The sequence below is a fragment of the Conger conger genome, chromosome 6, assembly GCF_963514075.1.
Source record: "Conger conger chromosome 6, fConCon1.1, whole genome shotgun sequence".
Classification (NCBI taxonomy): domain Eukaryota; kingdom Metazoa; phylum Chordata; class Actinopteri; order Anguilliformes; family Congridae; genus Conger; species Conger conger.
This window is the reverse complement of record NC_083765.1, coordinates 34,139,077-34,211,165: the sequence shown is the minus strand read 5'-3', so window position 1 is coordinate 34,211,165 and position 72,089 is coordinate 34,139,077. Positions and strand designations below refer to the sequence as shown.

The window sequence follows — 72,089 nt, the reverse complement described above, 5'->3', positions numbered from 1 at the left end:
CACTGACAGGATTCCTAAAGACGGAGGACAGTCAGCGGAGAGGCAGGGAAGGGATGTGTTTGGGAAAGCAAATGACAAGCAACTCAGCGAGTTGTCATGTAAAAACCTGCTTTCTTAAATCAAGCCTGGATGCCACACGAGCTCACGAGCTCACGCACACAGACACGTGCATGGACACAGACACGCACACAGACACACACACGGACACAGACACACGCACAAACACACCCGGACACAGACACGCACACAAACACACGCACGCGCACCGACACACACACAAACGCACGCCCGGACACAGATGCGCGCACGTGACCCCACAGAAACACCACCAAAGGCGCAGGATGGGGAGGATGAAACTGACCTGAGATGAACCCAGTCACTCAGATGTGATGCGTGACTCCAGTGGGAAGCGGGCGGGGCTCGGGGGCGGGTGGGCGACGCGACCAACAAAGCGGGGCAATGGGGAGGGGGAGAGCGGGGGCAGTGGAATGAGAATGGGCGGTCGCCTCGGGAGGGAGCTGTGGCAGGTCGACCGTGGCGGTTGAGGTTGAGGTCGCGGTTGCGGTCTGGGCCGACGGCGCGCCTCCCCTCGGCCTCCCGCGTGGGAGCGTACCCAGGGGGACTCGAGCCGCGCTGGCGTCTGGGTTGATCCAGAAGGACAGCCATGACAGCACCACCAGCAGGAGGGTGGGGGCGTAGACGCCCATCAAGTAGAACCCCACCAGCCTCCGCAGCGTGAAGATCACCTCCACGCAGGTGTAATAGCCTGGGAAGATAAAGACATACGTGTGTTTGACCCGTCCTGGTTACTGAGGAGCAGTGTGCAGCCAGCGTGTGGTGCATGGGGAGCAATGTGGGGGTTAAGGGCCTTGCTCAAGGGCCCAACAGCTGTGCAGATCACCCGGTGTAAGCCACCAGCCTGCCAGGTCCCAGTCATATACCTTAGCCACTACACTGCAGGCTGCTGCTAAACACGGAACAAGAGGTTGTGTGGGTCACAAAAACAACAGCATCACAATCTCTGCAAGAATGCAAGGGAACCATGTACAACATTTTCTGAAAATATCCTTCTCTACATAAGTCTGCAACCCTGAACCTGGAGAACGTTTTGGGGGGTATTAAATGGTGGTATCAAGATAAATATAAAAATTACCATAGCCCTGTGGCTCTCCAGAGTAAGGGTTGCAAGCCTCTCCTTCAATGCACCAACTGTGGCACATTAACATTATTTAATATGTAATGAAATGAGATGAAAATCTCACGGCTAAAGGCCAGCTGACAGTGTAGGTTATTGCCACTGTGCACCCAAATTGTTTCAGTAACTATCCAGCTGAATACATGAATGATGAGTGAATGGTAAGCTGAACAGTGTGATAAGCACAGCCGGAGAAGAAATTAATCATGTCAACGGTGCTCATCTTCAGAAGAATTAGCAGTTGCTATGTGAGGAATTGATAAATGGAGTAGAGACTTTTTATCATGTCTAATATGTGTGGATCTTATTAAAGCGTGCTTAAGTCTCAGGCCTCTATCAATCTGTAACCAACTGACAGGTAGAAGACAAGCCAGAGTAGACATGCAATGCAGGACAAACCTGTACACTATTCTGGTGGGTGAGCATGCTGCATAAGTAAGCATATTATTATATAAACCCTGCTATATAGTATACTGAAATATATTGTAAAAAATGTGCAAAGTACTTTTTTTTATTGTGAGATAGACTCATCTCTATTATTATTCATATATTTATTTTGTCACTTTCCCACATTTTTACCAATTAACCAAGAGTCTTGCTTCAGTATTTGAACTCATTTTTACACGGGAAAAGTTTTTCATATGCTGAATTTTTATGCTGAAATGAGTCTTACAATGGCATCAACATCTCATTACATTTCTACCAGCTATGCCATAAATTGTAATATTTACAATTTACGCTGTAAAAATAAATTTGATCGATCAATAGCAACAGTAACTGTTCTTTTTCCCCGTTCTGCCACCTGCCTGTATTTACTTTTCACCTGGCCTGTAAATGACTTGTTTTCCTACAGATTAAAAACATAGAAGGATGATGTAATTCTTGTCAGCACCAGTGTCTTCTGGGTATTTTCTTTGGGTGCCAACTCAGCTGAGGACTCTGTCCTGGATGAATTAAGATAATCACTGCGCTTCTCTAATGTCCATTCTACAGTATGCCAGCGAGCGGTGTGACGCATCTGCATCAAATCATCGAAAAACTGTAAGTGAATACAACCTCAAACCTGCATTTTCTCTTTTCTGGCAAAACCTTACTTTGCAGTTCTTTTAAAAATCACATTTATATAGAGTATAATTTGATTTTCCAGCAACAAATAAAACGCTGTAGCACAATGAAATGTAATGCAACACACTGAGTTCAGGCCAGGAGACAGCATTCATATTACAGCTAAATCTCTGTTTTTGTTTTGGATTTGTGGAGTAGGCAATGTAGAAAGGAATTCTATGACAATTGTTTTCCTATTGAGAAAGAAACAAGAGAAACCAATTTTCTTTGAAGCCAAATTCTGTTGAACAGATATAAGCTCATGCATCTTCACTTTAGAACATTCAGATCTGTTCAATTTACTTTGAATAAGCAGGAATTAAAACATTAACAAGTATCTTAAAATAATAAACTTTTCAAATATTTTGCATATCAGCACACCAGACTATGAAAATTAATGAAGCTTGTCTTTTAGTCTTAACACAAATGCAATGCAATTTAATTCTTACCATTAATTGTATTAACATGGAAGAATTTTTCACAAATGACAACTAAAAACCCAAAAGATACATATACAATAGAAAAATGCAAGCAAGTAATTCAGCTACTCAGAACCTTTTTTCGTCCAGAGAGCTAGAAGAATACTGTTTGTAACACAGGCACTGTTCTCCATGTTAACTATTTTGGGCTGTGAGAGGTGGGAGGGGGTTCTAATTTTATAATGCACTTAATTGCAGTGCATGAATCTACTGAATATAAGTAGAGAGATAAATGAGGAGCAATCAAGTGTTCTCTGCCCATCAGAATACAAAATAGGATGGCATAATAACAACAAGATGAACTATGATTGCTCGAAGGCATCAATTATGTGACAGGTGGAGGAAAAAATGTTCCTTTCAAAGACTGCAGTTGGAAAGGACTTCATGTGTTTAGTGTATTGAAGACGGCTGATAGTAGCAGAAAAAGGGATTGATGGAAATGATGACGATAGTGGTGCTGATTATGAGTTGTTGTGGTGATAGTGGTGGTATAGGACCGTGAAGGTTAATAGATAAACGATAAAAGATAAACAGCATACCAGTCCCTTTGTAAAACTTGGTGCAGTTTCCATATTCGATGTCCTCTTGCTTGATGTCAAACTGAGGCAGAGCAATCTCGTCCATCTGCACAGGGTCACTGGACTGCCACATGAACCGCAGGTCGTCCGTTGTGAAGCCGACTAAAAGCACAGAGGGAGAGGATACAGCGTGAGGCCTCTTCAACACTACGTCATTAGGGCCATATATGACGTTTACCTTACAGTCATAATTTAACATGAGCATTCATTGAAACAGATTTGATTAATCAATTCGAAAGAGTACTCCTAAAAAGGAGCTATGTTGGACCTGCTTGAGTCAACTTTACAAGGCTCGTTAACACGTGCTTGGCACAGTAGTGCACATCTAAGAGGTGCTAGCACAAAGGTTGTATTCACAGGGTGATATTCACGCACAGCTCTCCAGTTGCATGTGGCACTTCTGTGTATCCATGGGAAACAAGGTCAGGTCCAGTGGGCAGGATAGGGTGATAGACAACCTGAAAAAGAATAAAGAATAATAGACTAGTAAGCAATTTCACAGAGAGCATTACTTCAATGTACAAATCACACATATTCATAATTATTGCCACATAATTTCTGAAAACCATAGGTGCAAACCCAAGGATATCAATGATTCTGAAAAGTTCTGCATGGAAGAATCATCAAAAATCCATCCAAATGTGTTACCTAACCTTATCACAAATTATGGGAAAAGACTTGTGGCTAATCCTGAAACTTGTTTTTCGAGGTAATCATTTTTTTCATTTAAAAAAATCTAAGATTTATTCCATTGAATCATTCAAAAAACACATACTTTTCACATGTTGGAAAATGCTGCATTTTAGTTTACGGTATTGTTGGCGCATATTTATCAAGGGTGCCAATAATTCTGGAGTCCACTGTATGGAACCCATTGATGCTGTACTTGTACTTTTATACAGTGGTCAGGTCTGTCAGAGAATGCAGAGGTAATGGATAGAGAATGCAGAGGTAATGGATAGAGAATGTAATGGATAGAGAATGCAGAGGTAATGGACAGAGAATGTAATGGATAGAGAATGCAGAGGTAATGGACAGAGAATGCAGAGGTAATGGATAGAGAATGCAGAAGTAATGGATAGAGAATGCAGAGGTAATGGATAGAGAATGCAGAGGTAATGGACAGAGAATGCAGAGGTAATGGATAGAGAATGCAGAGGTAATGGATAGAGAATGCAGAGGTAATGGACAGAGAATGCAGAGGTAATGGATAGAGAATGCAGAGGTAATGGATAGAGAATGCAGAGGTAATGGACAGAGAATGCAGAGGTACTGGATAGAGAATGCAGAGGTAATGGATAGAGAATGTAATGGATAGAGAATGCAGAGGTAATGGACAGAGAATGTAATGGATAGAGAATGCAGAGGTAATGGACAGAGAATGCAGAGGTAATGGATAGAGAATGCAGAAGTAATGGATAGAGAATGCAGAGGTAATGGACAGAGAATGCAGAGGTAATGGATAGAGAATGCAGAGGTAATGGACAGAGAATGCAGAGGTACTGGATAGAGAATGCAGAGGTACTGGATAGAGAATGCAGAGGTAATGGATAGAGAAGGGCTGAGAGCTCAGAAGGTGCCAGAGCAGGGTATCTGAGTGCGGAGTCAGCCACCCTACAGTACTCCATACATCTCGCCTTAAATTCATTTTTTAAATTATCATCTGATTACAGTTGCAGATCCGGGTGCTCAAGGGTGCTTGATTTTGGTTTGGTTTTCATTTTTTCTAACTACATATTATGCACACAAGCCATAATGACAATCCAAAATGTTTTGATGCGGATGCCAGTGTTTTCCAAAGCCAAAACCATGAATATTTATGCATTAAAGCAAATGAAAGCAAATTTGAATAAGAAAGTCTGCAGTTTCCCACTCCGTAGTTGCAAATTATAGCCTGCATTACACAGTAACTTCATGATCACCCATCATAGTTACTTTATCAAAATAGAGCGCAACATCTTCATAGCATGTAGGATGTCTGTACAAATCCACACCCCCATAAAAATGGACAGACCCCTTTCCATCGACTCATTGCGAGAATAAGAATACCAACCTCAATCAAACTCAATGGAAAATCTACTCTTCTATTGGGAATCCTACCTCATGCTAATAAGCACATCGCCATTGCGAAAGATGAAAAGCAGGATGTTCTCCTGGGTGACATCATGGAAGTTGGCGTTTTTCTCGTTGGCGAAGAAGAGGTCAGGCTTCCACAGGCAGTTGAACATCTTGGGGTCTACAGTGAGGGAGTCAGACTTGAAGTCTGTGGGCAGCCTCAGCCTGGGGTCGTTCCACCTCTGCCTCAGGAAAATGTTAATTCTGTAATCCTGGACAGAGGGGAAGGCAAGAGGAGGCCATGTTTGCATTCAGAAACAACACATATTAAGCCCTTACTTTAATGGAATATAACGCAATATACTGTAAATGTACACATTTAGAAAACTTTACTTCACAGCATATTATACAGTATATTGAAATATATTAAAGTGGCAAAATATGCCATATACAAAATTGTCCATATATTCCCTTTAATATATTTTCAAATATATTGCATTTCTATAAGGGCAATACACAGCATGTGTACAGCACTGCAAAGTGATACCATTTTACATTGCTCATGTACAGCCTCCCAGCCACTCATCTTCAACTACCTTTTTAATGTTTACACATTGTAGCTGCATATTTACTGGAACAATTCAGAATAAAACAGAAAACCCTTCACTCCATGAATCTGGCACCCAGGAAGATGCAGATGGAAGTTGTTGGAAATTATGTTTTACACCCAAGTTCTCTCCTATTAGGCGAACTGACAGTGAAAAATGAAGGTGATTCCATTCCAGTACAAACTGAACCAGCAGGTGAAAACTGGCTTATTTACAAGCATGAATCTTACCAAGGTCTCAAAAAAGAAAAAGGCAAAAACAACAGGTATGGTGGAAAATGTGTGGGCCTTGAAGACCAGACTGTGAGACAAAAAGCCCTTGCAGGATGCAGGCTTCAGACACACAGCTGGTGTTTATCAGCCCCCTTGTGTTTGCCACTCTATTACTAACACCTTCCTGTGCCCGCACTTCTGCCAGGAATATAAATGACCGTGTGTCTGCAGGGTTCAAAGTTTACATACACACGACGACACGGCGCAAAAAAACTAAAAACAAGCCTTCATTAGCACTAATTGGGCTGAGCAGTTTTCAACTTTCAATCTATCAGGCTGCACTCATTAGCACTTTTATTCTGGTTTTCAGTTACATGTGGAGGCAAATTCTGCACGGGACAGAAACGACTGACTTTATGTGTTTGGGAAAAAAATGTCAAACAACCCACATTCAGTCCTGCAGCTGCCTATTATGTTGCTGCTATTCAACCACCATCACCTCGACTCTGGTGAAATAACTGTCACTGAGACCATCTCAGTGGTGAGACCACGCTTTACTCTGATGTGTTCTGCTCACAAATTCAAAAATGAGAAGCTTATTATTTTACCTGTAATATCTGCACATTTCAGCCAGCCTTATTCCTGAATGAATACAATGAGTCATTTTACATGTAGATAACAAAAAAGGCAGATAACATTCTCTGGCTATAATAGTTATGGAAGCTACAGCCACCTATCAAGATTTCTCCACCCATTACTAGATGTGTATGCTTACACCAGCAGCATAGATTCAGTGTTATCATGGAGAATGCTAATCACCCATGTCTTTAGGCCCACACGATTAAATACTGAGTCACAGAATTTAATTACAGAGGGAGTATTTAAAGAATCAGTGACATGGTAGGGACGAAAAGCACAGTGTGTTCTGTTTCCCCATTTTTAGTTTGCTCAAATAAAATGTTATTAAATTTAGCTGTGCAAGAGACACAGTTCATCTTCCATCTTAGTTTCCATCTTCAGCTAGCACCTCAAAACCTTGACTACACAAATTGTGAATAGCTGATTTATTTCTGAACACAGCTGGTGACATTAATTTAAGATGTTAAGGAATGGCCAGGAAACAAACAAAATAAACAAATAAAATCCATCTGTCCCTGTGGTAATGCATAGAAAAATTTACTTCTGAGTAGTTATAATAATATTAAATGTAAAAAAAGACAACAAAAAAAGTTTTATACTGCCTACTGTACTGTATTCCAAAACTACAATATTTAAAATATAAATAATTTTACACAATGATAAGAAACATGATATTTCAAGTACATTAATTAAATATTATTATTATAATGATTACTGTCAACATTGCTATCAACTGCCTGTATTAATAATGCACATATTTCCAGCATATTGCAGTACATTATTTTTACTTAACATCTGGTTGTATTTGGAGGATGTGGGGAACTGAAACTTTAATGTTGGGTCCCCATTTATGTGACACATCACTGCCCCAAAAAGAATCATGTTTTTACTGTAGATGATTATCCTGGGGGCCTCCATTGTTAGAACTTTTAAATGACCACATGGTATGCCATAGTATGGCAGTGCGCAGATTCCAAAGCATGTACCAGTCCTCAAAGTAAAACATATTATTGGCATATTACAGCTATTTCAAATTACGGCCACAAACTTTAGAATATATCATTTACATGATGTTAGCCAATCCATAAGTGAAATAGAGACTGCACATTTTTATTTGTGGGAAACCTCTCTTACCATGGTGGTTTCCTGGATGGAGCCAAAGCTGTTTATGAAGATGTTCACTTTGGCTTCCACTGGGATACCTGCAAATTTCAAATTGAAACATTTATTCCCAGATTAACAGAAAAACAGCATAATGGTCAAAACCATGCAGGTTTCCCATTTTATTTTTTGAGAGAATGGATTTCAAGTGGTTATACATGATATACTAAAACATTACTGACATTAATAATACAATAGTAAACACATAACCTATAATATAAAGAGTATAATGATATATAAGGAATGACAGACGAAACCGTCTGGTTATACGCCACATAAATACTGCATGGCCCTCCCATAAGTCCACCAAAATATTCTCCAAACATACACTCAAAATCAACTGCTGGATTTACTTCATAAAATTATTAAAAGTGCTTGTATGCAATATTATTAAGTATATGTGACTTCACCTGATTAAGTACTTTATTATTTATTCTTTGAGTGTATGGTCCACACATTTATTTTTCTATACCGGTTTCAGTGATTATGAGCCATTACCAGGACTATTAAGGCATTGCCTTTTGATCACTGTGATAATATGCTTTGTAATGTATTTTTTAAAATATTTACAGTGGCTTTCCCTTCACTTTTTGCACACATTATATTGTGTTGTAGATTTCATTTTTAAACAAATTGCCCATTTTTGCCCATCAAACCTTCCCTGAACCAGCGTCTCGCGTGCAGCACTGGGAAGGCCGCAAGACCGAGCAACGTACGCTCGCACAGGCCTATCCCAGCACCCCGCCACAGAGCACTACCGGTCCGGAGCATACACGATTGCCGGTGTTCCAAGGAGTCTGAGAAGAGCCACGCACCCAGCCGACAGCCTGAAGAGCAACCCATGTAAGTCCCAGGAGGCAAGCGACTTGCGATAAGGACAACGCTGCGTGTTTTGGAACTGGAACATGGGCGAGCGCTTTCCCCGTTTTCATACGACAACTCCTCTGGATTTCACCCTGGAAACCAGAACGTATCCGACGAGGAAATCCAAGAGAAGGACTCAACTAAGGTTTTAACTCTGGGCATGTACTATAGCTGGCTTAAACTAAACCAGAGCTCCTGTAATTGAATGCATATAACTGTTTTAATGCTCAATGTATTGTATGTTTACCGCAGGGCTGCGATAGATTTAATATACATCATGCATAGGATCTTGCATGTGGTCTATTTTAATTATTAACCGGTCATAGCACAGCATTACTGATCTCGACACACAGTGGTAACCGTAAGATTCCTCGATCTTTTTGGCAACTTCGTGCACCATAGTTTCATCACTAGCTCCAGCTAATTTCAAACCTCCCTCCATCTTAGTTTCTTTGTTCTCCCTGAAACACGTGTGCACATTCCGGAAAACATACGACCTCCCCACACGGCCGCACAGTTTGTTGTGCACTGTAGTGAATTGTGCTTTGCCCTGTTCGGTACTTGTGTTTAATAAACTGTTATATCCTCCAAGGTTGTTCATATTAATATTACTCCTGTGTTGAATTAAGTCAGCCTCTGCTAATTTAACCACCCTACTAACTCCAAAATGCCTTCACCTTCTTAGCTGAATCATTTATATTAGTTTGGTATCAACTGAATGTAGTATTTGATTTAGTTAAGATGAACTATAAATGCATAATTTAATTATTAATTCAATGAATTGAAACGGGCAATTTATAGTTATTATGAAATATCTTTTATGAGACTAATATTTTAAATAACGCTACTATTTGTAGAAGGATGGTATAACCATTTATCTCACCTAATTGTCGCTATACGTGAGCATTATTAAGACGGAAACATCTTAATTGATGATCTTAATCAATCCTGGCAACTCTACACATACCCTCTAGGAGCATATCCGCCACACAAGTGGCGCCCCGGCTTCGTAGAGAGTAAAAACCCTTCCCTTTGCACACCTGGATTTGGCCAGTTTATCCCATTCTTCCTGGCAGATCCTCTCAAACTCTGTCAGATTGAATGGGAAGCTTCTGTGAACTGCCATCTTCAGGTCTCTCCACAGATGTTCTATGGGTTTAGGTCTGGGCTTTGGCTGGGCCACTCAAGGACAGTCAGACCTGTCCCAAAGCTACTCCAGCTTTGTCTTGGCTGAATGCTTCAGGCTATTCTCATGCTGAAAGGTGAACCCTCACCCAGTGTAGGGTTGCATGCACTCCGGAGCAAGTTTTCTTCAAGAACCTCTCTGTATTTAGCTGTATTCATCCTTCCCTCAATTCTGACCAGTCTCCCTGTCCCTGCCAATGAGAAGCACCCCCATAGTATGATGCTACCACCACCATGTTTCACTGTAGGGATGGTATTAGCTAGGTGATAAGCAGTGCCTGGTGTTTGAAAAATGGGTTGGGGTTCTCCCCCAAGAGTTCAATTTTTGTCTCATTAAAGCACATAATCTTTTTCCTCATGCTCTCAAAGCCCTTTAAATGCCATTTGGCAAACTGCAAGGGGGCTGTCGTCCTTTTACTCAAGACTGGCTTCTGTGTAGCCACTCTATCATAAAGGCCTGATTCATGGAGTGCTGCTGAGGTGGTCGTCCTTCCAGCAGGTTCTCCCATCTCTGCAGAGGACTTTCAAAGCTATGTTCGAGTGACGGTTGGATTCTTGGTCTCCTTCTTGACCAAGGCCCTTATTACCTGGATACTCTGTTTAGCCAGACGGCCAACTCTAGGAAGTGCCCTGGTGGTTCCAAACTTCTTTCATTTCACAATTATGAAAGAAGGCACTGTGAGGCCACTGTGCTCTTGGGAACACTCAAAGCTCAAGAAGTGTTTTTATCGCTGAGGTTTACAGTGTTCCTTGGCTTGGTTTTTGTCCTTGCATGCATTGTGAATTGTGGGACCTTATATACACAGGTCTGCCCCTTTCTAAACTATGTCCAATCAATTCAGTTTGCCACAGGTGGACTCCAGTCAAGTTCTCAACACATCTCAAGGATAATTAAAGCAAGCAGGATGCCCCTGACCACAATTTGAAGTGCCACAGCAAAGGACCTGAATACATATGTGGTATGTATGTACTTATTTCAGTCTTTTATTTTCAATACATTAAATTAAATACAATACAACACAATAAAGTGTGCAAATAGTGAAGGGGTCTGAATACTTTGAAGCCACTAGAGATATTAAAGAATGGCAGTTTATTTCTATTTTTTTGATGAAAACAAGAGAAAGGCAATGCTTAAAATACATACAGAAAATGAAGATCACAGGCTAAAATGCACAATATTAGATGGATATTTTACAAGTAAAATTGCAAACAATAACTTGCCTTTAAAATTTGGTCGAATTCTGGGATCATAAGTGACCAGTAGCCTGTTCAGGATGTTACTTGTTGAATTTGCTGGGACTCGTGCCAGATCCTCAGCTGATAACTGTCTGTTGTGGTTCAGCAGACAAACACAATGTCAACTTTTACTGCCCTGAAGGTTAATAACAAATCAAAATCAAATAGGGTGGCTATGAATAGCAGCAGAAAAGATGAAAAGATGCCAACAGAAAATCTACCTCAGCTTTAGCATGAATAAACAACTCATGGAGGACATTAATTGTCTTTGTTTTACCTTCAGGTTCAGGTACATAGAAAAAAATCCTGTCTCAACTGTAACAGGGTAAAAACAATCATACGAGTCATAAGAGTTGATTTTGCACAGAATATTTTGTTGTGTACAGGTTTATACTTACATTTTACTTGTGTAGACGTGTATAAGAAATGCTTTTGTTATATACCTTCAGATTTATGTTCTGTAAATATTGCCTTTGAATGTAGAGTTTTGTCCTATACCCATTGGTGGGCTAATGAAAAGGTAACATTAACCTAATGAAGTCCAGTCAATTCTGCCCTTGGCAAAAGGACAGTGAATAAATGCAAGCCATATGGGTGGCACCTTCCAAAGTGTCATTCCAAGGTCGAACAGCAAGGTGGAACAGCACTCCCTTCAAGCTTTGCCAAAGAATTTCATAAAACAATATTTTGTATACAATTACATACTGTCTATCTGATTAAACCTGGCAAGATGAGTAGGGTACTCAAGTCATGTGAAAACAAAATGCTGTTCCCATGATCAAAGCACTGTCATTGCATTTTACAAAGGGTTTACCCCCGCCAATAAACTTCATTTGAACAGCCTGACAAGCCAAGACCTAAAACTGGACTGGAATCAACTTTTTCTTCAATGTACTGATGTTATGTGCAGAAAGAAAACTGTTACAGTGAGCTATAAAAAATTGCTATCATGTAGGCCTACCAATTCAAAACTTTCCACATGACCTGGTTTCCAGGTTAAAAAGCCCTGCCCCATTACTGAAAAATCTAATTATGTGAAATACAGTATGGATATGACCTAACAGGTAATCTGTAAATAACTTCACATTACAGCCGTTCAAAGTAAAAACATAAGCAATGAAAATGAATGTAATAAATGAATAAATGAAAATAATACTGTGCTTAATGAGGTTGGAGGCAGTAATCACTTTTCAATTGAATCCAGGGTCTGAAATAACCAAAGGGGGATAAATCCTTGACTTACATTGGAAACTAAAGATAGGATTTTAGAAACAAAGGATTATCCCAGAGTCACCAGATTACAGATTACAGGATAATTGGAGACAAAATAACAACTTGTTTTCATTTTGTTGGATTATGCCTACATGAGCTGTTACAAATGGGACACTAAAATCACCTTTGATATTATTTTATCCAGCATCAGAAAAATGATGTTTACTCTGAGACATTTTTCTGCTGAGCAGCGAGCTAGAATATGTTTCTTATGATGAACATTGACTTTAAAAAGATAAAAATGCATTGCATATTTTCCTATACTGTATATTGTGAAGTGTTGCAATATCCTTTCTGATCTTAGCAATATATTTTATGTCAACATGTTGCAGTATACTGTATTCAATTTCCATACAGGTATGATCATCATGCATTAGGATCACATAAACAGGACATTCCACAGACAACAAAATCCATCAATTAACATAAGCAATACAGTACTACTGGTCCCAAGTTATTTGCTTCAAACAGAATGGCCATTGCACTTACGAAGGGCAGATGACCTTCTTCCCTTTCTTGGATGATTTTACTTTGGCAGATGCCTCCATCACAGACAAGACAAGGGCCAGGCCAAGGATGAGGGCCCTCATATTTCAAAGTGTAATCTGCATAGAAATTAAAAACAAATATACCAGATTTGGTGGATTCAACACATTTCATAGATAACTCTTACGTTTAATGTTCATTATTAAGATGGGCACTTAAAATGGTGTTTTCAGTGCAGTTGTTGCCTGACCAGCAACACTTTGTCAACATTGCCTACATTAAAATGAACATAGAGACATTTATTGCTATCATTACACTGTAGCTAGCGACAGGTGACAAGTACTGATGTAGCCTAATGATTCAAATAAAATCAGTAAATGAAGGGTCACAGAAAGGCATATCATAGCAGGCAACATTTCCGTGTGGTGTCCATTTGCCCTGTGAAACATGATTACACACCAGAGCTATATTCCACACTCTCCAGTTGTACAGGTAGCATGGTTGCCCAACTAGTGTGCCCAGATCTAAAGATCAACAACGTCATTCTATGTCCCATGTGTACAAACACCTGCCCCTGCCCCTCCCCCTAATAACTATCCTCATCAGTTCATCTACTTTCCCAGGCATATCTAATTTAGTTTAGCTTTAAGTTGACAGAACATTCACCAGGGACTCTTTTTGTTTTTAATTCCAAATCACGCAATTAAAGCACACACAATTTTCCAGTAAACATAAAAACTAGCGTACTAAGGGTCCTAGAAACGTTCATCGGGCACTTGCCAAAATCAAAGAAACACTACAAAACCAGTTTTTATCACGTGTACAGGTGACCTAAGCAATAACATTGTTAATAAATATCAGCACTATACTTTACTACGTCGTGTTCCTTGTCACCGAAGGTATTCAAAGTTATCTTGGATGACGAAACCAGTATGTCAAACTTCCATGCATGGACGACTTACCTACGTGTCCATATTCCGCAATAAAAGTGTCAGTATTTACGATTTATAATAAGAACGTGACGTGTATGTTAATTCCGCACTCTAAGAGTCATTATTATTAGTCTGATGGTAGTACATGTCTAGAATGTAAGATGACAATCCCAATCGTTCGCATGTCACCAATACAACGATCCGCGTCATATTATTATCCTTAGCATGCCTAGCACAACATGAGCTACGTAGTATGCAAACGCACATATTCGGTATCACTTTAGTGACATCCTCGCGTCTGGCTCAGATCTGCAAACCAACAAAGGCATGTGTGCACGCATCGTATCTAACGGTGTTACATTAACAAAATTATCCACCGCTTTTGCAGACTGACTAGGAGGATGCGGACCTACAGTAAGCAAAGCCTAAAACGTAATTTCGCACTATGGTGCTGCAGAAAGCGCATTTCACACAGTTAAAAATATTGCAAGGTTACTTAGTACAGAGTACTTACCACTTAACCTAGGGAAACATTAGCTATATGCTGTACTTGCATGTGTCCCAGTGGGTAATGTTATATGTAACTCCCACTGCACTGCTCTACTAAAGGATGCAAAAGATGGAGTCTGTGCTTGCCATGTACCTGTCCTGCCACATGCGCAGTAGCTTCAAAGCTGTGGAAAATCACTGACTCGGTCTCGCGCACAAACACTTTAACTGTCCAGCTATCCAGGGATAAAAGCGTGACCGTTATGCAGGGTCAGCTGCCTGTGCATTCATCTGAGCTGTTAGATGATAGAATTTTAATTATTTAAACCGTGATAAAATGTCTTCGAGATTGGGAATTGTTGAGGTCAATTACTGAAGGAATGTATAAGCGACATGTAGATGTCATGTCATTTAGACTAAACCCTGAACTTTCAAATAGGTAAATTAATCTCAACTTTCAATCATTTGCAGTGGTTCTCATCCAAAGGAATGAAGCCTGCATTAAATCAAAAGTCTAGATTTAAATTAAATTATGATTTCCCATCATAGTTTCGCAGGTTGACCAATAATTAAGTTTATTCTTCTTCATCTTGATGTCTTTATGATATGCAGTTACAAGTTCACAGTGTACAATTGAGTCTTCATTATTATTATTATTATTATTATTATTATTATTATTATTATTTTAAAAAACCATTGTAAACCATTCGTTGTAAAACTTTTTTTTGAAGTGCACAGTAAGTAAAAACCAGGGTAAATTTACCATTCAAAATAAAATAATCTATAAATCCTTCATTTAAATTCACCTTCAAATTCAAATGTATTTATTATTTTTTTATTCACTTAATCAGTAACACACACGTCACAAACTGTAGTTTGTTCAATAGTCAAACATACTGTATTGTATTTGAACCGTTACCAGAGAGAGGAGAAATTCCTTCAATGTGGCTATGAACCAAATATCCTTTAAGCACCCTCATCCCTAACATTATGGATTTCACTGATGTGCTGTAATCCAGAAATGTACTTTTCATGATTACGTAATAAACCGCCTTATTTTATTCCCCTTTTTCTATCCATGTCAATCCATGATTCATGATAATAAACCTTTTTTTCATGTATTATTATGTTTTTGCTATTTTCACCTCCTCTCCGGCATATGATTCTAAAAACAAACACACAGGAAGAACCCGGAGGAATGGAACAACATGGATGCCACCAAAGCATAATGCGCCCTTGCCAAATAAATGCTGAGCTTGGAGGACCGCCAGCTCTCCCTGTAGTGTGGTGACCCAGCACTGCAGATCTGTTGCTCTTATAGCTGTCGATGCCTTTGAGGAAATTAGGATTAAGTGCTGTCTGTCTGTTATAAGGAGGCACACACACACACACACACACACACTCATAAGCAAACGGACACAGAAGACACATCCCCACCCCAAACACGTAGGAAAATGTTTAATGTTGAATCAACACTGGTACATTTTACTCTGGTAGACTACATTTTATCCCTCATGGACTCATATAAACAGTGTTAAATGGAGGCTGAGCAGCTTACTGTGTCTATCTGAATGATCATACCGTATAACCAAAAGGGGGTCTGATCTAATGTCTGCAGCCCTAATCAGATCAGGATTTGGCCGTTTCTATTTCTTTGAGCAATTTACTTTCATGAATTCATGGGTTCTGTGACATGTCCGCTTTCATGCTGGTATTTCCCTTCATACAAAACGACCTGCTACTCTACCTAAGAACCACTGGTACGTTGTTATTGGAGCACAAGTCCATTTTTGGGTCATTATATGTGCAGGCATTGGGCGGAAGTGAATAGAATTAATGCAGTCATGCATTCACCCAGGCCTCCACCGTGCAAAGATAACTATCGGTTCAAAGGCTTGACTGATGAGAGAGAGCACAATGGCGCACAATCATTCGGTTAAGTCAAATTATTTTCTTGAACTAATGATTTCAGATTGGGTTTTTCTCAGGCTGTTGCAGACCTACACAATATACTATACCGCATATATTTCTACTGTATACGAAAAGCTACAGTAAGATGGGTTGACATGCATTCTGAAAAAAAGAAGATTGGGAGGTGAAATGGTATGTATTCACATATTAGACACATATAATACATGTTTATGGCATTACAATACAGCACTAAAGATATTTAATAAATAATATAAATAAATTATTTACTATATTCTCAGGGAATATTACATACCTTCTGTTCCCACACCATCATTGTTGTGCATTGATAACACAGCATCATTAATGTATTCTAAGCGTTTTGTTTGCCTAGAATACATTTTGCATATCAGGGCAGGACATTTTTAGTAGTAGCACTCTCATGGAAATAATGATTAGTCATACCCTCAGTGTAAAACCACAGAGGTGTTCCCTGTACACACACACATGCACACACACACAAGTCGCTTGTGAGTGTACATTGGGGTTTGTGTCAATTTTGAGCATCATATCTTTATCTTATGTACAACAAATGGAGCTGTTACTGCTATGTCTTGGCAAGTTCTCATCATTTCAAAGAGAAAACATACTTTGATGGCTTCCTACATCAGCACCACTTGGTGCATAATATCCAGACTTGAAATACTAGTAAATATCCTTATTAGAACAGATACAAACAAAATAAGTCAAATAAATAATTTATTTAAAAATAATGAACAATGCCAAAGTTAGGTCTGGCCAGAAAATGAACAAAAGGTGTTAGATGCTCAACAATGTAGATTAGAAAGTTTCCTATCAATATGAAACTTTATATTCTTCAAAAAGTATAACAGGCTTACATATGTACAATACATTGAGGGCACGGTGTCTATATGCAGTACAAAGCTATCAAAGGCAATGTCTTTACCAGTTAAACTTCACAAGCAAAGCACAAGAGGGATTTGTTATAGCAAAGGTTGTGAGGAACTCGAGCCAAATTATTGGGAAAGACTCAGTTGCCCAAAAAGTATAAGCCTTGGCTTCAATAAGCTTTTGGAATTTGACTCCAATCCATCCAAAGGAGATTATAGCCAGCCCTGTGTGAGGGTCCTTGGGTTTGAACTTGTGGTACATATCCTGTTATATGGAACAGAATTCCCTGACCTACTACTTCAGTTTCCAAAATCAAATACATTAATTTGGCTGGCACATTACAAGGCTGTCCAATTGGCTGCCTCACTATTTACATCACCATTAGTTACCATGGAATGTACTGAGCCACACCCTGGTACTGCTGAAGGCAGCATGAGTGTGCTGATGAAGGCACTCCTGCGGCCTCTTTTGATGTAATAGATGGGAAGGTTCAACAAATCAGGAAGCACACAAAACCACTGATCAGCAAGATTCCTTGTGATCCAGATAATGCTAGTTCCAGTGGTTCACAATGTGCACACAATGTATTCTAGAAGTGTATTTAACACTGAACATTATGCAGTGAAGGCTTTAGCATTTGAGGGGGCGGCCTGTAGTGTAGTGGTTAAGGTACATGACTGGGACCCATAAGGTCGCTGGTTCGATCCCTGGTATAGCCACAATAAGATCCGCTCAGCTATTGGGCCCTTGAACCAGAGCAAGGCCCTTAACCCTGCATTGCTCCAGGGGAGGATTGTCTCCTGCTTAGTCTAATCAACTGTATGTCGCTCTGGATAAGAGTGTCTGCCAAAATGCCATTAATGTACACAAATGCTGTCATCTCACCAAGTTGAGATAAGGGTATATACTGTACTAGCCTAGTGCTACTGTGCTGATAGGAGTCAATATACATAAGTAATGGGAACTAAGCCTATGAACGTACAAGCAGTGAGAGTAGGGGGCCATACTCACCGTAATAAGCAATCTGCTGAATTGCAGAATCTGCTTTGAGAAGATCACACTTTTTGATTGGCTATGAGCTTATCCCAACATGACTACCTACATACATACAGAAAATGAGGACCTTACAGCTGGCTATATAGAAGGCTAGCAAAAGTAAATCACTGAGTTTGAGAATATGTATGAATTGTATATTCATTTAAAGCTAGGAACACATCTGATGATGTTGAGCTTGTGTTAGCTGGCGAGATAGCGGGCAATTGTCTGCAACTTATTTGTTAAAAAATATAGTAATGACAGTGGAAACAATGACTGCAAAACACCGATCATTATACAGATCATTAGAGCCTCTCAATCTGGTTCCATTTGCATTTCTATGATAAACATGATTATCAATCAATGCCAAAAGATATAGTGAATACAAATTTTACTGTGTGACAGCATGCTTCATCTTATTTGTCATTCGCTGAAATAAGTTATGCTTCATGCGTTTATTGGATTGGTGTAGATTTACATGTTGTAATGCACATGAAAAACACAGATATTTGTTCACAGAAGTTTGGTTCCACACATGATGTAGATTCACCTGTTGGAATGCACATGGAAAACACAGATATTTGTTCACAGAAATTTGGTTCCACCTCACACACACACACACATACATGCATCCTCGCACACAAATGCACAAACACGCATACATGCATCCGCACACACACACACACACACACACACACACACACACACACACACACACACACACAGTTTATTTTACAGAATGCTTCCTCATGATAAGAGAAGCCAAAGACTGTAGCTTATGGAGACCACCAGGTGTCTCTAGCCTCTAAGCAAAATATCAGTTAAAAACCCAAGGGTTTCACAATTGGTTCATAAAGCATGGAGTTGCAAATGCCACTTCTAGATTATTAGTATATTGCATATTGCAATTGTCCATTTTTGCAATCGTTACATTTTTAAGTCAATGGAACTGCAAAATGTAGTGGTACATTGGTATTAAAATTTACTGCCAGGAAATAAAACAAGCATCATGACGAATACAATATAAAGCTCTCTTCACTGACGTCACAATTTATTTCTGCTTATGTATTACCTTTACATTTCATTGCTTCATGCCTTTTTAGATGTTAAAGTGAATTAATCTTCTCTTTTGAAACATCCTCCTGCTGATACTGAAAGGTACATCTGATACACTCAAACTATTATGAAGTCAATGCACTTCACCAAGTGACAATGTTATTGTTTAGGGCACTGTTTCCAATGAAATCTGACTACATAACAATTCATGAGGAACACTGTTGAAATTATGGAGTATTGGATTTAATCATTGTTGGTATGGTGATTTATGGTGTATAAAGGACATGATCATGTTACTCCGATGTCTGCTTCTGTAGAGCATGCAAATACATAATATATAATATATTACTCTGACCACATCTGGCTTATTTTCAATCAATTTTCAATAAATCCATTAATCATATTGATTGCAAGTCAAATCCTAAATATGCTCTGTCCAATTGTTTTGAGATTTGCCTAATTTTCTTTGTTTGAATGACTCCAAGTTTAGGGAGTCATTCAAACAAAGACCACCAAGGCAAACAAGTAGCCAAGCATGCCAAGGAAGACAAAATACCAGCTTCAGATAAAAACCTTGAAAAGTAAAAAAAAAAAAAAAGAAAAAAAAAAAAAGAAAGGTGGTCTGACAGCTGCCACAGTCTCTGGGGTGCAACTTGATACTTTCTTTTACACAAATGTTTGGAATCTTACACAAAGAAGACAAGAGCACATAAATCTAAATGGGACTGACAAATACCAGGCTGAAAAATATCACTACATAAAACATACAATTTGCTATATACATTACATTACATTATTTAGCAGACACTTCTATCCAAAGCAACAGACAAAATATATACCCATCTCATTCAGTATTTGTTTTTTCTTTTGAGGTAATCCAATTTTCTGATAGAGGTGAATAGATGCACCATGAATCTGAAAGTAGAGTCATTTTTCTCATTAACTGAAAAAGTACTGTCAGAAAATATAAACTTAGGGCAACAATGGAGTTTCTCATGAAAGAAAACTGAAGCAGTAAACAAATAAAAAAAGGGTTTTATTTAGCATCCTCTTGATTTGGTTTGTGCCTACAAACTACAAACTTTCCTCAAGATAATCCTTTATTCCTTGAGATCAAACACTTCTTCAATTCTCAGAAAACCCAGTTATTTACATTTGAACTAAATTCATTTGACTCACCTTCAGCATCCATATCACATGAAGACAGAATAACCCTAGTTGCGGTTTATGGCTATGACTGAATATGGGTATAAGAGTGTACAGTGGTGCTCAAACACCACATATTCTTGATATTGGAAATATACTTAATCTCTATTAAAGTGTCTGTATGGGTGAATACTAAATACTAAATATAGTTGCTGCTGAAACTTATCTCTCTTAATAAGGGATAGTGAGAAGTACAGTACAGAGAAGTGGGAAGGGGTTTAAGTTGAAGCCATAGCTTTAGCAAGTCCCACCCTTGAGGATAGCGGCTGAATTTAAATAAGCACAGCCTTTCCCTCATGAAATGGTTCAAGAAGAGTTAAGGTCAGTTGAACTGCAACACAGTATGCCTTAGGTTTTGGGTAATGAGTTTAAGCATGTGATTTTTGTTTTACACCAATGGTTCCTGAATGGTGGGATGGGGCCGAGGAGTGGCTCATGGAAAGGGATAAAGGGTCAGGTGAAACAAGATAACATACTTTAGATAATACATTTTCTATTGACAATCAATGTTAAACTTATTTCAGGCTACAATTTGACAAGGTGTACGTCACAATAAATGGGAGCAAGCTGAAAATATAACTGGGAGTAGGAAGATTGATAAATCATGATTGCCAGATCAATGAAATAATAAAGCATTATAATTTGTCTGTTGGATGAAACGGTTTTGTAATTCCCCAAAATGAATCTATGCATACACCAAATCTATGTGCAGTGTTAAATCAACTCTTGCAGAGTAGGTACGGACCTTAATGGACTCATATGTAGTCTGTTGGAGTTGCATTAACATTGGACATTTTACTGAGCTGTTACAGGTCAACATTAACATTATACTCAAATACGTATATCATAGAATACATTAGAACTCAGAGCTATGCGATTTACTTGGTGGCGTGGGCAGCAACTGCACGGTTAACGCTTCCCTGGGGGGGGGAGTTTCCTTCGCTCCAAAGTTTGACTTTATGTGTAGCACCTGTTGAATCGCCAGTTGGCAGTCTTCGTTCACACAAGATTCAGCAGGGACCCTGTCGAGTCAGCGCTGCCTCTTAATTTTGTATGCTACAGTATACATGGGATCAGACTTTACACAACAGCTCAGACTGCGTGGGATCACACGGATATTCTGGCAGATACCCTTACCTAAAGCGCGAAACACATCTCTAGTTGGAATGCCTGGCTCGTGAAGTACTTGCAAGCGTCGGGACTCTAGGGCTAAGGAAGAAACTGCAAACTACATGGGAAGTGTCTCACCTAAAGAACCACCCACTCGGAGACGTGCACATTTCTCTTGGATAAGAGCTATTCGAATTAGCACAGGATTACTTTAATTGCACTGCGTGCTTCACCCCGCTTGTCATTCAATTTACTGTACATCGCAATGTACAGTTGACAAATCGGCATACAATACCAGATCATTTTGTTTGCAAACTTTTAGATAAACCTTCCAAACACTGACAGGTGCCCAGAGTGTGCATCTTACTCTGGTTCTAGACGAACCCGAAAGTTCATCGTTTTTTTCGGGATGTTTTACACTATGTAATAAAATGTAATTGAATAATTGATTTATTTTTTATTTTTAACATTGCAGGAATATATACTTTTGGATGGGATTATGTCGATGCTACTTTTTATTGATATTCAACGGATGTTTCCGATTATAGATAACCGCTTAAACAAAGTTATTGCATGGTGAATTCAACTGAAGAAACGACAGTCCTGAAGTGCACACTCGCCGTTTACATTAATCCCAAATGATCCTGTCATTATTGTTCCTCTTCGCATCGTCTGTCCAACAACATGGATCGCAAGCCGAGTCAAACGTCAGCAGCAAGCTCCCCCATACAGCAATGAAGCAACACAACGGTAAGCAGATGTATAATCTGATTTTATTTAGTCAATAACGTCGGCTACAGTCAGTGAACGTGTGCACAAGTTTTCATTTCATGTTTTTTTTACCCATGGTTCAGGAGTTAATTTATATGGTATGCACCGCCCCCCTGCACTGGAGTTGTTAATGCATATGAATGGACGCTTCTTGTTCTGTGAGAACTGCGTAAACCTGTGGAGGAAATGGAAATTACTTAAAGCTTTCAAGTGAAGGCCGAAAAGTGTGTGCAGAACGGCCTCTCTGATCGTATGTCTCTGGAGAGCAGGTTCCAGTTTAACTGTTAAAAGGCTTCTTTCATGCCGAGCGAACAGCCTCAGGCTGTGTAATTTGTTTACCTTCTGAACTCTTGCTGAGTTACAGTTCATTTCCCCCAACCACTTTCGTCATCGACTTTAGTGAACTTAGCTACGTCCTAATTAACAGCACGACTTTGATGTATTTTTATAAAAAAGGATTCGTTTTCTGCTTACCTAAAGTCATTATTGGTGCGTGGTTGTGAGGTCTCATGAATGCCGTCTTCTGGGCTCTATTGAGCAAATGCTCTGAATTAAGCTTTCTTTATTTGAAGGCTTTGGGTACTACAACATACAAGAAAATACAAGAACATTTCAGCATTAAATACTGCCTTCATCTGCTTTCTGCAAGTTTATGCGCATCAACGTGATATGTTCATGTTCACACATGAATGCATCTATGTATTCCATTAGTTTTGCAATGTTAAATAGCATTTTAACATGAAATAACATTTTCGTAAAACAAATTGTTTCCTTTTAGCCTACCATAGGGCATGCGAGTGCACCAGGGTTGGACAATTCTGGTTCTGCAGGGCCGGTGTCGCTACAATTACCCCGAATAAATGATAATTGGCTCTATGCACCAATCACTGGTTCACTCAGATTAGATCACATAAAAACGTTTCATATAGGGATACAGTCTTCGGCGGTCATTCATGCGCTTATCAGGAAATGTAGCTAAAATGTCAGATGGCGTAAATGCTATGACTAATGAAATAATAAAGTCATGAAGCTGGAATGAAAACCTCATTGGCCACTTCTAGAGTGGACACTGACATGTGCAGCAAAGTCCCATGAGAGACACTTATTTCATTTGACATCTTTGTTAGTCTAGCAGTGAGAAGGACGTCACAGCGCGCGGCTTGTTCACACCATGACGCGAGGCACCTGCGGACTGTTGAGGCCTTCTCATCAAAGACATGGTCCGTGATTACTCCAATCAGGCTGGATTTGGAAAACATTGGGCGTGGGGGAAGGCTTTAAAAATCACCCAGAAAAACCTTGAAGGAAAATGCAGACACCACCTAACCTTTGACACGAACAGCAGTGTTATTTTTTCACCGAATGGCTCATATCAGATACCCAAAGACTAGCCGCTATTGATCTGTGTAAAATTAAGGCGGCGCCATGCACACATCGTAACTGGCGGTAATAGCGTCTGGTCTCAGTGGGTCCATTCATTTAAGCCTGTACACACGATGACTATCAATGCTGTCCCAGCACGTTGGGTGACCTATAGACACGGACCCAAACACCGGATTTCACCACATATACAACCACATTTTGGGCAGGAATGCTTTCCATGCAAAGGGAAAACATGCTCTGAAATGGTCCATGGTCTATGAACAATTTGTGTTTTTGAAACCCTGTTTATCCGTTTAACTCATGGGGTGTCCTCTATGCAAAATAATATTCACAAAGAAAATCAGGGGGTTAGTAAAATAAATGTGGATATTAAATTCTGTCTCATAGAACAGCTCACTGATAGTTTACCTTCTTATCAAGTATTCTTTTTAGTAAATGTGCTTCATTCATGCATGTACTAAAATGTTATTGTGGGAAGTGACAAAATGTGTTACTCCACTCAATTATTAGGAATATGTACACAGTAATATGGGTCCAGTAAGGACAAAATATACTCTATATGAATAAAATGACTTATGCTCATTGGACTTGGAAATCAGGTGGAGAGATAACATGATTAGAAAATAGTGTAAATGTGCCCCTTGGCTAACTGTGGTTCCTCTTAGTAACGGAGTGGATTATCAGTGGAATGGTTCAGCAGTTGAAAACCATTTACTCCCAACATGATGTCATGACCTCCTCCCATTGGTGTCTGGGAAGGCCCACCCACCCACAGCATTTCTTCTCCCTTCACTGACCACATCAAACAAGCCAGCTGCAGACATGCCATTAAGAGGATTGTGTTTTTGCATCTTCTGTAGCCTCAGCTGGGGCCTGATGAGAACCTGACACACATGTACGTGAATATTTGGACATTCTGTGAATACTTTAGAGCCCTTTTGCTACATTCCTATTGTCTTCATGAACATGCACAGTGTAAAAGATGAATGAATACAGATGAGAGTTGACTGCTGTATACAGTCTAGTGCCCAAAAACAAACCTCCTTTGCTTGCCTTGGGGGCTTGAGTTGTACCCTGTGGATGCATGAAACATAATCATTCTGAACGAGCTGAAACCAAGATGAAAACCTAATTGTTACCGGCAGAACTCTTTACACTCTATGGTATTACTGCTGCCTATTATGGGTTGAATATGAGGCAAGCAACAAACTACTTTTGAAAAAGTAAGGAAAAAGCGCAACACTGCTACTTTGCAGAGTCACCACTTTATTGGCAGACGTGCTGACGTTTCGGCACTAGGCCTTCATCAGAGTGACAACAAACTACTAACAGTTCCTGTGAGAGCTCAAAGGAATAGCAGCTTCTCATATACTGATTTGGCTATCTTGGTGTCTTGGGATCTGTGTTAATATTAAACCCCACAGTTCTGTCCATCTGACTGCATACCTTCCCTGGGGCCCTAATCAATTTTCTAATCCCTACTGACGTTTGCCCCCCAGAAAAGGGGTCACATTTCAAGCTACAATTAGATGCATGTGGTGATGAAATATAATTACTATGTAAGATTTGTATTTATTTTGTTACACTGAACAATGCTTGATATCATTAAATCTTCCCCTCTATGCCCGCTGAGGAAATCAAGTCACCAGGAATGATGATGGAAGCGTGGGAGCTCAAGACCATATTTGATCTGATAGCAGAGCTCTCAGACATGATCGGACATGCTTGGATACTTATGAGTTCTAACTGCTGAAGTGTACCCTGTGTTGATATCCTCCTTTAGGAAATTAACCTTTAAAGCCACGTTTTGCTTTGGGTGTAAGACTGCGCAGTGCTGTTTGTAAGGCGTCTGAATCAGAATCTCTGTGGTTTTGATTACCCACCATGCCAATTTTTGTATTGTGACCCCATTTCTATCTGTTCCTCTCTCTGCTTTCCTTCTGCTTGAATAAAGTACAAATACATACAATGAGGAGCATACTGTCTCTCAGCAAAAAAAGGTTTTGCTGAGGGACTGGTAAATGAGATCTTGTTTACCGTTTTTAATATGAAATCTCATTACTGTACCTCTCATTGCACACAATATTAAGGCAATCTTTCTATCTTACTGTAAGTGTGTCCTTGGGATGGAGATCCCCATCGACTACAAAATGTACTACACACCAGCGTTCTTCAGCTACTTCTTCTAGGGGGGCAGATTCGAAATGCAGAGAAAATTAATAAAGAATATCGCTTTTGCTTCAAAACTACTTTTTTGTTATTCACAATTTAGAAGTGAAGTCTTCATTTAGAGACACAATGGAGTAATGTATTTTGGATAATTGGCTCTTGAATCAGTATCAGGATTTTAATTGTCTTTAATTTAGATTAATATATGCACATTGAACTGACTGCGACAATTTGAAGTGAGGAGTATGTCTAGGTCGCTGCTGCCGGTGTTCTGAACTGTTGGAAGTAAAGCAATGATTTTTGCATTGAGCTCAACTAGACATCCCAGTCACGTCTCCTGTCTGTTCTGAGTTGTGGAACCACCTTCCAACTCAGGTCAGGACAGCAGAAACCCTGTTCTTCTTCAGGAACTCCACTTCTTCAGATGGCTCCACTGACCCTCTTTTGCTATTAATTTTCTATTTGGATTTCCTTTTTGATTAATAATGTAACAGGCGTGGCTGTGCAAAGATATTGACTTTTGTTTACAATACACACTGCTGGTTATACAGAGATTACAGAACAAAGAGGTCTGGCTGGTGTATAGGAACCAGTGATGTTAATAATGTCTTGATTCAGCCATCATTAAATTGGCCTTCTTTCATCAGTATGACGTGTCATTTTTTTACTCTGACCTCTGACTGTAATGTAGCAAAGGTTTTATGTATTTGCTCATGACATATGCTTAATTTTACTGAAGATGATTTTCCAGTGTCTGACACAGTCATGTCTGCTAGTTCTGATGTCCACAGTTCTGATGACTAATTTGAGTAGTGGATTATGGTTTTGGATTTTTGCTGCATTGATGTTTTTGCAGCCTGACCATTTTTGAATACGGTGTAATGCGCTTGGCATGCAAGCATATTACATCCCGGCTGGTGTCTGGAGGGTAGGCCCTCCCAAGGGACAGGCTTCTCATTTAAGTGGGTCAGGATGGAGTTTCAGTGTTTCCTGTGAACTGTGTCAGGGAGTTGGGGGGGGTTGGGGCATTCAGAGTGCTGTGTGAGTGTGCTGCCACTAGGGGGTGATAAGTGCAATGATCATGCCAGAGTCAATCAACATTGTTAAACCAGTCAAAACCACTGGCCGCAGGCCTTCAAAAAACATTTATGTTATTCACATGATTTGCATTTCTGTCCAAAAAGATGATTAAGTTTTCAATTTTTCCACAAAGCTAGTGAGAAACTAACTCAAATGGAAATGCATAATGTACAAAAAAGAATTCTTAACCAGGCACTTGGACTATCCTCATTCAAGGCTTATGTGGAGATAATATCTCATGTCTCTGCAGAATTTAAACATTTCGAGCAGAGCGTGCAAAAATAAACTTGTACGTTAAATATTTGTCCTCTGAGCATAACACAAAGAGAAGTACAGAACAAGGCCTCTGTGCTGTTTCTGTGTTATGGTGACAGGAGTGCATCGAGGGGCTGTTCATGAGTTCCTCTCTCAACTCACCCCCTAGGATTGACACGAATGTTAAACTCTGTATCCAGGCATGTTAAAGGTAGACCACCAGCAACGAATCAGGGGCTAATGGTCTGTCTGGCTTAAACCCTTTCCCTCCAAATACAAGGTTTTGTAAATTTCTCACACGCTGCGTAACTGACATTGAGGGCCGCTTTCCAACACTTGGGTGTACTTTAATTAGCGAGGCACGGTGGTCTAGAAGCAGGGTGGCTTTTTACCTCCTGGAAGCCAAACACCATTTCACATTACACCAGCTAAAGTTATGAGACTCAGTTCTGTTTGAACTATGTTCTTCCACAAAAGTTCAGTTACTGTGCAATGTACTGTATCAGTGAGGTTAACTAATGTGATGCTGTCATATTATCTCAGACCTATTTTATTTGCTGTGTCATTACTGGAGCTGCATTTATTGGTAATGAAACCTGCATGCCCGGCTACTGCAGTTGGTACCTGTTTATCATGATCCAAAACTGCAGTTTATTGCGTTGCTTTATTCTTTCAGCAAGCAGAGCATTGTCCTGAGATTGAAAAATCCTAAAAGGCTCATACTACAAGGGCACTTCAACAGCTGGTTGAGCAGGCTCCGAGCACCAAAAATGTCAACCATATTTTTGTTAGTTGACAACGTTTGTCTTAATTCAAATATTCGAGTCAAGCATTCAAGAGTCAGATGTGGCCCTCCTTTTGTGCCAATGAGTCTAAAAGAACTGACCTAATACAAAAATAAATTTAAAATCACAAGCACAGTACCCTCAGCCAAATATTATCTTCAGCGACGGCCTCTTCCTGATGGCGTCAGTGATGATAACAGCTGGTAGAAAGGAGTGTGCAGTTTACACAGTGAGTGATATCCTGAAAGCGGTGAGGCGGTGGCTGGATGCCTCTTGAAGGTCACATTTCCATGCTACCGTTCCTCCCTTTTCCAGCAGTAGCAACACAATCTGCATCCTGCTTGTAGATTTTCCAGTAGCAACACAATCTGCATCCTGCTTGTGGATTTTCCAGTAGCAACACAATCTGCATCCTGCTTGTGGATTTTCCTGTAGCAACACAATCTGCATCCTGCTTGTAGATTTTCCAGTAGCAACACAATCTGCATCCTGCTTGTGGATTTTCCAGTAGCAACACAATCTGCATCCTGCTTGTGGATTTTCCAGTAGCAACACAATCTGCATCCTGCTTGTAGATTTTCCAGTAGCAACACAATCTGTATCCTGCTTGTGGATTTTCCTGTAGCAACACAATCTGCATCCTGCGTGTGGCTGTGGCGAGCCCAGCACAAGGTAAAAACGTCATCTTTCCAATGACAAACAGCACAATTACACAGCAAAGACTAGAAGGAATGTGTCATCACTGTTGAAGCCTGTCTCTATTGAGCTGTTGATGTTCCTTACAGCACGGCCTCACTCATTGGATTTGCATTGAGATTATGTTTCGCTGGCCTGTTGTAGAAGGAATGTGTTGAAAAGAGAAAAGAGAGAGAAGAATATTAGATTCAAACTTGCATCAGTACAAATTGAGTGAGATGGTAAATATGAATATAAATAAGTTGTCATAGGGCAAGGGCGATGAGTTTATTTTCAGCCATTTTGTGCTTTCAACACTGGAGAACTGCGGTCAGTTTGCAGTCCTATTGCAGAGTCATAAGTCATATGCACTGCAAATGGATACTAGTGGCTCTTAATGTAATTCAGTAGTGTTCACTGATTTAGTTGTATTGATTGCCGGACATTTGACTGTTCTGCTATAACATATTTCTGCCATTTATGGGTCTAGATATGGTCACTTCAAAATCAAACACCTATAAATTGCCTGTCAGAAACGATTTTTTTTTACAATGCAAAACAAACATTTTATCCATCCTTACCAGTGATAATTACTTGTCCATAACACACACACAAATTAGGTTGTACACAGAAAAAGTCCTTAGTGTCCCAACTTTGACTGAGTTAATACTGTTGCATGCAAAATTTGGGTACCTCTTTTGAGCTTTGATGTCTTGACTGAATAAGGGACATTAGCTTCTGGGATTTGTTGATACTGTACAGTATCTAGTCTAGTATTCTTCCTTCCCCCTGCGCAATGTTTCCAGCTCCACTGTCTGCCACTCAACTCTAAAGCATATTAGATCCACTGCCTTTGGTTGTGGGCAAACAGTTCAATTTTCATTTCAACAGTCCTTACCACATTGTTCCAAAATGCTTCAGGCTAATCAAGGTTTTTCTTTCACATATTGTAGATGCTGACTTTTGTGGTGAGGCTGTAGAAAGGACCTCCTTCTTACAATTCTGTCTTGCAGGTTATTGTTGTGTATGCTGTATTGTGGACCTGTCAACAGCTACTCCAGTGTCAGCTAAACTGTTCTGAAGGCACTTTGCAATGATCAGTATGTTCTTTTGTGCAGATCTGGCCAGCTTTTGGGCAGGTCGTGGCTTTCTGGATCCAATGTGTTCAATAACAATTTCTAAACACTTTTCCTGGCAGTTGAAATAGTTAGCCTGACGCATTGAGAGCTTTTTATATAAATCTTATGTTTTGTAAAAGTCAGTTATCTTTATTGAACTTTATGACCTTTAGAAGAACTGATTAGGGGAACCTAAGGACAGACAAATTACAGTCTGACAGATTATAAATTAGAGTAATGGGAGTAATGGTTCAACTCTGCAATTATCTTCAGCTGGTGAACTTAAGTCCTAATGGACGAATCAGCCTCTCTGGGACTTACCAAATAAACATAAAGTCAAAAAAGAATAATGTTTAATCTATAATAAATGCAATAGCGATCATGAACTATGATTTTCAGTAGTTAGACTGTTATGTGTATTGCACCGTGTACTGTAGTGGTCAGGTCAGCATCTGTAAGTAGAGATTCATTGTAACATACACCAGGGGTGCTCAATTGCCTCAGTCCTTTTCTGGCAACATACTATGTGGTCTATTAGCATGAAAATTACCCTGTCAAAAAACTGTTTTACACTGAACATTTTATTGTGTATTGCCTGAATAATTACAATCATGTTCTGTTTCTTTAAGTCTTCACATCTAGGACCCACCATTTAAACTGCCATGTTCAAACGTATGGATTAATAAAGACATTGTACAGAGATTTGTTCATTGGAACAGGTACTGACAAAGCCCTGGGCACATTAAATGGAGGGTTTACTCAGATGTTACTTCCTTGGCAAAAAAATCAACAGAATTCCATTAAAGTTACGGTTTTGGCAGCAGACGCAGTGTTTGACAAGCTGACCTTGGTTTCTGTCTGAAGCAGGCACACCTACATTCTTTGAGGGATTTCATCACCCCCTTGTCTAGAAAACATGTTTTAAAGCATCCCTTTTCTTATCACCCCCCCTGCCCCCCTCTTCATCTATGGGTAGGGTTTAAGTGTTCCCAGCCCCTGGCTGACCCAGTGAGCGGATATCCTGCACTTAAAAGTTATATATTACAAAAAGAAATGAGCCCACGTGTTTGGTAGCCAGGACATTCCTGTCATATACTGTAGGCCCTTCTCAGTTGGTACAGTAGGCTGACCTGCAGATATTGAGACAGTAATATGGGTCTTACGATTTTTGTTGAAGTGGGAGCTATAAGTAATGACTACTGTTGTGCAGCATTATTCCAGGTATCACCTGGTATGCATTGCGGTGGGTTGAAGTGTCCCTTTTAACATGCTGCACAGTGATGCAGGACTCTAACATAACCTCCCAGCTGAGCTACAGTGCACCCGGATCAGGATTCCAATTTGTTTTTGTATAACGTTACAAAATGAACCCACTGACTTTAAATATGGGTTGGCATCTGGCCTCGGATGTCTGGGATGGAGTTGAGTATGAAAGTGACTGGTAGCACTCTAAGACTCCTGTCACAATTTGTTTGGTCCTGAAGCGAGACAGATATGGCAAACCATCATGTCCCTTTCTCTCCCGCAAAATGTACCAGTTGAAAGATCAGCTGGCGACACGTCAGCGAGTTCACCTTAAATGTGGTCCAAGGGGTTTCTGCAGAAAGATACACAATTTATTTTTAAAGACAGAGCAGAGGTTTATGGTCCAGTGTTGGGTTTTCCATCTCTCTACCACATTTTAAACTTAAAAGGGTGGTTAAGTGGTCCCCACAACCTAATTAAAAGAAAAGTGGTCTGAGAATATGCATTTAGGTTTGGATGTTTTTTTGCCCTGGCCATTTATTACAGCAGCTTGAGTTCATTACTGCGTTTAGCGAAAAGTAGCTTGTATTGTAAACATGGCTTCTTTTCAACAGATTGTGTGACATGCTGTCCAAAGTGGCCAAAGTTCACCCAATCCTTATGGAAATAGACTATACTAAAAATATAGTCAAGTAAAATATTACATTACATTACGTATACATATTTAGCAGACGCTTTTATCCAAAGCGACATATAATAAGTGCATACCAAAGGTCATCAGTACTACAGAACTAAGAATCAGTTGTCAACAGCATAAGTTGTCTAAAATGTATTCTCAAGGTATTACACACTTCCCAATACATAATAGCTGCTTTAAGATATTGGAATATTAAAACATATAAAAAATAATTGCTATGAAACATACAATAGATAGAAAATATTGTATTGCAATATCTATTTCTATAAAGGAACTGCTCTGTATGACACCCTGACTTCAGAGAAACTGAAACTTAAATATTGAAATGCAACCGATATTCTAGTCATATGATATTTAGCCATTGTATTGCCAGAATGTTCTTCTGCTCTTAAGTACCTGCAAAGTCAAACCACCTCTACCAATTAGACTTTGAAATTGTTCCGCAGACGCCCTTGCCTGGGACTTTCGATTTTATGTCATACAAGTTCTGTAGGCCATTGATGGATTTTCTCTTTTTATTTATTTTACAGGAGCTGTTAAGGGTACTACAGTGTACAGTTCACAGTATTCAAGTGTGTGTCCCTCTGTGCTCTGTGGTCCTCTGTGTTATTTTTATCAGTTTTAATAACACAGTAACACTGTCATAACACTGCAAACCCAGCAGAATAATTAGCTAAATTGGCCAAATTTCTAAATCCCACTGTGTCATGTGCTTACTGCTGACAGCTTCTCCAAAATGTGAAGCACCATACTTTACAAATTGCCTTTCTTGGAGATCAGATCAAATTAACAACATAATTTGTTAATTTAGACTGAAAACACTCCAATTCATTGGACCATTTTGTTGAAATCATATATAGAATTTTAATTTGAATCTGCATGCCTGTCTTCAAACCTCATAGTTTAAAGCAGTTTTTAGACAGTCATAGTCATAAAGTACATTTTAAGACCCAAGCTGGACTATGGATGCAAATATACACTCAGTGAGCACTTCATTAGGTATTTATTAGACTTATTTTTTTAGTCTTAGTCTTAGTTATAATGCGTTGTATGTTCAGAGATACTGTTCTGCATACCACTGTTGTAATGCGTGGTTATTTTCATTATGGCCACCTTCCCGTCAACTTTGACCAGTCTGGCCATTCTCCTCTGATGTCTCTCAGTAATAATGCATTTGTGCCTGCAGAGCTGCTGTTCACTGGATGTTTTTTTGTTTTTCACCCCATTCTCTGTAAACTCCTGAGACTGTTGTCTGTGAAGATCAGCAGTTTCTGAGATACTCAAACCACCCTGTCTGGCACCAACAATCATTCCACGGTCAAAGTCACTTAGATCTAATTTCTTCCCTATTCTCACATTTGGTCTAAAAAACAGCTGAACCTCTTGGCCTGCATGTTTTTATGCATTTAGTTACTGCCACATGATTGGCTGATTGAATATTTGCATTAACAAGCTGGTGTACAGGTCTACCTAATAAAGTGGTCACTGAGTGTATCTTGCACCTGCAAACAGCAGATCTAACTTTAGAGACCAGTATCATCGCCTTAATGTCACTAATGGTGGAACTGTTTTATGTATGCCATAAAAATAGTGTAAAGTGGGTCAAGAAAAATACATTTATGCTTATTGTTACCTACACAATTTAACAATTCTTTCACTCCATTCTCCAATTTTGATTTGCCAATCATGCCTCTCAGTTTACCACAACCTCACCTGCAGCTGTGCAAGGAATATCACAGCTGAGTCATGTGCATTCCTCTGTGGATGTACTCACCTGTGAACCTGCATCAGTGACAGTTACACAGGAACCACAGGTCTGCAAGATCATTCAGTCAAGAGTTGTATCTCACACTGGCGACAGCTGGTAGTCTATTGGCGACTGGGCCCATATTCATAAACTATCTTTGAATAGCATCAGGTTTGGCCACGTTCTAACCTTACCCATTTTGAACTGAAAGGCGTAAAACTGATCCGAGATCAGCCCCCCTCCTCCGAGATAGCAGCTGTCGGTGTTTTCGTTCCTAAGATACCGTGACTGGCTCCCGGACGTCCCCTGACAGGAGTATGGCGTGATCAGAGGAAGCTGCAGTTCAGCTGGAAGTAAAAGTGGTGACAGCAAAGAAGTGCCAACTTGTTTATTATCGCGGTGCCATCTGAGCGCTTAGCAGGAAGACGATGGGACCTAATCTCGCCTTACTCTGCCGGTTTTCATATGACAAACACCTGCTCCCCTGTTTCTCATTGCAATTATAGCTGCAGACCTTAAAATAGCTTTGGAGTCCTGCTGGGTAATGACGTTTGGTTGACAAGCTGGATCCATCTTTTAGCTTGATCTGTCAAAACTGTTCCATGACCGGAGAGGTAATTTCTCAGTGTTTTTGTTTATAGATCTTGATAGCTAGAGAACCGTATGATTTTACAGACTAGGCATTTTGTCTTTAATTACAGAAAGAAACTCTTTGAGAAAGGTCTGTTTGACATGATCCCATCAAGTTTGCCTCAGTGAGGACCAATCTGTTCTGCGATTTCATGCCAACTTCTGCTCTCAACTACTTCATTACCCCAACTTTCTTTCATCACATTTTTGATAAATTCATGAGCTCCAGCTGCAGAATATGCATGTATCCTGGGTGAAATTGTTTTACTCTTGTCTGATATTGGAGTGTTCCAGTGTTGCTCTGCCCAGCTGTCCAGAAAATTAAGCCGGAATAATGAGAAGAAATCCAGAAAACACAGCAGCTCCGCTGGACCAGCTTATCGTTGTTTTTTCAGGGAATGCAGTGTTAATGATTTATTAGAGTGTAAAAATATTCACATAACTTTCTACAAACTGGCTGTGCAGTATGAATAATAATTTCAATATTTGCAGTATTTTGTAGCAGGTTTTATAATTTACTTCTCCATTTGAGCCCTATGGCTGGAACAGGTGACCTGCTGCTGTCCTGCACAGCTGTTTTTGCATTCTTTTCCTCATTCAGCTTTCTCAACTTCTATTTTGATTGGCAAGCCTTGGGATAGCATTGCGATTTTGGGGAGAGTTAGTTTTAAAATAATTAGCCGTTCAATGTACAGCATTACAGTAAACATACAGTTCCTGCTTACACCTGGGCTTCCTCACAATGATTACAGACTGTGTTTTACAATGCCCAAGGGCTGTTTCTCCTGCACATGCCCCTCCACCTCCCTCCCTCTTACTTCCTGTAATCCTTCTCTCCCTCTCCTCATGGCCTCCTCTCTGGAGTTCCGTTTTCTCTCCTCCCAGCAGCGCCAGTGCAGAACTGCCAGCCTGTAATAATAATAACCACTGCAACTTAGTGGATCTTTAGCCTTATGTATTTATGCATGGTTTTAAGACAATCAAATAGTTAGTTATTATACTTTCACTTCATACAGTATGTATTTATTTCATTTTTTTTCATTTATTTGTAACACACTGAAATGCTGCATTACAGGTAGAGAAGTATTCAGATGTTCTTCCCAAAATATTTCTCTAAATGGAGGGGCAATAGAGGGTAAATGCTTTAGTGCTGCCTCTTTGTATGGGCACCCAAGCTTTCCGGCAGATTGCTGCCATATTGAGGTGGAGTAATTTATCCCTTTGCAGGACTGTGTGAAACCCTCTGGTTTTCTGCTGTCTTTTTCTCCGGATGTGCAGTTCAATCTGTTCAGACTGCTGAATGTATTAATTGTGATGTGGACAGGGCTGTTCACTGCCACGACTGATCCACGTGTGGCTCATCAGTCATCACTAGAATTCTACCCCTCGTGTTTGAGGACCTGGGTCTTTAGTCACTAATTAATAACAGTAATAACAGTATCTTGACCTCACCATGCAATCTGCCTGGCGATTTGGCTGGACTGGATCACAGTGTAATTTAGCCTCCGGTAACAGCTGGCATGCCTGACAGATGTGACTACAAAGGCTCTGGAACCGCCAAGCACTGTAAAACTCCACAGCTGCAGAGAATATTGCTGGGTAATGGTTTTATGGATTTATTTCAGATCTATAATGGCCCATTGGTGTCCAGTGAAAAGCCAGGCATACAATTCGGCTAAGCCTTGCACGTTTAAGTATGATCGACTTTATGGTACTAACACACAGACATGTTAAACACATATTTTTCTGTTTCAATGTTTTGTTCTAAACTGTATTTCTCTACAGAAACTGCATTATTCATTTATATTTTCCAGGGAGATCATTTCCTTGATACGGAATTAGTTTTGTATCCATGTACATTTTACTTTTGACTTTCCCATGACTTGCCATCAGATTGTCAGTAATTGACATATTTTTCTTTAAGGCAATTCCTATCACTGGAGTGAGACTCAGTTATGGGATTTCCCTTGAGGTTATGACCGCTTATCTCTATTTTCAGGTCTTCATTGTCCGCACATGATTGAAATGCTTTTTTTTTATTGTTTGTGATATTTGTGATTTAGAGACTCAGACAGGCCAGTTTGATGGTATTCATGATGACAGACACGTCATTCTTAGACACCTTCTCCAGGGCAACGCACAGATGGGAGGGTTTTGCAGTGTAATGGCGGTTCTACGGACACTGGCTTCGTAAGTGCCTTGCGAGTGAAGGAGACGCACAGAGGACATATGGTCAGGAACATTTGAGCGTGAGCTACCACACTCACGCATGTACATTTCCTCAGGGGGGAACACGGATGCAGAATGACAGCTAAGACAGTGGCAATTAGAGGATTTCCTGAATTTCTAGGGGGAGCAAATGATCTGGAGACAAGCTTGAACTGGGTAGAGTGTAATGGAGACTTATGTGTGCTTTTTGGAGTGCAATACGTCCAAAAGATACAGTACATCCACTCATGAGCAGTACATGTAAAGTGTGAATATTATGTTCAGTAGTATCAGGAGGACTGTGAATGTATGGATTTCTTTAAAGTTTAATACACATTGTTTCAACTTTGTGGACCCAAATCATACATATTATATGTAATCGTATTGGAGTTCATCTGTACCACAGATTTCGTCTGTCCTCACAGTACAGGTTGATTTTAATGGTGGTGCACTTGGGACACATGCATCGTTCAACTTGTTCTTCAAAACCAGTAACTATTTGAAAGCAGGCCAGGAATGGACTGCACCTGCAGCAACCACTACAAAAGCTTTAATAATGAGCAGATGAGAGAATTATCGTACGGACTTCCAAAAATTCTCTGATTAAATTTCAGCACCTGCCATAATGTGCTTTCATGACTGAGTGGTTCAGGAACAAAAATCACTTTAGCTCTGCAGGTATCTCAAATTAGCAGGAACCAGATGCGCACAGGGCACTGCTTGTGAAAATAAATCACTGGGAAAATCTTGTCATTGTAATGAAGGAATTTTTACAGTATTAACAGTACAGTGTGAGGTCATAGTGTGAGGTCATAGACATTATTTTTCTCTTTCAAAGCAAGGTATGTTTAGGGGCATCTATTATGTTTTTTTTTTTGATGTGGCATTAGAGAGCTATCTTTCTGTTTACAGTTCCCTTACCAGAGAAGGTCCTGATTAATCTCAGCATTGATCGGTTTTCAGAAATGAAAGAACACACAAAAGCATGGAGTGAGCACGCAAAAGGTTGTTGTACAGTTCTCTCCGTTAGTTGATCTATAGCAGTGTTTATCTCACCGCTGATATAAAAAGGCTTTTCTTTGCTAAATGGAATGTGAAGTGCAACATGTAATTCTGCCGTCTGATAGCTGAAATTATGTGGGGCTGGACTTAATGCTTTGATAAGAGATACACTTATAGGAGGCATCGTCTTTCAGATGAGATGTACTGTATAAACACGATCCTGACTCACTGGAGACATTAACAACTGGTCGTGATTCAGTCAAGATAACAGACAAGCTTACTCCATTAATCTTATATTTTCTTATGTTTAGGAAAGACAACAATATCTATTATTTCAGTTCTTTCAGAGTACACAGTTGCGCACTTCACAGGCCTGTAGGCATTGAACAAAGGAAATAAATATCTATGCTTCTCCACAGCTAAAGTGCCTAACATTTTGTTTCTATATAAATGTCATTTCTGCGTATCGTTAGTTTGCAGGAGAGGAGCACGACTGTGTATAACGTGTGAACAAAGCACAACAGTAGCACTGTGCCTATTGCTTACTCAGTTTCTTCTCCAATTACCATTCATCTTCCTGAAAACGGGGTCAAGGTAAAGTCATGTTTGAGGTAATTAGCCCAGGGCACCCATTGTCCTGACTAGAACATTGTTTAACCAGCAAAGTGAGGTCGTGGTTTAGTCTATATTTTACAATGACCCAGTCTAACAGGTTGACTGTGCTGATGAGGTGAAACAGGGGCAGGTGCGTTCCAGTGTCCTTTCTGTTTGATTTTGCATGGTTTATGCCATTTTAAGGTCATTTTGAAAATGTGTGTCATTTGTGTTCTCTGGATCGAAGCCGCATGCCCACAGAGTTGGTAGATCGAGTTCTCGTCCGTTTAGAAAGCACGTTTACACATGGTCATTATGCAGGGCCCGTTTCTTACGCGTAACATGGAGGCAATCAAAAACATGTGATGGAGGGTAGAGACACAGCTTACGTTGAGGGGACAGCCTGTAAGCTCTTGGTTTTCTGACACTCTAAACCTGCTGGAAAATTTGGACAAAAAAAACCTGGAGAACAGTCAGTCTTTGTCAAAGTGCTGCTAGAACATGCTAAAACATCTATCGAGCCAAATCATCCATTCATTTAAGAAAGCACAAAAAAAAAACCAGACATCAAATAAGTCTTTGCTCAGGAAAGGAAAGTACCGTCTGTTTATGTAACGTGCTCAATACATTAAGTGTTCTTGTGAAGAGGGCATATTTCCAGTGTATGGCAATGAAACAGTGCCTCGGGCACTGTAGCTACAGTTCTTTGGATTAGTCTTTCGAAAACCCATCCGTTGACAATGAGCGGAGAGCAAGAATCGTCTTGCACAGCGTTTGCTTAGTTGGACATGATATTGCTTCTTTCCCACATGCTGTTTATTCAAAATTACAAAAGCCAACCCCGGAGCACTGTAAGCTTCTTCCTTGTACCTTTCATATAATCACAAACCGCTTGCCATCAGAACACCTATGAGGTTCAAGAAACTTAATACAATCTCCTCCATCATTCTCAGTTTCCTCCCTTTGGATACAACTGTTGATAAGTTTAAACAATGCAGATTATTGTTGGAGAATATGGTTTCCCAAGCCAAAAGTATTATGTTGACTGCAATCTTCCCTTTTGAATTAAAGTGCATTGTCACACATCTGTTACAAATGTTCGAAACACTATTCTTGGGTTTGCGTTCTCATGAATTAATAGCACGGGGTGAGTAATTTCATACGTTGAGTAATTTCACGCACATAATGCATGCAGGTTTTGTTCTCTGGGCACTGTATTGTATAACACAAGGCCTAACCAAGGTAACCTTGTTCTCTGAGTGACGGACAATCACTTGACTGTATTTTGTTGCTGCTGTAGTGACATGGGTTTTTGGCCTTTTATGGCCTCTTTTCAAGCTTATTATAAACAGATAAACTCGGTTCCATGCTATACCTGCTATATAGCTGCACCATTGCCCTCTGTGTAATTAGTAGCCAAACAGAATTAAGCTCCCACTGTAAAGCAATCAGGCTTTGATACACTGCAGTGTGGTGAATATGTTTATGCACCTGTTTAATCTACTACCTGTCAGCACTCTCCCCATGGCCCACTGTGGTGACAGATTACATCCAGAGCTGAAGGAACAGGAGCAATTACTGCACATAAGTGACCTGCTGGTATCCACTTCTGTTGGGCATGAGGAAGAGCATGGTCCTCCTAGCTGTAGACGGGGGGTTATTCTGTATGTTTGATGTAATATTCGGTGTGTTGCTGGCACAGCTGCTTATGTGAGGTACATGGAGGTGAGGTGTTCCAATTTTGGAGGTATTTATTTAATAGGTATTTGCACATTGGCTGCAATGATACTCTTATGGTGACGTTATGGTAAACCTCAGGACAAGAACAGGAGTGACAGTTTGATTGAAATACACACACACATACGCACACATGTATGCATATGTACATTTGCACGCTTGGACACGCAAACACATGCAGCGCATATCTGCAGAACACACACAGAAACACTCATGTATGTTAGCACATGCAGACATATACAGACACACACACACACACACATACAGTACGGTAGTGATTATTTCTTATTAACAGTGTAGTACCATTGAGAACACAAAGTACTGTTCAGAATATGCCATGTGTTATTTCTGCAAATCTAAACTTGACTGAAGCGTGAAGCTTTACTGTACAAACTTTCACAGACACAGCTTGTCCCAAGCTTACCTTCCATAGCTATTATGTCCCTTTATTCCACTCATAAGATTTTAAATCTCAGCCAAGGTTTCATTAAGCCTTTATAATCACTGAGCTGTGATGTTATTGCTCATACACATCTCCCATAGATGTCAACTAAATAAATAATGATTCCAAGTTTCATAAGGTTATCTTCACAAGGTATATTAAATCGGCATCAAGATTTAATAGAGTTCAATTTTGACTTGACTTCAGTGAAGAAGTCTGTTTTTTTTGTTTATTCTGGACTGCTATTTCAGAGCTCCACTGTTCGGATGCAGGGTTATTTCAGGTGTGTAATGTCTGTGTTTTAGTAGCGCATTGGTACAATTTCTATATATTGATACATATTTGTTGTTATGCCTATCAGGGCTCTGCACATTGAGATGTGCTTCTAAATTATCTTTCCAATTAGCAGACATCCATTTTCAGGAGCAAAAGTCCCTAAATTGGGAGCATTGCACAGCCCTGCCTATGATGTTTGTTCCAGTTAAGAGTTTTTGAATAGGAGCTGCTCAGACAGAATAAAATGAATAATTGATGTCCACTCTATATCACCCCTTGTTCTCCATGTGTGACCATGTCTAAGAAGACCATGCATGCATTTATTAACAGTTGTTCTTTGTACTTTTCCCAGTGCAACATGTATATTTAAATGCAGGACACTCATAGTGGATTCTGTGAGCCATGAGACTGCTCCTACGTGTCGGCTGTGAACTACTGAGTGACTTCCTTACATCAATTCTGTATTCTTGTTCAACAGTGGTGTCATAATGTTTGGCCTTTGTACTCGTGTTCATAGAAAAATATTGTATTCAATAATGTAGTATGACAAATGCCTCCACCTTCTAAATGAGATGTTAAGCCCGACTCCCTGGGATCATTAGAGACCTCATGGGACTTACTGCAAAGAATAGGGGGGCTCCCCGGGGGTCTGGCAAAGTTCCCAGCGTGGCTCTCTGAGCCTGGCCAGCTAAGAGTCCCCTGCCTTAACTGGCTTAATAATTCTGTCCCTCACCACCCAAGCCGATGTGTGGTGATTGATCTGGCACAAAATGGCGCCCAGGTCACTGAGGTGCGTTTCCTCTCATTCACCGATAATGGACAATGAGACCAAGGGATGAAAGGCACTACATAAATGCAATAAATTATTAAATAATGATGACAAATAACTTTGAGACCCCCACAATATAATAACAGTGTTCTCTGTGTTTGCAGGGTTTTTTTGACGTGTCTGTAACAGGCTTTAGTGCCTCTATTTCTTACCTACAGGTGTGTTAGGTTCATGCCACATAACATGTTTATATCCATCATATCAGTCCAACAATCTGATTCTGTATGTAAAACTATTTCTAGAGTTTTCAGTTTTGATATAGTTGCACCATTCATCGCATTGATACTGGGAGTTAATGTGCATAGATTGTCAGAGGCTTTACCTCAGGTAAGAAGCTCACAGATGCTTCCATATTCTTAATGCAAGAATCACATAGGGCCTAATGAGAATAGAGTTAGTGATTTGTTCCAACATTGCACATTCCTCACATAATGCCAAGGCCAGGGTTCTATACGTATAACTGCAGTGTGCTTTGTTAATTAAATGTGTTCTCATTACATTTATGACATAGTCCAGTGGTTTTTGAAATGGTTTTGTAATGAGGAGTAGCACTTGAGGAGTAATGAGGAGGAGCAACTACTCATTTTCATCATGCGGCATTAAGGATGAAACACTGAAAATGGTCTTTTTTCTATTAAGGAGTCCACAATTCCAAGCATGAGAAAGTCATCGTGGTGTCTGGAGATGGAACAGTGCACAGTCCAGACTTCCCCCACACCTACCCCCGCAATAGGCTGCTTGTGTGGAGGCTCATTGCCGCCGGCGATAACGTTCGCATACAGCTGACGTTCGATAAAAGATTTGGGCTGGAGGATCCGGAAGATGGAATATGCAAGTGAGTACAACCGCAGGCGTGTGTCTGACATTTTAGCACTCTTAGCTTTCGCACTTAGCTTCCTTTTTCATGTAGATACAATCCATTGAAACCAATTCATTTTCAAAATGCATGCTGTAAAACAGACAGCTCTTGGGTTGAAGCAGGTGAGCAACAGAACCCTCTGTGAGTGTTACAGTAATATTCCATAATAATTATATATCTCTTCTCATTGCATTTACATACACTGCATTTTACATGGTCACATACATCCTGACCAAGTTTTATATTAATTTAGGGAGATCCTGGTGGTTGCGGGACATAGCAGGGTGTCAGTATCTGGTCTGGCTATTCCTACAGTGCCCCCTGGTGGCTGTGCAATGCTTACACAGTACCACCGCAGACGGGTCATGATCACCTTCCAAAGCCAGGCCTGGCGAGATCCATGAATGGGACCCTGTGTTCTGTTAAATAGCGACCTGGACTAGCCTTTTCCAAGAAGGTCATTCTACAGAAGGCAAAGAGATGACTGCTGTGCATTTGGCAAGAGACCTGGCATTCGATACAGCACACATTCATTAGCAAAGAGTGGTGAGACACAGGGTACAGGACACAGTGGGATAATAATAAATAATAATAATTTTTATTTAGCTGATACTGTTATCCAAAGCGACTTTGATCAGTTGATTAGACTAAGCAGGGGACAATCCCCCCGCAAGCAATACAGGGTTAACGGCCTTGCTCAAAAGCCCAACAGCTATGCGGCTTGAACCACCAACCTCTTAGTCAAGCACCTTAGCCGCTAGGCTACAGGCTGCACCACATAGGATACCCTGGACACACAACCTCACAGAGACCTGTCCTGCTGTATCCTCTCCGTATCGACAGCAGCATTGCATCGCAGGTTGAGCTCATGTAGCAGCAGCTCTTGTGTGTGAGACAGACATCGGTTGCATTGTTAGATGGCGTGTCTGGCGTGGGAGAAACACAGCCGGTAAAGGCGTGGGATACTGCCCTCTGCTGATGGGGAGCACGCAGTGGTCCTGCGCGGTGACGCCACGCACAGGCATGCTGGGAGGGACACGGGCGAGCTGGATGCTGTGGAGAGAGCTCTCTGTAGGGACCTGCAGACCAGATGGATGTTCCACAGTAATCTCAGCATCCTGCTGCTCCCATGGCAGTCTCATAGCGTTAATGCTTTTGTTCATCTTTGGTCAATTTCCTGTCCCAGGAAGTACTGCGTGTGTGTGTGTGCTCATGCGTGCATGCGTGTGTGAGCGTGTGTGTGTATGTGTGCGTGTTTTAATCTGTATATTACAGTACTTTACATAACAATTCATATGCATTTTATATGATTACATTTTAATTGATACATATATGAAGTACTGCCAGAATTGCCAGTTGCAGTCAAGAGATTAACTCTGGTCTTTGCAAAATGCTTAAAATGAAAGCAATGGACTGAATTAGAAAGAAGGTACCCAGCATATTCAACACAGCCATAATCTGACGACATTCAAATTAAGGTCATACCGACAATGGAAGACAAAGGCATATTGTCAAGTGTATGCACCTATTCTCTATTTTACAATACAATCTTGTATTTGCTTCCCTGGTGAAAAAAGTCACTGTTTGATACAATGTTATTAGAAAAGAATACACCATCACTCTCCTGATTGTTTGGTTTTGCATGTAACCATTTTCCTTACATTGTGTGAAAAGAAAACAGTTGTAAAAATAGCTGAAACAAACATCCTAACTGCTAAAATATACCTTTAAAAAAATTCCTTTAGTGTTGCTAATGGGTGCACTAAACACAAGGTTAGAAATCAATAGTATAATTGATACCATGATAAATTTTAGATGGCAATTGAATTAATTTGAAAGAAGTCAGCACTTAATATAGTGTAGAAGACAAAGCACTATTAAAGACCTGTCTGATAGAAAGTAATTATTGTACTTTTTGGGAGCAGCATAACAGTGCTTTGATTGCAATCTGATTTTGGAAGCAGCACACCAGTGTGCCATCAGTTTGTACTGATGAACTTTTCTTTGACGGTTCAGGTATGACTTCATCGAGATCGAGGAGCCTGATGAGGGCGCTGTTCTGGGCCGGTGGTGTGGCTCAGGGTCGCCGCCGGGAACACAGGTGTCAAAGGGGAACCAGATCAGGATACGGTTCAGATCGGACCAGTACTTTCCCTCAAAACCGGGATTCTGCATCCATTACTCCCTGCTCCCAATGGTAAGGACTCTTCTCAGTCTTGTTTGACAGCCTTCCACACTTTTCCTGATGTGTGGGTGTATACACCAGTGCTGGATCACTGCTGTATCAGACCATGATAAAATGTTTTACTGGGGAGCATCTGCAAATAAATAATTGAGCTTATTAAATAATTTAGAACAGCTGTCATAATTCCTATTTCAGCCGTTCAGATATTATTTAACGTCTTTTTCTGCCCTTGATGTAGCTGTATAAAAGATGATTTTGGAGAAGGGAGATCACTGAGATCCTGTGTTGTTGGTATTCACGTCGTGACAGATTTAGCTGTCTCAATGAGAAAAAGGCTCCACAGTAGCCGGCTGGCTGTTTGCCTGTGGTTAAATTAATTCCAAGATTAATTCTTCTGGCTGGGAGAAAAAGAAGGATTAACAAGATGGAGGCAGAGTTTGGCCTCTGACTTTGGACGTGCCTGTGAAAAACATAGATTTTTGCATCGGCTATAATTCCTCATCCTAAGAAGCAAATGGAGACACAAAATGTCTGCTGTCAATCCCAGAATGCCCCGGGATGTTTTTCATGCTTTTTTGTCTGTAATTCTTTTGTGAACTTTTTAAAATTGATTTTTCAATACAGGAAACGGAAAAAAAGACAAAACAAAAGTCCCTCCCCTCCCCCCACCTTTTTTGTCTGTCATTTAATTGATCATACTATAGATTGATATGATATGAGCTCTGTAGTCCAAAAAAAATGTAGGCCTTAAAGAGCAGCTTGGGCTATTTCCAGAATAAGTATACCAATTTTCAATTAATATCACATATTCAGCTAAAATAAACACCTATTTGAAAATGTGTGATTGGGTGGCCAAATGGTGCATTTACAAGGTTGTCAGGCCAAAAACTTTCCCTAATGATCAGTTCCTCAGAAATGCCCCTTAATATAACATAACAAACCAACAGACTACCACTGACTGTAGTGTGAATTCTATTTTCTCCAGATCAAGTAGTTAAATTGTAAAAAATAAACTGTGATAGGGATGGGTAGTTCCATTCCATTCCTGGGTATGAAGGTATTTATTTCCACTAATTATACAGGCTGAATTGGCCAATTAGCCTTTTGCACCAATGGTAGTTCACTTATAGATTAGACAAGTAAAATTTAACTAAAATGTCAAAACCATCTAATGATTAAAAGTAAATTTAATGTGTTTAGCGTCTGTCATCATATGTTATTGGCAATACGTTATGGAAACATTATGTACAATTTAAGTCTCTTGGTTTAGGATATGTCCTTGAATACGTTTAGACTTGAATAAGCTTATTTTCTCAGTGGTGTCAGAGGATGTTTTTTGTCCATTTCCTTGACTGTCTTGAGCTGACTTGAGCTGTCATTGACAATAAATAGTATTTATTGGGCACTTTGTATGTACTGTTGGCAGTATGCCTGACAGACTTCAGTTTGAATTATGGATCAAAGCAAGCAAAATTATACTCACAACTTTGAAACTGAAAATGAAACTGACAGGTGAACTTATGTTATTCAACCTAGAATTGGTATAAACTTATCAGTGAATCTGAATTTCAAGCCTCTATTTCCTTCATGTTACTCTTGAGCCTTTGCATCCTAACAAATACATACACTCAGTGAGCACTTTAGTAGGTATTTATTAGACTTATTTTTAGACGTATTGGTCTTCTGCTGCTGTAGCCTAACCAGGTGTGTTCAGAGATTCTAATCTGCATGCCACTGTTGTAATGTGTCATTATTCGCGTTATTGTCACCTTCCTGTCTGGCCATTCTCCTCTGACCTCTCTCATTAACAACACATTTGTGCCTGCAGAACTTCTGCTCAGTCGATCTCTGCAAACTCTAGAGACTTGTGTGTGAAAATCCCAAGAGATCAGCAGTTTCTGAAATACTCAAACCACCCTATCTCGCAACAATCATTCCACAGTCAAAGTCACTTAGATCACATTTCCTCCCCATTATGACATTTGGTCTTTCGTCAGCTGAACCTCTTGACCACGTCTGGATTCTTTTATGCATTTAATTGCTGCCACATGATGGGCTGATTACTACCTAATAAAGTACTGTGTACATTCATATGCCATACTCTCACTAAACCTATTATGCAGAATATTATGCAGTATTACATATCATGGGGAAGATCACATGCTACTTTTGTTGTTATTTGCCTGAAGTCAGTTCAGCTTTTTTATGTTCATGCTCTGTTACATTGGTTCACTGTGTTCCAATAGCACAAGGCCATGTTTCATGATAGTGGTGAGCACAAAAAAGCTAACATTCTATACAGTTGGCTTCAGGTACAAATTTAAGCTCATCCACCCCTTCACTCTCTGTAAAGAATGGGGAACATGCAACATTTTACCACAGAACTGTGAAATTTATATTTGTAATGCACCAAATTATTACATTGATCATGCTGCCAAAAGAGACGTTGTACCCTGTCTCACTTCTGTATCATGTTAATTGAAATATGTTAAGACAACCAGTTACATAAGAGTTAAGAGAATAGTGATTAACATGTAAAATCAAAACCTTATCATCAGCTTGTAGGATCCTCCATGATGTCTTTAACAGAGTTATTCTGACATTTGCTCCAAAATAATCACTTGATAGAATAGAATAATATGTTTAAAATAATGTTTTATGATGTAGAATAAATTAAATATATAAAGTATTCTGATACAAAAAATGTAGAACTAATGCATTGTGACAAATGTATGTGCCATGGATGGATTTTTGCATGAGAAAAATAAGATAGCAGTGTTCCCTTTCTAGGCTGCTCTGTGATACCATTTTCCTTTGATGTGCAGTCTTTTTCTCAGTTGTTTATAGGATCACGCTTGCCAGAGGTTTCCCGCTTATGTCAATAAGGCCCATTGTTTCAGTGCAACAAAGCCTCACTTCATATTCCTGGTCTCAGTTAACAGGCTTTTACTGAACATTTCATTTCTTAAATCATGGTTCACCATGAAAAGAAAAAAAGATGACACATTTTTGGTGCATCTGAATGTTAATTCTGTCTTACATGTGGTTTGTGTTTCAGGCCCAATATAATATATATATTTTAATAAGTAATATTCAGTCATTGTCTAAATTTAGCAAACAGGCTGGCACAAGACTTTGGTTCTCTCTCTAAAAGAATGCTGTGTTGTTCTGAGGGGAGGTGTGTTTTCATGAGAGACGACAGGCGAAATCTCTGCTGGAGTCTGGGTACTATTTTTATCGTGGAGGAGGTTGATGTCTGAGGAACCTATAATTTTACAGCAGCTGTGAAAGCCAGGCATTGGACAAGCCCCCATGAAGAGAATGTTTATTGTTTAGAATTTAATTAATTTTATGTTTCCTATTAAAATTTCTGGTCATGTTTGTCAATTTTGTTTTGTCTCTGAGAAAAGACAGAAAGGCTTTATCATATCTGATTTATTACATGCAGCAAGAGTTCACTTCAGTTAACAGGATTGTTGGAGTACATCTAGCACATGAACACTAAATGAAAGCATTTGAACAATGCTTCTACATTTCCTCGAATTCATGCTTGCATAAATGTGTAGCTACGTGCGTGCGAGTGTGTGAAATTTATCTTGGCACTCAAGACGTTTTCTCTGTCCAAACAACTTGGATATTAATGGAATATAAAATACGTAAAATACATCTGGAATGCTATGGATGTCTGCTGCACATTTCCTGTATGATGCTTGTAATGCTCCGTTTTTTGTAGTGTGCTGTTTGTGTTTTATAAACTTTTGTGTTTTTATTCGCCAAGCCCTTAACCCAATAATATACAGTAGATCCTCTTTAAGGATTTTTAGACACTTATTTGCCCACTGATTGCATGCGGTTTGACATATTAATTTAGTTTAGTTTTGTTTAATTTATGACTGTACAGCAAATCCTACCCACCTACATGCCAATACAAACTCTGCTTTAACCCATTAACTCCTGCTCTTATTCTCAGTATGGGCAATAACTCACATTTAACGCACATTTAATGACCATTTGCATTCTTAAACTTGCCAAGGAGCTTAATTACAATAGTGGCAGCACAAATATATGAATGTTAACTGTGGGGAAATGTGCCATATATGTTATATATATGTTATACAGTACAGGCTATATGTTATATACTGTTTGTATATAATACAGAGTTTCATGTCTAGCAAATATAGCAGTTCAGAGAATTTCCACATTTCCACACTTTTGATCATTTTGTAAAGCTTTATCTCCCAATTGTTTCTGCAGATTTGAATGCCCAGCCATATGCATAGTTACCCCTGGCATTAGCTGGGAAGGGAAGGATTCAGCAACCCCTGCAGGTTACAGACTGCTTGCTCAAGCTGCGCATGAAGCGTCCTCCTTTGGCTCTGATATCATAGACTTTGATGTGAAATGGGGGGAGCAGTTTGACATCACTGGCTTTGGAGGAGAGCACATGTCCTGTGTATTCTCCAGGATAAGTGCAGCGAGTGAATATGATTGGGCATTCCACCATTGGGAAACCGCCACACGGTAATGAGTATGCATGTTAAGTGAATTTAATTGGCTGTAGTGGGCTGCTGGCCTGTCACTCTTATTGGGGCAGTTGACAGTGCTAATGAGAGTAAAGCCGCTGGTTCGCACGAAACTCGGCTGGGCTTTTTGTGTGGATCCCTTCATTCTGGAAGCCTGTACAAACAGCAGCTCTCTGTTCCTCTGTGGTAAACCAGAGCTACCAGGGCCTCTGGCCACAGGGAAGCAGTTAGTTTATATTTAAACAGCAATAATTCCTCTTTACCACTTCCATGCGAGGAAAAAAAGAGTCCCATCTGTAGTTGTTTTAAGGAAGAGTTTTTTGCGGACATTAAGGGCAGGCGAAAAGGTTGTGAAAACATTGGCGCACAGAGGAAAGATTGACATTAAAAAGACTCGAGTGAAATTGTCTTTGAAATGGAAGCTGTGGGATACCCGCTCACGGAGGCTAAATTCTGAAGTCTGGCTTCCACCACGCACTAAGAGGCATTGTGGTCCCTCGTTGCTGAACAACGGTGTATCCAAGAGCAAGGAATTCTGGGAAAGGGGAAAGGCAGCTCTGTAATTCCACCTGAGGAAGGGTGCAGGGGAGAGTAGTTCTTGTCATTTCTGGCAGTGCTACACAGGGATCTCAGTGGTTTTGAAATATGGGGCCTTTTACTATTAAGTTCAAAACTTTTTGATCATTGAGCGATAAAGAACAACTTTACCTGCGCCTTTCCTTATTGCATATTTAGACTGAAAAGCTTGGCCCTGACCAGCGCATTGTTTATCTTTGGATAGGAAGCAGTTGCAAAGCATTCACTCAGGAAGAGAACTTCAATACAAGCTTCTGTATTTCCTTCAAGATATATCCACTGTGTGTGTCTGTATTAAAACAAAACCCAGGGTAGAATTTTGGTAGCATGTATTGCAAACATTTCTAAATCTTCTGGAAAGCCACTGGTTTTATTATATCCTTGAAAGACATTTACATTTCAGTTAATTTTTGTACAAGATTCACGGTACAGATCGATTCACGCTGTATCGGAACCTCAGCAAAGAATGAAATGCCTAGGATGAAAACATATTGTGTTTAACATAAAAAGCAGTGAGTTATTATGATTGTAATTTCTGATTGATTGCATTACAGAAATTGTGCCTCGTTTGAATAGTGAATGCACTGCACATAGGCAACATATTTGCATATTTTAATCTCTTAAAGGCACATTCCACAAAGGTTTCATCTCAGGATCAGATCATTGCCCTTTGAAGTCTTTCTTATTTGATTTGAGTTCACTCAGCTGGCATTCTACAGTATATAATGTCTATTGACATTTATTCCATTTCCTGAAAAGTTTGAAAGAATGCCTTTATGTTCTTGCTCAGCCTGTATCCAGTCTTGAACACTTTTTATTAAATAAGGCTGGATAGAAAGGAGGTTATTATTCTGCATCGGTCCCAGAAGATTGATACACTACAGTGCATTTATTCATACTGTAAGACACTGTATGCCAATGTGTAAGACCATTTGGTCCAGTGAAACAGAAAATAATTGACAATCATTTTCTGAAATAATTTGAAGCATGAAATGGGACTAAGTAAAGTTTTCTTTAGAAGACCGGACACCATAATGTCAGAAGAGGGTTCCCCACATCACACAGACAGTTGTAATGCAGCAAAAACAACATTTAGACTAATTAATAAAAAGGAGGTAGGAGGTTATAGACAGGACCTATTGTCCCTAGATGATTTGAAGATAACAACAGTCAAGCCTACAACAGAAGCCTACAACCTAAATTGCCTTAAATTGTATTCATATGAACTGTAAGTAAGCCTCAGGGCTCTTTCTAATTTAATGTATTCAAGTCAGATAAGAATGGTGTTTTAAATAAAAGCAACGGAAGAATTGCAAATATGTCTGCGGTATTTTCATCATGGAGGCAACAGGTCTGATATATTATCAGCCTGACAAAAAAGTCCTACACTTTTATATGAAATGAAAACCAATACTCGGTCTTGAGCTCGTTGTGTTTGTCCTAAACGTCAGAGCGTTCCCTCGACTCCAGCCCCCTCGGCCCTGCCCCCGGCTCTGCAGACTGTGGAAGTGTTGACGGATGCGGTCGCTGGCTTCAGCACGGTGGAGGAGGTTATGAAATACCTGGAGCCGGATCATTGGCAGCAGGATGTGGAGGAGCTGTACAAACCAACATGGCAGGTGCTGGGGAAGTCCTACAATCACCCCAGGAAATCCAAAGGTATCTGTTCCATTTCTGCTTTGTTCCCCCTTGTGTTGCTTAATTCTTTTACTCTTCATGGTCCTCCTGTGACTCCACTTGATGCTGCTGTGTGTCGGGGGGGGAAGTGCTCTGTCGGTTGGGTCTGATTCATGGCCTCATCCAGATGAGAGCGTTGATGTTGGCCTGTGCATATACAGTGGCTTCAGAAAGAATTCAGACCCCTTCACTTTTTGCACTCAATAACCCATAATTTTTTTTAGAAGTGTTTGCAAGTGTATGAACTGAAATCTTTCAGTGAAGGGGTCAAAGTGAAAGAGTGAAAGAGTCTAAATACTTTCTGAAGCCACTGGATATAAGTTTGGCCTGCAGGGGCTGAAGCCATGTCTTTCTGTGAATCTAAAACTCAGTTTTGCATAACAATGCAAAAATATAAATGAGCATTATGGTATATAGAGTGTATAGAATAAGTACTGAAGAAAACAAAATCACAAAATACAGCCATTGTTGTTAGACTAAAGTGTGTATTCATGTTTATGAGTGGCTAAGAATAAGGGCGTCTGCTCGATGCCTGAGTGTAAATGTGAGTGTAAATGTGTTTTGGCCCGATGGCCCACAGGTGTGGTGGATCTGAACCTGCTGAGAGAAGAGGTGAGACTCTACAGCTGCACCCCTCGAAACTTCTCCGTAGCCCTCAGGGAGGAGCTGAAGCGGACCGACGCCATCTTCTGGCCCAGCTGCCTGCTGGTGCAGCGCTGTGGTGGGAACTGTGCTTGCTGTGCCCACAGGTGCTACGACTGCCACTGTGCGCCCACCAAAGTCACCAAGAAATATCACGAGGTATGGACCACCATTTTGATGGTCTAGAGAAAATGCATGGATAGTTATTTGTGAATGTAATAACTGAGGGAGGTGTACAGTGTGGTTGGGCATATTAGACATTTGAAATCTTGCATGATATGCAGCAGTGGCCCCTGTTGGTCATTTCACTACCTGCAGCTTCACATACTCGACTTGCAGTGCGTTGTGTAACAGCAAGCAGTGGCTGACAGCACGTGCTTCAGTGGAGAGTGTGTGCTTATCTGCTCTCCCCTGACTCCATACTGGAGGATTCTGCACTGAGCGCTGATTCATTACATTGGCCATTAAAAATTGGGAAGAAAAGGAGGAAATGGTTGTTTGAATATGATTATGAACCCCTGCACTTCAGGGGTTCATATTCATATATTTCTTGATTGAAAAAAGATATTAATAATAATTCCACTGTTATATTTTATTTGAAATTGTCCATAGCAGGTTACTTAAGTCAGCAGTCTTATCGCGTTTGTTCGCCTGGTAGGTTCTCCTGCTGAGACACAGAGCCGGAGGTCGAGGAATCCTGAAATCTCTGACAGACGTACCCCTGGAACACCATGAGGAATGTGGCTGCATGTGCAAAAACCATTCCGAGGGGTAGAAGTGTGCCAGCTTGCCTGCTTCAAAGGGCACAAACTGTACGCCTTACAGCGAGGCCCAACTCCCAGTCGTCTCTGCTGCAGATTTACGGATGCCGGCAAAATGGGATGCCCTTACACCAGCTGTCCGGTTTTTATATAAAAAAACAAAAAACAAATTACGAATGGATTTTTAAACGTCTGGAGGAGTCCTGTTGCTGAGCAGCACGTCCTCAAAGAGAGGTCAGGGAACGTGGCGCTGGACAGGAGCTGTTAATTACTTGCTCTTTTATATCACTGGAATGCTTTCCATTTGTTTTCAGTGGCTGGGTGTGCAAGCCGCCAAGAGGCCTCTTTGGAGAAACAGAACCGTGTCCAAAGCTGTGGAAAGCTTTGGCAACCGCTGCCCTTTGACTCCCTCTAAACTTATTTTGCTGAAGACGGTTTTAAATTCCGAACACATGGTCTTAAGGGTGTCTTGGAAAAGCGCAAACCCTTCACTGGAGGTTTGGTGCGTGTGTGGAACACAGCCCCCTTCGTTGCCATCCCTCTGAAAGGCACGCAGGCCTTTACTGCCTGTTGAAGCTGCAGTTTTAGGAGAGATTGCACAATACAGTTCCTCAAGCTCTTTACTGAGGCTGTCTTCACTCTGAAACAGTTGTAGTTTTTAGTATTTTGTAGTTTTTTTTATTCTCAATACTGTCTTATATCTTACCAAAGGTATTTAACACTTCTTTTGTTTTTCCCACACGGTTCCTGCCTTTTGTCCTCTTATTTTGTCTCTTGTTCCTGCAATTTGTAATATAAGAAGTAGAGACTGATAGGAGCTACAAATAACCCTGATTAAAGGAAGAGAGGAAATGAGCTTTTACTGCTGGTTCCAGGCATTATGAGCGAGGTCAGGAAGCATCATGTTACATGTACGCTCTTTTAAAAGGAATGCTACGGTGGAGTGAGGTCAAATAAACCCACACTGGACCTACAGTAAAACATGGCACTTCAGTTTTCTACTGGAGCGAGGACCTCCTCCTTTAAATTCAGGAAAATACTTTCCAATAATATGAACCAACTCGGATGAGATGTGTTGGTATCATATAAAGCCTGCAGTCATTTCATACACTACAGTGATGTAGATACTATTTAAGTAGGATGTCTGATCCTTTTTCATCTTTGTTTTTCTTTTCAGAACTGATATATGGTAGGTATTTTCTTGGGATGGAAGATTATTTAGCAGCCATTTGATTCTTTTTTGTTAACAGCGAAATTGGTTTCCAAGCATTCAATATTACTACTCAAGAATGTGATTATTCACCGTTGCATACTGTAATCACAGTTAGTTTTGTAATTGCATTCATATCACAGTGTGAGTTTACAGTTCATGTGTCGAAACTGAAAAAATATTTTGTGTACTGTAAATAAACTTCTAACCTTCCCATATGTCTAATCAGTCTTCCAGTTCTCAATGAGCAAACTATCATTGCGACAGTCAGTCAATTTTGGTTAAAATACACATTGAAAATGTTATCATCACTGATCTTAAATGGAAGATTAACCCAGGTTCAGTTGTGGACTGGACTGCATAATGCATACATCTGCAGTTAACAATTGAGAATGTGTTCAGAATTTGTGCTCAGAAACCATTAATAAAATGCTTTGTTTTTAATGTCCAGTTCATAATTTCGTTTATACGAAAACTGCCGGTGGTTAAGTGGGAGCATGTACTTACGGAAATGTCTTAGTGGATTGTTTACTGTACAATAACTAGACAAATGCTAACTATATTAAGTATCTCTCTGTCTCTCTCTGTCTCTCTCTCTCTCTCTCTCTCTCTCTCTCTCTCTCTCTCTCTCTCTCTCTCTCTCTCTCTTTCTCTCTCTCTCTCTAATGCGATTATATTAATGTTAGACTGATAATAAATGTAAATATTATTATATGTGCCTTTATTATGCACATAATAACAGTGCACCTAATGGCAGGCGCTTATGTAATCTTTTCAACAACATAAAATGTCTGTCTGAAGTATGAGTAATGCAGATGAATGATCAAAAGATTATTTCTGGGCATCCCTGTGATGTAAAGCAGTGCGGTACGTTAACTGTAATCACCCTGGTGTTGTAAAACGTTAGGGCTGGATTGTGGGTTTGGGCAAGGTCCAGCAGTGTGTCTGTGGTTTTTCCATAGGGGAGTAATGAGAGCCTGAAAGGCACCTGTCAGCCTCTGAGTGTGTTTAGTAACAGGGGGATTAATGCACTAAACACTGCTGCATGGGACAGACCATTAGGCATTACGACAAGCCCTCAGAAAAACGAGAGGCACCGTCATTACAGCATAATGCATCTTTGGTGTTATTGTACAGTGCAATGGCATTGTACAGGAGTTTAACCTTATACATACTCTGTTAAATACATTATTTATATTTATTAGGGACTCGTATTTTATGTATTTGAAGGCTTATATGAGACTATGGGGAAAAGGTTTTACTTTTTGGGAAGTTTTTCCAGTAGTAATCAAACATGACTTGTGGCACTGGTGTCTTAAAACTATATTCCCCAAATGACCGTGTTCCCTTCTGAGGACTAAGCTCAGCTAATCAACGTGAGTTATCCTAAACGATAACCGCATGAAATTTAGCCGTCTTCTGTGGTCAGCCTTCATTAATGCCTTTGGTCCACAGTGTTGTTTTCCTTGGTTTGCCAAAGTCTTTGCCACATTCAGATATCTTTCACTTGATATTTTATAGCTAAAATAAACCAATCGTATTAAATCAGCCCATGCGATATTTACCAGAGATGACAGACTTTGTGGGCTACTGTTGCGCTTCGAAATGTGGATAATAATGGTTCTGGAAACATGCTTAATTTTCTCCTCACCAACATCTGCTTTGCAGGTGTATGCTTGCCATAATGATCTGCTGGAAGAGACCATTAAGATCTCCCATTCCACACGCCAGAGAAGTTGCCACATGACTACAAACTCAGCTGTAATCACAACTATATCATACTTACTGTATTACAATGAGCATGGGGCTTTATGTTACTGATAAAAGATGGAAGCGATTCTTTGTTTCTAAAAATGTGTATAAGAATGTATCGTATATCATACAAGGTATGACTGGTAACCAATAGATCCAAGACATTACAAGGGGAGCGCGGGGTAAGTAGTCATATAGGTAAGTTGTCAAACTGTTCATTTCCAAAACAAGAGGGACAAGCTCAAAACTGTAATAGCCATTTCATATGACTTCATGTTCTGAGGTCATGTCCAGTTCACATGTGGTCACAATAATCTGCAGTCATGGCAGTTTTCTTATTTTTCACCTTCAAAAGTATAACAAATGGCACTAAAACTTTTTTTAGGTATGAATGTTCAAAACTATATTTTTGTAGAGGAGAGAATAAAGAATTACAGACGTTCTGCAGTTGTTTCTCATGAAGATTGTTGATAGACAATAACGGGGGTGCCAGCAATTGAGCCTGGGGGACGAAGCACCTCCCAGATCCCAGATCCGCCCCGCTGGTACTTTGATTAATCATTAAGCTGATGCTATTGATGAAGTTATATTTGAAGTTAAATCAATATTCACAATGACTTGGTTGTGTTCCTATTTGTTGTGAAATCCAATATTACAACTTATGTCACATATTGTGACAACTTACCCAATGATGGGGCAAGTTGTCACAAGTGCACACCCTCTATTTACTTGTCTATAACTGTACTGAAGTAATATGAGGATGAAATGAATATGTGCCTGAGTCTTCATTCTTTCATTCAATATGACATTTATTCAATTGTGCTGTAGTGCACCCAAGAAATGTAAGAAAGAGTAAACGTGTGACAATATGCCTCGATCTCCCCTGTTGTATATAGTCTATATTTATAACTACTCTAAAGGAGTTCCAAGAAGGTATTCAGTATTTGCACTTAGCATTAAAAATGTTCCATTGCTCATTATTATACAAACAACTAAACCTCTGGGAAAGTTTAATGTTTAACATAGTATGCATTTGATATTCATGTTTCGCAGTTCTCAGATCATGTTTATATGAAATAAAACTTTATGCACTCATAAAGAATAATATTTATTAGTACTACTCCCTGACAAATGTTGTTAAGAATTTAGCAAAGGGTGGTAATCTAGAATGTACTTGGTTTGACAAAGGGTTACTTCAGGATTCCCGCTGTGGAATTCAGATCGGGTCACCTAAGGCCCATGGTCCAATCAGCAGCAGCTTAAATCACTATAATGATGAGTCAATGTGGAAAAAAACATCTTGTGAAAAAGCAGCAATTTAATGGGGCTTTGAAGATCAAAGCGTTACAATCATAATATCAGAGATATCTTCTGCTGTAATAGAGAGTTTAAGATTCCAGGTGTAAGTTCCTTGGACATTACTAGACATTGCTAATAGCATTTTTATAGGTTTACTGTGAAGCACAATAAAAAAGTATGCCTTCCTAAATCAGGAGTGTTTCACCCCAGAAAGATAGCAAATGCAATCAGCAAAAAAGTTTAAATGTTAGACATGAAACATTCAAAGCCTTTCATTGCAGGCTTTTCAGACGTCTTAAGAATTTTTTAGACAGACTTTATTTTGGCTGTTATGAAACATGGATGTAATTATTCATTTTTCAATTCAATATTTTTTGATTAACTGGGGATGCATCAGATACAGTACACAATGTTTGCCTTTCCCTGTTACTATGGAGTGGAGTCCATATGACTATGTTCATATTAATATGCTTATATCTTTATTGGTTGAATACAGTCACATCAATGAAAAAAGAGATGTGCCTTCATAATGGTAATATTTTCTTCTTCATGTTTCATATTCTTTTGCAATTGTCATCTCATGATATCCCGAGACCCTTTTGTCTTATTGCAAATACAGAAAATATTCTTATCCTAACAGTATAGAATCTGTTAAATCCCTATGTGACCATGCAATGCATAATGTTCAGTGTAAAAACAACTCTGATATATAAAAGTATATTTTATCCATTTTCAACTAATGTAAATTTTATTAGAGTTGACATAACACTGATTGTTTTTCTGTCTGGCATTATGTGACACAGCTGAGAAGTGATTTGTCAGTTCTTCAGTTTCATTTAGATTGGGAAATGTAATCAAATTGAAGAATATTTTCTGTGTGAAAATCCTGCATAGTATGCTTTGAAGTGTCTCAGAACTGGTATGGCAAATCGCATGGCTTTCCTCAGAAAGGCACACTGAAAATTCAGTGTGAATTGAAGTGACAGATTGGTTGTTTATGCTGAGCATGAGAAATATTTACACATCTCATTAGTGAGGTGTTGAGAGACCAGACATTTATTCCAGCCTGTTAGCCAACATAGCGAACAATTTTGCACAACCATTGGTCCATTCACTATGTATTTATTTTAACAACTGATCCTCAGCTGCATTTCAGGGCCAGTTCTAGGCATAGGCAGCATAGGCGGTCACCAGTAAATAGGTCAACCGCGTAAAAAATTCAAGTGTTGCCAATAAGCCCCCCCCCCCCCTCAATCTCCACCAACCCCTACTCCCCCAGTCCGCAATGGCGACCTTCACCCTGCCTACCCACCCGCTGGCTCGCCTAGGGTGGGAAAGGCATGAGCTGTCCCTGCTGCGTTACCTCAGCTGTCCTCAGCAGGCAGACTGCTGTTGGACTGATCTGCTAAAAGCTGGCGAACCCAGAGCTTTGCCCATGGCAGGCAACTGGCCTGTTAGCTGGCAGGGACCCAGGAAGGGCTGTCAACTGCATGAGGCACACAAAATGGGCATCTTTTATTTGACTTTTATTTCATTGCAATGGAATATGCAATATATATTAACTGATAACTGGTGTTAGGTGTTTTTTTTTGGTAGGTTTTTAAAAACATATTTTTTGTATGAATCAGGAAACTCATTTACACCAATTGCAGAAAAAATACGAATTGTAAATAGCTACACACCGTGAAAAGTGATGATAACTATCTTTGAACAAATTATTATTTTAGCCCATCACAACAGGTGCTAATGAATGTAAAGCTTATCTTCATTAAAATGTATAAAGATATATTTTTGAGTATAGCCTACTACACTAGTAGACAGCATACAGTTTATGAACAAATTCAATCTATAGTGCTAGTGCTGTACACGCTGAATAATTTGTAACTCTAATTTCTTTCCTCATCTGGTAAACCCTTTCTTGTCACCACCCTTCACAGCTTCACGTGCATTTCTTTTTCAGAGGAAGCCTGTTCAAGGTAGCAGATGCCTGTCCCATATGGCTTTAAGCATTAGAGGTCAAAGATTTTTTTGGTGGGTACCACCCACAGGCCCCTCAGGGAAACGGCTACTTATATTCAGACACGATGACAGATGCAACCCAGAAACAGTATTGACAATATAAATCCTTAAATTTCAGCCCATTGTACACTTTTATATTTCATGGACTTGCTCATTTACTCCTTGCTACCTTGCAAAACCAAGCAATATACAAACCAATAAACACATTATAGTATATGCAGTTGGAAGAATAACTGTATGCCAAAATCAAATAATACCTTATGAAATATAAGTGTTGCAGCTCACATCATAACCCTGCATTTTACCAGCAATCGACTTACAGTAAGCACTATCCAGTATACAATGATTAACCTTGTACAGGAAACAAATACAAGTCAGTGCTCTCTCAATCACAGAAAATTCTTGTTAATGCAGATGTGACAACAATCGGTACAGTACATTTTCAAAGCTTAGAGACCCAGACTGAAACCAAATGTTTTATCTTCCCCACATTTATGGACTGGCAGACCTGGGAAGGCTACCGTTAAGTCTGGAGTGGCTAGGGATGTCCAGGTCTGCAAAGAATCTGCTAGGGGGCTGATGCAGACTTTAATGCAGACTTCCAGAGTGTCTGCTTGGGTGCAGAATTCACTGACTTGGCCAGTGGGATTATCCAATATTCATAGCAATAAGGATGTAATGATATAAAAGATCATAATAATCAAGGAATAATAATAGTAGAAGTATGGCAGAAAAACAACCAAAGAATGTCATATAACCTAAATCTATACATATTTTCAGTTGATTTATTTATTTTTATTTTTTTATTTTTGTGGCCACAAATGAGATCGAAAGTCCAGTTTCATTACCTTCATAGTCCTGCAATCGTTCAGAATTCATGTAATGAACTTCAGTCAATGTCACAGTACACAAGAACAAAGTTTGCAAGGGCCAAGACCGCTTGTCTAGAGTGTGGACATTTGGATTCAAGCCCCAGAGTTTAGTCAGTTTCTTGTCAAGTGTGTCATAATACTATAATATTATGAGCACACTCCTGAGAGTGTTTTGAGTCCTGAGAGACATGGATGGAGTGACTTTGCCTGTGGTCTGTTTTGGCCTTGAAAAATAGTGTTAAGCTCCAAAACTGCCATTGAATGTGATACCTACAGAACTCCCCGGTTGTCCTGGTAACATTCTTCCCCCTCACATTCCGTCCTTCCATTTCAGGTACACCGCCCCCTCCCCCCCCCTCACAAAACAGAAAACACACTATATCATATTTTTTCAAGCATGACAAGAAAAATAGCTCACATATTTTCAGTTTATGTGACAACATCTCTCTGTAAAAAGTCTCAGTGGAAAATATAAGCCTGTGTGACTATTGACACAAATCTATTTCCATCAGGGATTACTTACCATTTAGGGAAAGTCATTGGCTCAATTGTTGAATAAAAAAAGACATTTGATCACAAAACATAATAACTGAAAATGATGCTATTCTGGGTTTCTATATCTAGCCATGTAATCATTGCCTACATCTGACTCGCCACACAATCTCTTGCACTCCCTGCTCATTCTTCTCTTGCATAACATTACATTACATATTATTTAGCTGATGCCCCCCACCCCCCTAGTTGACCCCATTGTGATCCCAGTTGACCTACCTGGATACACTGTGTAAAGGCAACATAAATAATACTACCCCCCTGATTTACCATATAGCTCACAATATAATACCTGACAAAGACTATTCTTCTTCTTATCGATTGCATACAGTGTATATTGCTGGCATTACCAGGTCTGGTCATATATAAATCTCTCTTGTTGTTAGATACAGCCATAAATAATGAACAAACATAGAATAAAGGTAGTCCTCCCTTGTTAGAAATATTTATTTATACTTTATGCTTACTTACAAATTATTTGACTAATGCTGCTTTAAAATAGCATTAGTGGGGATGTTCATGCTGTTCTAGTGCATGGAGGAGGGAGGCCATGTTCCAGAAACACATTTGTGCCATGCCAGCACTAGCTGTGCCAGGCAGCCCCTCAGAGTGAGCCATAACTCCTGTCGCTGTAGGGCCAGCTCTCCTTTGGCCGGACTTTGGTGTCTCATCGTTCCAGAGGCCTGGCCTGGTCGTTTGGGTTCTTACATACACCCCATGTTTTCCTCTCTGACTCGGTTCCTAAGTGACCTCAGCTGGCGGAATGCAGAGCGAACAGAAGCAGCGGTTTGATGTCACGAGTGTGCCTGGAACACAGGCCGCAGACGAGCACGCATTTGCACTTCAGCGGCTTGGCAGCTCACGTCAGGAGATTTGTTTGGATCCGAACACAATGGGAATGAATCGGGATCTCTCGAATGCCATGACACAAATGAGTCATGGAAGCAAGCGAGAATTGATTTTCTGTCCGCTCAGAACTCTTTACAAATCCATTTACACATATCATCGTTGTCTTTCATTTCCATAAGTTATGGCTAGCGGGCCATAAATGAGAAATGGCAATGAGTGGTAACTTAATAGGGGAGCACAGATGGCTAGTGTGGCCTGTTTGTGCTGTAGCATAGAGACTACCAGCATCTGAAATTCTGCTAGAGGAATACAACTCCGCTCTTTCACGAGAAAGTCAATCAACTCAGTTGACAGAAGCTGAAAATGCTGTCTCAGGAGTAGTTCCAGAATGTCCCATTTGAATAAAAAACCTTCTCTAGGCACCACAGCTTGTCATGGGTCAGCAAGTTGACCCATCTAATAATCACTCCACTTCCATAATAACAGAGGTCATAATTACAGGTCACAATAATCCATAATTATAGGCAAACAGGCCTGTCCAGCATTTTTATACATGGCCTTTATGCATGCTGGGATGTTCTTTCTTTCATTACTGGATGAGACATTATGTACGTTTATGGTAATCTCTGTTGTACATTTCCCAGTTGTCCCTCCTTTTCTCATATATTTAAATTTTCTAGATCTACCCTTACAGTATACAGTCAGGGAGCACTATTATGTATTTACTATAATAATTTTTTAGACTTATTAAGTCTTCTGCTGCTGTAGCCTATCCACGCATCCAGTTCCAGGTTTGATGCATTGTCTGTTCTGCATACCACTGTTGTAACATGTGCTTATGTTTACATTACATTACATTATTGGCATTTGGCAGACGCTCTTATCCAGAGCGACGTACAGTTGATTAGACTAAGCAGGAGACAATCCTCCCCTGGAGCAATGCAGGGTTAAGGACCTTGCTCAAGGGCCCAACGGCTGTGCGGATCTTATTGTGGCTACACCGGGATTAGAACCACCGACCTTGCGTGTCCCAGTCATTTACCTTAACCACTATGCTACAGGCCGCCCCATTATGTGTGTTACTGTCACCTTCCCGCAATAACAACGCATTTCTGCACTTAGAACTGCCGCTCACTGGATGTTTTTTGCTTTTCGCACCATTCTCTGCAAACTCCAGAGACTGTTGTGTGTGAAAATCGCAGGAGATCAGCAGTTTCTGAGATACTCAAATCATCCTGTCTGGCACCATCAATCAATCCACGGTCACTTAGATCATATTATTTTCCCCATTCTGATGGTTGATGTGAACATTAACTGAAGCTCATGACCTGTATCAACATGGTTATATGCATTGCACTGCTCCCACACCATTGGCTGATTAGATAATTGTATGAATAAGTAAGTGCACAGGTGTTTCTAAGTGTGCAAGTGCTTAATGGTGTTCAGTATTATGTGGGTGCTCCCAAGGATAATAAGTAGGCATACTGGTTGTTGATTGTCATTTGTCACGTAAGACAACTAAAAATAAAATTTATCTCATCACTTTGCAGCAAAGAATAAACATGCATGGGCCCTGCTTTAGGGCCAGAGCTGTAATTAGGACCCTCTGGTTTAATGGAAAACTGCTGTAATGAAGTTTCATAACGAAGGGCCCATCTGTTTTCACCCAGTTATGACAGATGTGAAATTGCTTTACAGAAATTTAAGAGTATACACATCTGCTGTAAATGAAATGAGCTCCAAAACAATTTGAATGGAAAACATTCATGGGAACTATGCATGGAAAAGTATTTAAAATTAATCACTTAATTACCAGAATAACTGTAATTAAGATGCAGTTATTACCATCTATTGATTTTAAATATAGCACAAAATGACAATATAGGCAATCTCCTTAACAAGATGGCTCAAGAATGTGTATAGGTTTAGGGCCTTTATCGTATATTATCAAAGCTCCAAAGTTATGAGTGCACCGCCAAACAACACTCAGATCAGTCTACAGTATGTTTAATATCTTTTCATTACTGTATATAATTAGAGAGAACATGGCAATATTCACAGTACATATTGATACATTGACTCCAGAAGTTGAAAGCAGCAAGCCAGTAGAAATCTTTTCTGCTTTCGGTTTCTCATACATGGGCCGGATGTGGTTCAGGAGTCATTAGTCATCAGGATGCCAAATTATAGACCAGATCTGAGCCTCTAATCACTACCAGTGTGCAGTCCACAAAATGTAGGACATATATCAAATCACTCCTGGATTGGCCCTGGTCATACACTCTGTCATACACTCACACGTCAACTCACTTGGTCACATGCACACGTCAGCTTACCTTTGTTTAAGGCCTAGAAATCCAGGACCTGGGAAAAGTCTGACAACATGCAGTAGTGTCATTACAAATTAACTGTATCGGTAAAGTTTCCAGCTGTATGGAAATATGTTGTCTGGAGTTTGGACTAGATGAACTGTCTCATAGCTACAGCGACTCCTTTACCCCATTAGGGACTGAAGGGCTGATTACCCTCAGTGCAATGACTGCAGCTCTGATACTGACGACTGAAAATTGTGAAAATAAGTCACCAGTTGGCAGCGTGCATGCTCGAAAGACAGGAGTGCTACTGGAGTGCCAGAACACATTGTAGTGATGGAGCAGCAACACTAAAGGTCTGGCATTCCAAATTGGGAAATAAGTAAAAAAGTAAATAAGGGATAGTATTTTATTTTAAAAATTTTTTAAAGAATGAGGTTTGAGCCATTGCTCTGCAGTGGTCAGTTAGCTCCGGTAAGGATTTAGGCGGGAGTACTTTGACCGTTTTTTTGCCTTTTTTTTTGCTGGGTTCTTTGTTTTGTTTTAAGAGCTCGTAGGCCTTCTGAAAGGCACTGTTTTGAGAAGGGAGCTCTTTGAAATTGTGGGCCGTGGACTGAAAGAGAAATGCAGGGCCTCCTTTAAGTCCTGGAATGTGCCTTTGCCCAGACACTGACCACAAGGATCACGCTGCCACATCAGGCTATTCATCTCCCCCTTTGTTACATCTGTCAAGACTGTCTGCTGGAGTGACAAACCAGGAAAGGAGTATCCTGTAATTGCCTGTCAGGCCTCCCCTCCTCCCTCCCCCTCCTCAAAAATAAAAGAGAAACGATGGGGGGGTGACGGGGGGCGAGGGTTTTGAAGACACGGATGTGCTTTGGAGTTTGATGCACATAGCGCTTGGGGGCAAATACCTTTTTGGCTTGAAATGTAAGTGTCTCCTATTTCATGATGTAGAACAGGCAGTGCATTATTGAGAAGGCAGTGAGTAAATGCCTTTTTGTGACCCTTCAAAGGTACTCTTCATACCTACCACTGCTGCACATTGCACACGGTAGTCCTTCCAAACCGTTCAAGGCCTAATCACTAAGCCTTCATTTTGGGTGTCTGTATGTATATTAGTATGTGCATACCTGAAAGAGTATGCATGCGAAAGCATGTGTGTGTCTATATGCATGTGTGTGTGTGTGTGTGTGTGCGTGTGTGCATGTGCGCATGTGTGTAGCTGCATAACGTGCACATGTCTGTGTGTGTCGATATGCATGTGTATGCACTTTTGCATACCCATGAGTATGTGTATGCTTAACTACGTATGTGTTGGCTTGCTCTGTTTTGTCTGTCTCAACCACATGAAGGCTCACATGCTGGAACCCCAACACAGAGAATCTCTAATGTAATACAATAAAATATTTTTATTTTTACACTGCAGATCAGCCAAGATGGGAGTTATTGATTGTGAATGAGGAACGAGAAAGATATGTTAGTAACCTATGTTCAGCAAACAGAGAGATGTACAATAATGCAGTATGTCATCGAATGTGTTCGCTCAGGGTTCTAGGCCTCATAATGGAACCATTACATAATGGAGTTTTTGTAATAAAATTATAGTGATGCCAATTGTTTACATATGGGCCTGTTTATTATGTATTATATTTTCTACACCATATCATCAGTAAATGTAAGCATTCAGAACAGCATTGTACTTCAAAATGACATGAATCAAAAGAACAGCCTTGCTCTCAGCCTCAAAGGAAATTCCATGACAGTATTGGGAAAGCAATTTCACTTCCAAGAAATCTAGATTTAATGTAAAAATCAAGATAATATCTTGTGTTAAAAATAAATCTTTGTTTGTGTGAGGGACGTGGGCATGGGGGGTTCTGGGGTGTGGGAAACCTAAGTGTCTGATGTCACTTTTTGTTTAAATTGACATTTATGGTTTAGATTTACTTTATCAGCAGATTCCGTTGTCTCATCTGTATGAAAACAGCAGAACTAGACTGGGATTATAGCTGATACAGAGAAGCATACTACAAATTGTACAGTTGTCAATTGTGCTTTGAAATAATATGCAAGAAGATTATGAAAAAATAATCTGATAAAGAATACACATTTTGCAGTAAATTAATGAAAAAACAAGCAGGTTAAATTAGAATCGGGTTGGGCTGCTGGGAAGCTCAAGTGTCGCCCAAGGGATATATGGGAGGGATTCTGTCAGCAGGGATAGCACCCTTCATTGCTAGAGCACCCCCTGTTGGCCATCTGTGGCTTGTTCTCTGGGAATGTGTATGATTGGGTCTCCTCCACTCTGATTGGGCTTGAGGCTGTGGTGAGAAAAGAAGCAGCTGGCTGGTAACTTGTGTTTCAATCTCCCTTGCCAGCAGCAGGGGCATATATGAGCACACTTATATGAGAATTGGGGATAGAAATTGTACTGAATCTTGAAGGAGGGATGGAAATTGTACTGAATCTTGACAGAAGTATAGATATTGTAATGAATCTTGATGGAAAGATAGAAATTGTAGTGAATCTTGACAGAAGGATAGAAATTGTAATGAATCTTGACAGAGAGATAGAAATTGTAATGAATCTTGATGCTTAATGACAGCAACACCCACACATAACAGGCCATGTATTATACGGGAAAAAGGCTTGCCCTTTCGATAGTCCAATTGGGTGTAACCAGTGTGACATAGTGGAGATGGACATGCTCCAATGATGAATAACCGAATAACCATTGGCCCCAGGTGCAATGGCATTATCGTGACTCCACTGACCCACCCATGGATACGTTCAACAATTTCAAACATTATAAATACTACTGATGCATACAGTGTATAGATATTTTAAAGTAATATTTGCTTTGTATACATTCTGCTCTCATATAATCAGATTAGATTATCCTGCAGCATGACAGGCATAACATCACAGTTATTTAACTGAATAACCACCAATAAGACATGCAACCTGTGAACAACTTGCTCTCACGGGATCTAGCTCAAAGGCATCAAATCGCAAGGCACATATAGTATTTAATGTCATAACAACAAATAAAATGATAAAAGAAAGCCTCCTCCTCCTCTCCCTATATGAGGAAAAGAGAAGATTGTGATCACTACAGAAACTGCTCACAAATCAGTGATGAAAACACAGGATATGCCTCTACCCACACTGTCTGTCTGTAATCTGGAGAAGATGCTCATAATGTCCCTGTGTTTTGAACATTTTCTGAAAATGTTATGAATATTATACTAAATAACTTAAAGTGCTCCAGCCTTTTAATCGATCTCACCCCTTCGTAAAATTACTATGTGCTGCATATAATACAGAATTATGCTGTATACATATATATGTATAAGTATATAATTATAATGCATGTAAATATTTGTGCATATGTATCTACAGTATAAGATATGGGGTCTTACCCCACCACCCTGAAACTAAAGGACCATCTTTATTCATCCCTATGCCACTGGTCCATGCGTGATGTTGTGCACCTTTGGATTGCCAGGCATTGGCACAACACTCTGTAATGGTATTCCACCAACTTGTACACCAGTTCAGCTCTAACCACTTTGCGATTCATTTTTATCTTTGAAGTTTCCCTCAGATCTACAGTAAAAGATCAAACAAGCCAATTTGGAAAGTAGTGGAATTACAAAACACTTACACGTATGGGGAGTAATCTTGCGTGCTCCCTTTGATGTCTGTCTCTAAAGCCTTGGACATCGCAGGGTATTGTTTATGCTTTTGGCCTATCATGCGATGGCTGGGTCTGTGCTGCATTCGCCTTGGTGAGCTGAGCTTTTCAAATCGCTCTGCAAAAACATTCCACAGCTGATTGCGTCGTCAAAAGGGCAGGGCTCACGGACAGCTAAGAGCAGGATTTCAATTTGGACAGGACAATCGCAGCTGTAGACTTCTGTTTGTTGTTGCAGGACGTTTGAAACATACCTTTTACGGTTGTTGGCATTGGTGATCTTGAGTTTTTTTCTTCTTTTTTTTTCTTTTTGCAATTATGCGCACCCCTGTCCTGAAGCAATGAAAATCACAGCCAGCCTGGCTTCCAAACATTAAACAAAATTTGCAGCACTGTTAATAGATCAGCACTGCTGCAATACACCAAGATTTTAAAAACCTTTGCACCAACTTTTCCCTTATATCTCCAGTTTAAATGGAACCAATAAATGTGCCTTCCAGGAACTGAATATCTGAAGATTTATTTGGATCCTATAAATTGTTCACTGCCACTCGTGGAATCTGTGATGCTATGTTCAAAATATTTGGCTCAAAATCTTTTGGAATATCTTTTGTAGAGTGAAATTGTTGTCACATGCAACCTGCAGTCTGTTATAACAGTCTGGTCTCCCGGAGTCCATCTGTTTGTGTTGGATTGGTCTCTCCACAGAAAGGGTTCCACAGGGGATTGTCTGACCCCTGAGTGCCCCCTGCCCTGACCCCTGACCCCTTGGCTTTGCAGTCTGGTCCTCATGCAGTTTGCTGCCTGTCGCTTTTCGTCTGTAACCTGTCGCATGGTACCAGTTTCCTAAATCAGTGCCAGGACTGGGAGGGCCTCAGAAAAAGAGAATTATTTACAATTCTATTTATTTTCTCCAGGCTGTATAAACCAATTAATAAATACTCAAATACTGACTTTCCTGACATGCATTCCCTTTACACTGTTCGATATGTATTTAATTCAGATGAATCACCTTTAGTTGCTGTAAACACCATGATAACCAGTGACCTGAATACAAACATACTTCACTTTCCACTGCGCGGCCAAGCACTAAAATGTTATTTTCATGTTCTGGATGTTCTCCAAGATACACCTATCATGCATGAATGGAGACTAGTCTATTTCATCACTGATTTGTGGTAGGACAGTGAATCTCCAGATGAGCTCACTTGCACGTAAAAAGGCCATTTCTGTAGTCAACTATCCACTATCACTGTCCTGAATTACACACATAGACTGTATAAGAGAAGGAATATACTATGTTTTAACATGACTAAATTGTTGAATAGTCATGCAATTTTCCATTGTTTGATAGGAACCAAGGCAATACAATACAATACAATACTAGTTGTACAATACTATAACTTGTAATTGAAGGACTTCTTTATTTGAGTATTCAGAGAATGTCTTTTTCAAAATCCTTCATAAATGTTATCTTAGGTCAAGTTGAACAGCATGATCGTGAAATATGATTATAAATAGTTGATGGTGTTTTCATATTTCTGTTGAAATGGACCACATGCTTTGAGGCTCTAAGTTGGGCTGGCACAATTGTCTTCATAAATATTTGTGTTCCTGACATCCCTCTCAGCCTTTAACATGTTAAGGCTGGTTTGTACTGTATACCATTCCATCAAAATGTATACAATAGTTCCCTTGAATTTCCTATGCTCTCTTAATTAATAATGGCAGGAATATTAGCCATTGCCAAAAGACTGGTAGGCTATAGCTCCACATGTGTTTAAGATTTTCCATTCTTTGTAGCCTGTTTGGGTTAAACAGGACAGCTGCTGAAGTCATGTTTCCGAAAATTCGATTTTGACTGTTTTCATAGTGGCCATACATTGTGTTATATTTAAATGATCTGCAGTTACAGCTTGTATAGTATTAATATAACATACCTTTTTAACTAATGCACACGCAGCAATGATATGTGGACACAGGATACACATTAAATGTGGGGAAATGCTTGTGTTTTGGGCCACTGGTGGTATTTCTAGATAATTTTCGGTTTGGAAAAAACCGAGCCCTAAAGTGGCACTTACGCACAGCCACATGTTGTTTTTGAGATTGTTTCCTGTAAAATGGTAGCAAAACAGCCACCACTGAAACAAGTGCATGCCAAACCCACATGGGAACAGAAAGAGGAGGAAAGAGAGGGGGAAGGGGGAGGGGGGCTCTGTCACAGAAGACGCCGAAGACTGCTTTACTCAGACCTGATCCTCCTTTGCAGCAGCACTGTGTGAGATGTGTGCAGACACCTCCACACTGAGCCTTACATAACTATACTGTGCAGAGCTCAACAGGCATTCTGTCACCACATACCGTGGGGAATTACATTTGTGCCTTTTACACAGAAGAATCCAGCTGTCTGTACAATTATGCAATATCACAAGAGAAGGAGTGACTTACCGTGAGTTGCTGTCACTGCTGTCCTGTGTTTGCAGGCACGGGGCTGAAGGCGGAGCGCTGTACAGTAGATCAGCGCTGAAGTGACAGTATCTCATGGTAAGTCACGAGTCATGACTGGTGATGTATTATTGCAATTATACAACACATTTATAAAAATTATAATAAAAAAGAAAGATACAGATAATGTCACTCCTTTGAATGTCTCTCAGCCAATCACAATGCCAGGTCGGAGTGAACTGTTGTAAAATTAACCATACAGCACATTACACACATTTACTGTATATGGGTGCAAGGCATGATGACAGGCCCCTCTCCCCCTTTGGCAGCAGTAACAATACCATGTTTCTCACTTCTTTAAGAAACCGTGGGCTGACCAGGGATGGCATAATGGAGCTAACATAATTATAATATTTATATTAATTTAAACATTTATAATAATTATTAGAAGGCCCCAAACGTGGCCTTGCGCAGTGACCTGTTGAGAATTGTAATGATGGGTTTAATGTTCAATCTGTCCACAACTCTGTACCTGTGAGATCAGCAAACGTTTCTGTGAGTCTGCAGCTCACGCATATTCAGAAAAGTGCGTCAATACAATACAAGATACATTTCAACATAAGCTCTGATTAAAAATATATTGTGGACAATGTTACTCATCAACATTCATTCCACAATGTGTTTCATGAATTAAATGAAAAGTTAGTTTCTATGTGTGGGTTTATGGCTGCTCTGCTTCTGTCTGCAGATCTACATGATCTTCAGATGAGATGTTTCAACCATTTTTCGTCTAGTCTCAATGAAACTGATTCTAGAGGACTGAGACAGACCAGGGTTAGTGCTGGTGGCTGGAGGGGTGGCAGCCTTCTGTAAGCCTGTGTGATTTCCTGGTCCCACTCCATTACACAGAGCCCACAGCTGTACTCATTCCATGCTTGTTCCAGGAAGATTGAGACTCATAGCACCAGAAAACACACTGCCCTAAACCACAATTTCTCATCCAAGACATTTCATAAGAAGACAAACCTCCAGGGCCGTTCTATAACAGTGCATAGTGGACAGACTTGGTGGCACTTTGTAAAACAGAAAAAAGAGTAACAGTTTATCACAAATTACATGAGATCAGTCAAAACTCTACAGACATTTATATATTCTTCTGTCTGTAGCAGCCCAGTCTCATGGCATATACTCGCATACCTCTGAGCACTTTTTTGTAGAACCAAGATTACATTCTCACAGGTACACTGCTGCAGGTTTAAAACGAAATGTCCACTAGGGGTGGAGAAATGGTAAATGGTTGGCATTTATACAGCGCCTTTATCCAAAGCACTGTACAATTGATGCTTCTCATTCACCCATTCATACACACACTCACACACACACCAACGGGGATTGGCTGCCAAGCAAGGCACCGTCAGGAGCATTTAGGGGTTAGGTGTCTTGCTCAAGGACACTTCGACACAGCCCGGGCGGGGGATCGAACCAGCAACCCTCCAACTGCCAGAAGACTGTTCTTACTGCCTGAGCCATGTCGCCCCTCAGAAGAAGCTCAGACTTTAAGGAACGTAATGTAACACAAGCATTTTTACCGGAGCCCTCCGACTTGATTAGTTTTGATATTACGCCTTAAATTTCACCATGGCTGGGCCGGTGTGGATTTCTTTTTTTTTCATTCATTCCCTTTTTCACCATGCAATTTTCAATCACTATGGCAACAGGACATACCATTTGAAAGCGTTAAAACTAACAGTTCTATCTGTAAAACTTATTTTAAGATGCCATCAATTCAGCGACAACAGTTCCTTATTTTGTAACATGTGGGTGGCAATGCATAGGGAGACCTCGCCTTCTCTGCTTTTTAGCAATCCACATCCTACACAAAATAAGGTAATGTCAGTATCCTTTTCACGGCAAGGGTCCAGCGAATCAAATGCATATGAATTCTAAAAATGTGCTAACTATGAGACATGCCATAGTTTACTAAGGAGGAATTATCATTGTTGTCCATTTTGCTGTAGCATACTTCTACAAAAGGACCTGTACATGTAGAAATGCTATTATCTCTGTTTTGTATGGGCTGTCTGGAACATGCTGTTGCACAGTATAGGTGTGACCCCCACCTGTGAGCAATGGCTAGTGGTGTGGTATTGAACTTACCACTGAAAAGCATTTGAGTGAATTACATTACATTTCCAACGGTGTATATTATAGTTCGTTAGGCTTGCATAAAACAACAGCATTTTTTCTCCTGCATAAAAAAAGCACATTTTTAATATCCATGCTGAGACTGTTACACTTCTGCAAACAGTTCTTAAGATTTTACACCATAAAAGGTTGATGTTTTAAAACAAAAAACAGAAACTCTTTTCAGTGAGAAAAAAGGATTCCACTTCCACTGTGTTTGAGCTTTAGTGACATTTAGAGTAATTCTGATTCTTGGAAAACAAACCTGTATGAAGGAAGGGTTTCCTTTCAGAAGAGACCAGGG

General features: G+C 40.0%; 2 protein-coding genes and 1 long non-coding RNA gene across 3 annotated transcripts in view; 1 reads left to right on the top strand and 2 right to left on the bottom strand.

The window, feature by feature from the left end:
* Window positions 1-14,664, bottom strand: part of LOC133130752 (glycine receptor subunit beta-like) — a 20,638-nt gene extending 5,974 nt beyond the window's left edge. Inside the window, exons 1-9 of the mRNA XM_061245574.1 lie at window positions 14,521-14,664; window positions 13,078-13,193; window positions 11,302-11,408; window positions 8,005-8,072; window positions 5,457-5,683; window positions 3,732-3,814; window positions 3,318-3,458; window positions 614-766; window positions 1-14 (exon numbers count right to left, since the gene is read on the bottom strand). The exon at window positions 1-14 is cut by the window's left edge and continues 276 nt beyond it. Coding sequence (XP_061101558.1) covers window positions 1-14; window positions 614-766; window positions 3,318-3,458; window positions 3,732-3,814; window positions 5,457-5,683; window positions 8,005-8,072; window positions 11,302-11,408; window positions 13,078-13,178 — 894 coding nt within the window. The 5' untranslated portion in view covers window positions 13,179-13,193; window positions 14,521-14,664. The remainder of the gene's footprint in view (window positions 15-613; window positions 767-3,317; window positions 3,459-3,731; window positions 3,815-5,456; window positions 5,684-8,004; window positions 8,073-11,301; window positions 11,409-13,077; window positions 13,194-14,520) is intronic.
* A 7,664-nt stretch (window positions 14,665-22,328) lies between these two features.
* LOC133131329 (platelet-derived growth factor C-like) lies at window positions 22,329-52,676 on the top strand. Its single transcript, XM_061246634.1, has 6 exons — window positions 22,329-22,472; window positions 42,005-42,200; window positions 44,241-44,421; window positions 50,960-51,167; window positions 51,766-51,986; window positions 52,486-52,676. The coding sequence occupies exons 1-6, from the start codon at window positions 22,361-22,363 to the stop codon at window positions 52,600-52,602; spliced, it is 1,035 nt and encodes a 344-aa protein (XP_061102618.1). The 5' UTR covers window positions 22,329-22,360; the 3' UTR covers window positions 52,603-52,676.
* LOC133131330 (uncharacterized) lies at window positions 22,478-23,839 on the bottom strand. The gene is made up of 3 exons (XR_009709004.1): window positions 23,277-23,839; window positions 22,968-23,075; window positions 22,478-22,668 (listed from the first exon to the last, which is right to left on the bottom strand). It is a non-coding gene; the product is annotated as an uncharacterized LOC133131330 (long non-coding RNA).
* Window positions 52,677-72,089: the final 19,413 nt, after the last annotated feature.

Bases quoted from the DNA above. Each gene is read 5' to 3' on its own strand.
- LOC133131329 (XM_061246634.1), top strand. From the start codon at position 22,361: ATGATCCTGTCATTATTGTTCCTCTTCGCATCGTCTGTCCAACAACAT. The intron at 22,473-42,004 runs GTAAGCAGATGT...TTTTCTATTAAG, and splicing joins AGCAATGAAGCAACACAACG to GAGTCCACAATTCCAAGCAT. The intron at 51,168-51,765 runs GTATCTGTTCCA...GATGGCCCACAG, and splicing joins TCACCCCAGGAAATCCAAAG to GTGTGGTGGATCTGAACCTG.